Source organism: Diachasma alloeum, unplaced genomic scaffold, assembly GCF_001412515.2.
Source record: "Diachasma alloeum isolate Michigan unplaced genomic scaffold, Dall2.0 Dall_scaffold_00874, whole genome shotgun sequence".
NCBI classification, from domain to species: Eukaryota; Metazoa; Arthropoda; class Insecta; order Hymenoptera; family Braconidae; genus Diachasma; species Diachasma alloeum.
In genome coordinates, this window is record NW_021680995.1 from 151,587 (window position 1) to 217,664 (window position 66,078).

At 40.5% G+C, this 66,078-nt stretch overlaps 2 protein-coding genes and 1 long non-coding RNA gene across 3 annotated transcripts; all 3 read right to left on the bottom strand.

Annotated features, from left to right (window-relative positions):
- Positions 1-25,879: 25,879 nt before the first annotated feature.
- LOC107045097 lies at positions 25,880-26,941 on the bottom strand. The gene has a single exon (XM_015267231.1). It carries the CDS (start codon positions 26,939-26,941, stop codon positions 25,880-25,882), a length of 1,062 nt encoding a protein of 353 aa, XP_015122717.1.
- Positions 26,942-40,949: 14,008 nt separating this feature from the next.
- On the bottom strand, positions 40,950-45,860 carry LOC107045099. The gene is made up of 8 exons (XM_015267233.2): positions 45,754-45,860; positions 45,167-45,393; positions 43,444-43,664; positions 43,009-43,143; positions 42,731-42,785; positions 42,528-42,652; positions 42,215-42,455; positions 40,950-42,118 (listed from the first exon to the last, which is right to left on the bottom strand). Exons 2-8 carry the CDS (start codon positions 45,390-45,392, stop codon positions 41,937-41,939), a joined length of 1,185 nt encoding a protein of 394 aa, XP_015122719.1. The 5' UTR covers position 45,393; positions 45,754-45,860; the 3' UTR covers positions 40,950-41,936.
- A 13,047-nt stretch (positions 45,861-58,907) lies between these two features.
- Positions 58,908-59,719, bottom strand: LOC107045098. Its single transcript, XR_001461412.1, has 2 exons — positions 59,612-59,719; positions 58,908-59,511 (listed from the first exon to the last, which is right to left on the bottom strand). It is a non-coding gene; the product is annotated as an uncharacterized LOC107045098 (long non-coding RNA).
- Between the last annotated feature and the right edge of the window lie 6,359 nt (positions 59,720-66,078).

Below are 66,078 nucleotides of genomic sequence, written 5' to 3' on the forward strand. Positions count from 1 at the left end.
TTAAGTACCTACTTTTACTTTCTACTCGCCTGATATCTTCAGTATCAGACCGAGTTCTTATTTATTTAGAAAATGGTAAATTAATCGTTTGAAATGAATACTCAATGACGATAATTATTTCTATTATTTGTCCGCGTGTGACAAATTCCTTTCATCGAATCCAATCACTCGGGTCCATTATATTTTTGGTGGCAGCGTATCTTTTGGGAAGACGGAGGCCTGAGCAACCACTGTCTAATCACACAGTGATAGAGAACGAGATAATATCTGGGAATTGAACTACCTGAGTGTAGACTGGCCAGGACGTCCAACAACCATTTCATCGACAGAGCGAGAAGATTACCTTTTTAGGTAAACCAACCGAAGATTTTTCTTGGGCTTTCATCGACGGAGCGAGAAGATTACCATTGTGGTAAACCAATGGAAATCTACCCTAGTACTTTAGCGTATCAAAAGGGCTAGTACAGCAGTAAACTACCCTGACAGGAAGGGCTCGTATTGAGATAAGTATCTACTCAAGTAAGATTATTTCATTTTTTGGCCAAGAGATGAATAATCAACGATGTCAACTACTGGAGCAAATGGAAGTCGACGAGAGGAATCTGATTTCGAGTCTTACTCCATTTCGTCACCGGGGGTAAGAAGAAATCTATTCAATTCTAATGGGAATATGAACAAGAATGTTAACGTGGAACGGAGATATATCCAATCACTGCATCAAAGTATGTTAGCCGGTGTTAATCAGCAGCAGGTAGGGGTTGACGTTCACCCAACGTATGAGGACGACTTACCGGACGACTCACCTGGGGGCTGGGCTAGCAAATAGCACGCAGAGAAAACTGGGGGGAGAGTATTGAACTCTCTTTCGAATAATTTGCGTAAAAACCACCGTTCTCGCACTGTGGATTCTGTACAAAATGTACCTGGAAATCCCTTCGATGACATCGAAGTGATTCAAGAATGGGGTGAGGAAAACGATGGTACACCTGAACAGCAATTTTCTACGCCAAGCAACGTCTTCTTTCGCGTAGGAGCACTCGGAGCAGGGGGTTTGGTTCCAAATCATACTCCTGGGAGCGATCGTCACGCGACAGTGCAACCTGAAGTGCAACAATCGGGGGAGGAACGACCACCTCGACGTCTCGATCATCTCAGAGGTAAAATTGTTAGTTTGGACGAACAAGTTTCAAATCTCGAGATGAGGAACAAGTTAGAGAAGAGGAATTGAAACGACTTCATGAATCTGAGCGGCTTCATCGAGAGGAGGCCGAAAAAGAAAGAAATGACGTCAGCGACCTTCTGGCGGAAGCTTGGGCAGAACAAAATATGCAGTATAACTGAGAAACCGTGAGGGCACATCTTGGTTTGAAGGGTGCACTTCAGATGGTGCATAATTTCGCTAAAGAAAATCCAGATAAATTGAATTCTTTTTTCAAATCAGTGGAAAGCGGTAAAAAATTAATATATCCAGAACTTCAAGATCTACTTCTAGAGGAGATTCTAGGGAGTAAACTTGAAGGCGCCACCATGAAGCAATTGAAGTATAGAACAGTGACGTCCCTTAAACAGCTGAAGACTGAATTGGAATCACGTTGTGAGAAAACGAGAAATCACGTGGGACTCCAAACAGAAGTTAGTAAGTTACAACAACAAAAATAAAAATGTCACTAAATATGTCGCTCGCACAGAGGAAGTTACTGGGGACTTTTTGAATGGCTTACTCAGTCTGCACAGTGAATTCACCGAGAGAGAAAAATGAGCCTCTAAAACACTCATGATGACCCTAGCTAAACTTATGTTCGAGCAAGGATTACGTGGGCAGTTGCGGATTTTGGTACGACCATATAGAATAGAATAGAATAGAATAGAAAAAGTGCGGCTGGTCATTTAAAGCACCCAGAGTCACCTAAATCATACGATCTTTTGTAACTTCCGCCTTAGTTTCGGTCAGTCACACAGCCCCAGCCCTGTGTTTCTCACTAGGCTAATAAGGCTGGTGACAGCCGCTTGTTGTAAGTCCTCTGGTTTCAGGAAAGCCTGGCCCCAGATTTTATAGCGACGGAGTGCTAATAGGGGGCATTCACATAAAATGTGGATGACGCCCTCCTTATCGCCTCCGCACAGTCTGCAGTCTTCTTGTTCTGCAAGTTTCATCTTGAACAGATGAGCTCTGAGAGCTGTATGACCCGTAAGGAGCCCTACTGCTACCCTCAGATCCCCTCTGTGCAACTCCAGAAGCTTTCTGGTCCTAACTCTTAGTTGCCCTCTCATAAGCAGTTTCGCTTGTCTGCAGGTCGCAACTTTCTCCCAACGCCTGACATGATCCCGCTGGAAATGATCTTTAATAAGAGTTTTTCCCACTGCGAAGGGCATGCCAAGCAGGCCGTGTGAGGGCACACTTTCTGTACCCTCCTTGGCCAGCCTATCTGCCTCTTCATTACCCAGAATCCCATGGTGACCTGGCACCCAGGTTACGGTGACCCGGTTGTTTTTACCCAGTGTGTCCAATGCCTGCATGCATTCCCACACCACCTGTGACTCTGTAGTGGGTTTTTCCAGGGCGTGTATCGCCGCCTGGCTGTCACTGCAGATGAATATTTTCATCTTTTTTGTGTCTCTCGCGTTCAGATACTCTGCACACTTAAGTATGCCCAGCATCTCTGCTTGAAAGACGGTTGAATGGTGGCCCAGCGGAAAACTCTCTCCGAAGCCATCTTTCAGACGGTAGATGCCTGCCCCAAAACTTTCATTGAAGCCAGAGCCGTCCGTAAACCAGTAGTCCTCTCTTGGTCCTGGTTTACGTTTCGAGTCTAGCCACTCCTGTCTGGGTGGTATACTCGTTCTGAAAGTTTTCCTGATCTGATACTTCCTAGGAATCCTATCCGTCTTACCTATGAAGGGTCGATCATTGATTAGGCTAAGCCTTGTATGGCCTTGGCCCGTCATCTTCCATTCTAGTTGGCACCTTAGTCTATATGCAGTTGTGGTAGCACAACTCACAACCCTAAGGTCGAGGGGTGGGATACTGAGTGCTATTTCTAGCGCCTCAGTAGGTGTCGATTTCATGGCTCCTGTTGCAGCCCTCAGGAAGGTTCCCTGTAGGCTTTTCAACAGGTTCCTTGTTTCCGTCTTACTCACCCTCGGCCACCAGACGACCGCAGCGTATAACAGTCTCGGAAGTAGAACTATTTGGTAGAGCCAGAGCATCATTTTAGGATTGAGTCCCCATGTCCTGCCCACAGCTCTCCTGCATGCCCACATAGAGGCAAACACTTTATTTCTCTGAGTACAGATATGTTCTTTCCAGCTGAGTTTATTATCCAGGAGGACACCCAGATATTTCACTCTGCTGGTGTAGTTAATCTCCGAGCCATTTAGCTTCAGAGGTTGGATCTTTTCCAGTTTATAATTTCTGGTGAAAACCAGGATTGTTGTTTTGGCTGGATTTACCGATAGGCCAGTTACCCTGCACCAGTCCTCAATGATATTGAAGGCTGTTGCCATCAGGTCCCTTAGCACCCTCAGAAATCCGCCTTTCACAACAACTGCCACATCATCGGCGAAACCGATGACGTGGAAGCCGGCCTCACTTAGTTGATTTAGAAGTCCATCTACAACCAGGTTCCATAGCAGGGGCGAGAGAACTCCCCCCTGCGGACAGCCCCTAGTCGGACGTCCCTCCACACATGCCCTCCCATGTCCTGCCGACAGTCTTCTGCTTTTCAGCATGTTTTGTGTCCAAGCAATGATAGTCTTGGACACCTGTCGTTCTTCCATGGCTTTTTCTATAGCCGGATTCGAAGTGCTATCAAAAGCCCCCTCAATATCCAGAAAGGCGCCTATGGCAAAACCCTTGACCGCCAGTTGTCCCTCAATCAGTCCCACCAGGTGATGTAAGGCGGTATCTGTTGATCTTCCCTCTCTGTATGCATATTGACAGGGGGAGAGGGGTCTGTCAGCCAAGGGCCCGGCCTTGATGTGTCTATCCACCAGCCTCTCCAGGGTCTTCAGGATGAAGGATGTGAGGCTTATAGGACGGAAGTCTTTTGGTTTTATATAACCGGTTTTTCCCGGCTTGGGAATGAATACTATCCTAGTCTCATTCCACACACTAGGGACATGTTTCAGGGCTATACTAGCTCTGAGTATCTTGGTTAGGGGTCCCGTGATAGTCTCTATCCCTTCCTGTAATAGGGCTGGGTAGATCCCGTCTGGTCCCGGTGCCTTGAAGGGTTCAAAGGTTTTGATGGCCCACTTGACCCCCCAGGGCTGCACTACTTTATTTGCCAATGCCCAATCATGGGTTTCGTAGACATCCCTCTGATTTTGCATTGTTTCTTTATCTCTCTCCTGGGCCTGTATGAAGCCTGGAAAGTGGGTGTTCATTAGGAGTTTCAGAGTCTCTCCCATGGTTTCCGTGTGGCTGCCATCTGGTGCCTGTAGGCTCCCTAGATATGGAGTCTTGTTTGTTCCAAGGATTTTTGCCAGCCTAGAGGTCTCCGATTGACTCTCCACATTGCTTGTGAAAGCCCTCCAGCAGTCCTCTTTGGCTGCCTTTATTGCCTTGTTGTAATCTGCGAGCAAGCCTCTGTAAGTTTTCCATGCGTCTTCCTTACGGGGGCCCGCTCTCATGTTCTTAGCTTTGTTAAAAGCTTTTCTAGCTTTGCCCCTCAGCCCACCGAGCCTCTCTGACCACCAAGGAGTCTCAGTGGGCTGCCCTTTCGGGATAAGCTTGCAGTTTGTCTCGAAGGAGTCCATGATGGCCTGGTTTAGGGCAATCGAAGCCTCCTCCAGCTGCTTTTTGTTGTTAAATCTGAGGATGATATCCCTGAGATTGTCAGATAGACTCTCTCGGTAATTTCCCCAGTTTGTTCGTCTTGGGTTTCTCACCCATTCCGTTTCTTTCACTGTGTGGATGGACATTCTTATGGTTTGATGATCGGACGCTGAGAGGTCCTTTGAGACCCTCCAGTCCCCAATCATGTCTGCCACTCTATCCGTCCCCAGAGTGATATCTATGACCTCCTGTCGTCTCCGATCTATGAAGGTAGGTTCTGACCCCCTATTAAGGATGTTTAGACCGGCCCCCATTATGAATTCCTGGAGGCTTTCCCCCCTGCCGTTAATGCCGGTGCTCCCCCATGCTACATGGTGCGAGTTGGCATCACAACCTAGCAGGAGTTCAAGTCCCCTTTCCTTCACATGGTTGCATAGGTCCTTTACTTTTTTCGAAGGAGGTGGTTCAGCCGAGTCATAGGGCATGTAAACTGACCCTACAACCAGGCTCATTTCCTCGCCTTGTCCCAGGCCCAGATCCACTTGTGCCACAGCCAGGTCTCCCTCACTAGCCTGTGAACAGAAGAAAGAGTCTAGTCCTTTAATAACAATGCAAGATCTAATTTTCTCCTGAGTGTTTGCGTGATAGATTCTGCCACAACCACTGAGGCCCTTAATAGCATTGTCCACTATCCATGGTTCCTGGATCATTGCTATGACAGTCTGCATCCCAGCTAACAGCCTGACTAGAGTAGCCGAGGCTGCTTTGCTGTGGTGCAAATTTATCTGTACAATGTGCACCCGGGTTGCAGCCATAATGATGACTACTTTCCTGGTACCTCTATGTACCCTTCTTCTGACTTTCACCACGGTCTTTCGCAAGCAGCTTGACAGTAGCTTTTTGAATCCCGCAGTGCAGTCTGAAGTTGCAGGCTTTCAGAACAGAGAGTGATCGGTCGTCTATCAGCGCAACGAAGTGGGCACTTTTCGCGTCCCTACTCTCACTGCCCCGAGCGACAACCCACTCTCTGGCCTGCAGTCCTGCATTTTGTTTCTCAAGGAAGCACAGTGCTTCTTGAGCGGTTAGATCTGGGTCTTCCACGTGTAGTACAACCCTGTGCTTCTTGGGAAGCTCCGAGGCTGCGACCACACGTACAGTAAGTCCAGCTATTTTGTTTTCGGGGAAAAGGCTTTTCAGCCAATTTCCCGTTTCCTCATCAGTGCAGCACACCATTGCCACACCTTCTCTTTCCCAGACACCGTTGAAGGTGGGTGCTTTCACCCCGTCAGGTAACGCCAGAATGGCCCTCTTCAGGAGTTTCTTCACCTCCGTTACCTCTTCAGTGCCCAGTTTCTGATCCGGATATGACTCCGGCATAACTGCAAACTTGAATGAGCTCGTAGTGTTCTGAGCATATGTGCCCTGATCCTGCGTTCTCATTCTCTTTTCTTTCGGTCTGACTGAGGGGCTTGGCGTAGTACGCTCTGATGGAAGGCGTTTTATTGCCTTCCTCGTAGCCCCCTCCCCCCTTCCCTCATCGACCTTCGCTGCTGCATCCGTCAAGGTTGCAATCGCCCCCGAGGTTTGATGCAGCTTCGCTCTCTTGCGACGTCTTCTCTCGGCTCCACTCAGTCTGACCCGATTCACATCGGTACCAGACTGGTCAGCCTTGTCAGACTTCGTGTGTTCGCCATCGCTGGCCCCACCCGAAGTTGCTTTTTCAATATTAAGATTTTTTAAATTGGTTTCCATTTTGGTCCCACGAGTACCGCGGTTAAGCGTTTTCACCTGGTGCATTGCCGCGATTGCCCAGGGCTTGGCTTGTCTCGGGTGGGTTACACCCAAGACTACTCTCAGAGGTCGCCCAGGTTTCTGAGAGGCACCGTTAGCGACACAGCTCCCCCTGTGCCACGCATCCTTAGGCACGGTATGGCCGAAGCCATGGCTTCCGCCGCTCACACACATGGATTGGGTGGACTCCTCTTAGCGACCGCGGGAAGCGGTAGTCCTTAAGACCTCCACCGCCCGCGACCGAGCCCCCTCACTACGACAAAGTGGGAACCCAGTAGAGGGGAGGGGGTACGACCATATAATTTTAGAACTCTCCACGACGCTTTTGCGGGGGCCATAGAACTAGAGAACACCATATCTGGCACTCACAAGGGGAAAGATGGAGCTAATACAGTGACACATAGACACTCCACTGGGGGAAACAGAACTTCTCTGGGTAGACCATCTACTGGGAACTGTTTTACCTGTGGGCAAACGGGACATCATTCGAAAGAATATCGCAATGGAGGGCAGCGTAAGTCAACCTTGCCGGTTGCGTCAGAAAGACGCAGCGTCAACGCTTTCGGGACCACTTGTAAATACTGCAGATATGCAGGTCATGAGGCTACGGACTGCCGTAAATTAAAGAAAAGATTGGGGATACCGACTTTGCAAAAAATTCACTGATGAAACCGGTGTAATTGACTGATTGTAAGAATGGTACCGCAAATTTCAAACAAAATAATTTAACTGGCAGCAATAATGAGAACAATACAAAGAAGAAAGGTGACAAAGCAGATGCGGATAAAGCACTGCCAATGGGAGCCTATCAAGTTATGATGGTGAAACCTTGGGAGAGGGGAAAAGATTACTCCATTAAGATCAAAAGGGTAATGATCAAACCAGCAAAATGTGCCGTGATAAAAACGCAGATTCTACTCACTGCAGGAGAATTGAGGGAGCCTACAATGTTCCTGGCCGATTCTGGAGCAAAAGCGCCTCTTGTGAGGAAAAATAAGCTAGCTCAGGGAGTTAAAATCGCACCGGGGAATCGAGTACTGAGAGGAATTTTCAATCAGGATGTCGCAACCTTGGGAGAACCTGTTCTATACTTGAAGATTGGGAAACGTTACCTGGGACATTCAGGTGTTTCAGGTGGTTCCTGATACTTTCCCTTGCATCGGGGGAATTCTAGGCGAAGATTTTTTGTCTTCACCTAGTCTGAACGTGGATACAATCCATGGAAAAGCCTTGGTGATTAACGGGCATCCTTGCGACTTATTCCAGGATAGAGAGCCCGCAAAAATTGAAGCTAGAAGTGAAGTATTACTTCAGGTACCCACACGTAGCGTAAAAACTGGAATCGTCCGAAAGAAACAGCCGACAGAGGGCGTTTTTATGGGGCAATGTCTGACAAAAGCGGTGAATGGTCGAGCGGTCGTTTGCGTAATAAATTCAAATGAAAATGAGGTTTTCATCGATTTGACGACGGTAGAACTGGAGCAATTACCATCAGTGGAAATAATCATAATGCTGAAGAATATAGAGAAATGCAAGAGGAAGGATCGCATTAAATTATTGCACGAAAATCTGAGAATTGATCATCTGAACGAAGAGGAGAGATACTCTCATCTGGAGATTTTGGAAGAATTCACCTCAATCGTGCAGCTACCAGGAGATCCTCCGGGAGTTACTGATCACCTGGAGCATGAGATTCCACTGAAATCAGGTACAGCGCCAATCAACATGAGGGCTCATCGTTTACCAGTCACAGATGGGGAAAATTGACCATCAGGTCAAAGAGATGCTGCATAGTGGACTCGTGCGACCAAGCAAAAGTCATTGGAATGCACCTTTGCTCGTTGTTCCCAAAAAGACGGACGCATCCAGAAAGGTGAAATTTCACGTGGTAGTGGATTTTCGATGCTTGAACGAGGTCACGATTGGTGATTCATTCCCATTACCCAACATTACTGATATATTGGATCGTTTGGGTAATGCCAAATATTTTTCAACTCTGGATTTGGTCTCAGGTTTTCATCAAATTCCTGTGAAAGAAGAAGATAAGTGCAAAACTGCCTTTTGGAGTCAAGGGCGGGCCAGCAACGTTCCAGAGGCTAAAGAATTCCGTCTTGGCTGGAGTTCAGGAAATTCGGTGTATCGTCTATTTCGATGACATCGTGATTTTTGAACCAGACTTCCGGGACCATAACAAGAGGCAGAGGAAAGTTCTGCTGTACCTGAAGAATGCGAACTTGAGACTTCAACCTGATAAGTGCAATTTCTTGAGAAAGGAAGTTGTGTATTTCGGACACATAATCACCAAGGATGGAGTCAAGGCAGATCCGGGTAAAATAGAGGCAGTATTAAATTTGCCAGTACCCCAAGATCAGAAGGAAATAATGTCCTTCTTGGGTCTAGCGGGTTACTGTCGGACATTCATCAAGGATTTTTCAAAAATCGCTAAACTCTTGTCCGAGTTGCTAGAAAAGGATGTACCGTGGACGTGGGGAGAGAGAGAGCAGAGCGCATTCGAGACTCTGAAAGGGGCTCTGACAACAGCGCCAATACTCCATTATCCAAATTTTGAAAAACCATTCTTGCTAACTACAGATGCATCAAACAAAGCCGTAGGAGCTGTACTGTTGTAGAGGGAAATAGGCAAGGATCTACCGATTGCCTTTGCTAGCAGAACCCTCAACAAGGCAGAGCAGAACTACAGTACTGTAGAGAAAGAGCTACTGGCCATTGTTTGGGGGGTTAATCACTTTCGACGCTATTTATAAGGACGGAAGTTCACTGTAATTACCGACCACAGGACGTTAAGATGAATATTTAACGTCAAGGACCCAAGATCAAGGCTTGTGCATTGGCGAGTCAACCTAGAGGAGTATGAGTATGAGGTGGTGCAAAAGCCTGGTAAATTAAATACCAACGCTCATGCGCTGAGTCCAATCAACGTTGTAACTCGAGCACAGGCAAAAAGAAAGATGGAGAGAGTGGTGCACTCGGACTCTGACGGCGGGGTCATTACACCTGCTGACGATGAAATTCTGGGAATACTGCGGGAATACCACGACACGCCGATTGCTGGTCATCCTGGTGTAAAACGAATGCATGCCAAACTGAAGCAGAAATTTTATTGGAGGGGAATGAAATCTGGCGTGGAGAAGTACTTGGCAAGCTGTGAGGAGTGTCAACTCAACAAGCTGGGAAAAGCCACCAAGGTTCCCATGATAGTCGGAGAGAGCCCTGAAATAGCATTTGGACAATATGCCATGGACATAGTTGGTCTTTTGCCTGTCGTGAATGCTGGGAATAAGTACATCTTGACGTTTCAAGATGCTCTTACATAATTCAGCAAGTCTATACCCATTCCAGATCAAGAGGCTAATACAATCGGTCGTGCGTTCGCCGAGAAAATAATCTGCGAATCTGGTACACCACAGAGATTGCTCACGGATAAAGGACCAAATTTCGTGGGAGAAATGTTCAAAAATATCTGCAAACTTCTGAGAATTAAGAAAATTCAGACAACGGCTTACCATCCACAAACTAATGGCATCGTTGAGAGATCCCATTGCACTTTAGCAGAGTATCTGAGAGGCTCTATCTACGAGGATCAGATGGATTGGGATACGTGGCCACCATACGCAATGTTTGCGTACAACACGACTCCCCACACGGCTACAAAAATGACGCCTTTTGAGCTGATTTTTGGAAGGCGCGCTGAATTACCAACGACCTTCAAGCAGCCGCCCAGTTTGACATATTGCCACGATGATTTTGCTCAGGAACTGCGAGAGAGATTGCGTGCAGCTCACCAGGAAGCGAAGCAGACCGTTGACCAAGTAAAAGGTCAGTCAAAACTTCAATATGACAAGGATGCGAAGCCAATGGAGTTCGAAGTTGGAGATAAAGCTCTCTCAAAAAATGATGTTTTGCGACGCGGAAGATCGAAGAAGTTGACGCAGCCCTGGATAGGTCCATATGAGGTCGTCGAGAGGAACTCTGATGTCAACTACATAATTCGAAGTGGAAATAAACAGAAGACGTAGAAAGTCCATGTCAATCGACTTCGGCCCTTCATAGAAGCATGACTATATGGACCCCTGCCTCGGAAAACTCAACCCTTCATAGACCTGAAATTGTCTTATCTAAGGAAATAAGGAACTTTTCATGGAGAAAATGGGATTGACCTTACAATGCGTTCATTCAATTAAACCATTAGTTATAAGGTTCAGTTACAATACCGTAAGAGTTATTGGAGCGTCGCACGTGCCAATTCCACCCCAGGAAAAAGAAGTATGGGTAATTCCAATGATAGAATTTGTAGTGGGGACACTTCGTCTCACTGTTGTCCGGGAATTGAGGCACATGGCAGGGTTGAAGCACTGTAGCTTCATTGAAGAGGCCACGGAGATTAAAGACATTCGCTACACAGGTCTCGACGTCGGAGCGTACTGGGAGATCCCAAAGGGCGTTAAGATTCCTTCTGTTACGCATTCTCCATTACTTCACTTTCCACTTAAACTCCAGATTCACATATCCGGGATTGTAGAGGTACTTGGTTCACTAAAAGAACCAAAAAATAGGAGAAAATTAGGAGGAATAGAAACTTTTAGTGTCAAGAAAAAGCAGGGTAGCAGAAGAGTGGAAGAGGTGTTCGGGCTTACCAGGTATTCAAATATAAATGCATCCACCGAATGCTTCAAATACGGGGGTTTCTTGACGGAGCGTTTCGGACGAGAAATGAGAGGGCCGAGCCGATCCCACACATTTCGAGGTGCAGATCTTCGTCGATCAGTACGGATTCTGGTATGCAGTGGGCAGTCACGAGCCAGATGTCCAAATTGCTCGCACTTAAAGCATCCTCTAGCAGCTCCAAGAGCGGTTGATGACAGGCGAGGTCTTGCTCGACGAGATCTCTTGCAGATACCGCAGTAGGAGGACGTTGCACAGGCGGTGAAGGGACAGTTACTAGAGACATGTCTAACCATTCCACACTCGCAGCCCTTCCTTGGATTCATCTTGATGATTTGGTTTGTTATAACCTTTTCACTCAAAACTTTGGAGGGAACTGTAAGCGAGTGGGGGCGATGAGCAATTTTATATGAAAAGGTGCAACATCGACAAACATGGCTCCCCTCATGTCAACATCACTCGGAGCCAACGAACGCCTTCGGTTGAACCACCTTTGATTTTGCAAAACCACGAAAACGAATGAGTTTCGCAACTCTCTTGATGGTGCTCATGCTAGGAAGCATGGTAGTTCAAGTACGGGGGAGAGGGGCATGAGATTGAACAATTCATTCATACTCCTGGAATTTATTTTGAACCGATCGGGAGGTTGCATTTAAGTAACCAAATATGGAGCTTAGTTGCGTCTACGGATGTTTCACTCTGGTTGTCAAGGGCCGATCAGATTCATCGGTACCTTTATCCGGCTAAGGACTTCGCGCGTGGTGAAAACTGGAGATAATTTCAAGCTCATCGTGGAACAATGGATTGAGGACTTTGCGGAAACAAAGTACGTAATCCTTGGAATGTTGAGTTCTACCGAATCAACCAAGAACCCGAGAGGGCTCATAGATGGTCTAGGAACTGTAGCCAAATCATTGCTTGGTACCATGGATGCCCAGGTGCGCAGGTGATCAACGAGAGACTCCAACGCCTAGAGGATGGTGACGAAGGGCCTTTTAGAAGTTCAGCAAAGCAGCTGGAAATAATAAATTCAACCCTCTATCAGCTGGGGCATACTGAGGAGATGATTAATAAGAATGAAGGGATTTTGATGCAATCCATAAAAGGGGCTGTGAGCGCGGTAAGTCGGGAAAACGCAGAGATAATGAATAAAATAAACATAGATGAACATCTCATGATATTAGAGGCCATCTACACTGGAGTAAACAGGGATGCTGCAAAGATCAAAAGACTGCTGACTGACTCCAGGGGGTTGGTGTTGGATACAGGGGGGTTTACAGAGAAAGGCTTAGTCACCCTCCTCAAAACTGCGAAATTACCAAAGGCTTTAAGTTTCCCCTTTGAGCTAGAAATAGGCGGAATATATCAACTGCAGGAGGTTTCCACTGTCTACGTATATACCTCCGGTTTAAAAATTATTACCCTGGTAGATATATCACTGGTTAACTTTCAAGCATTCGACGTCTTGCTGACGCATGGAATTGCTATGCGGACATCGAATGGGTATCACATATAGTTGGAGGCGAAAAACGAACTGATGGTGATACACGGAGCGACGCAGCAATACGTGCCAATGACCCAGGAACAACTAAAACGCCGCAAGCGAATTCAGAGACAATACTTATGCACCGAATCTTTTTCTATGCAAAAGGTGAAAGATACAAGTCCATGTGAGGTGCAGATATGTATGAGTCCGGAGAAGATGCCTGACACTTGCGGGGTGAAATCCCTTCGGCTTCAAGGGCTCATCCTAATGAAAATGCGGAAGGATAACGCATGGTTCTATGTAACTCCAGAACCTGAGGGAGTAGTAATCACCTGTGGTGATAAGGAAGTACGGGATACATTGGAGGGCTCAGGAATCCTGCGAGACAAGGCCTTCTGTGAGATAGTTGCTTCTGACTTCACTATAAGAGGCTGGAAATCACATGAAGTAATGTTCAGTGCTCATGTTCACGCTACATTGAACTTGACATTGGATGATGACAGCGTCACTCAATTAGAGCAACGGAAATTGAACTTGAGTGATGTTCAGCTGACCAACGTTATAGGGAATGTGAAGGAGCTGGAAGGGCTATATGTACAATTGGAAGCTGAGAAGAGGAATCTAGATAGAATACAAGAGAAATTCGACTATCGAGAATTCCTCACACACCCTTCATCGATACTCACCGGAGCGATAGTGATTCTAGCAATCATCTTAGCACTGACCCTTTACTGCTGGTGTCGGAAACCATGACCAGCGCCCGGGAGGGAAGCAGTGAACTTCGGGATACCATAAAAAAAATATATTGAGTCAAATTGTAAAAATGTTAATGTAAAAAGTTAATCATATATTGTATCCATAAGTTGGGGTAGAAAGAGAAAATTTCTAAAGGTAACAATTTTCTTCCGCGGCAGGGTGGGTGTTATGCCCCACAATAACGTCATGAAATTCCTCTGTTGATCCGAATAATATGAGGATACGAAAGTGGCACATATTATTCGAAACAAAACAGGGAATGAAGAAATATAAAATAATGTCGAATATTCGTGTTTCAAAACTACGTATATTCCACGAATGTATATAACTGGGGTGCAGCGTCAGCATTTTGCGTCCCGACGACTGTCCTCCGCGCGCACCGGGAGACTTCACCCAATGCCTCGCAGATGTGCGACGAAGACAATGACCTGATGCAATCGAATACACGACGGAATATAAAAACTCGTGAATTCGTTGCCTCTGGGCCAGTAATAGGACGACACTTTAATTACCTACTTTTACTTTCTACTCCCCTGATAGCTTCAGTATCAAACCGAGTTCTTATTTATTTAAAAAATGGTAAATTAATCGTTTAAAATCAATACTCAATACTCAATAAAGATAATATTCCTATTATTTGTCCGCGTGTGACAAATCCCTTCCATCGAACCCAATCGCTCGGGTCCATTACACGTGTAAGAATTTCAAGTGACTAATAAATTGAAAATGTTATTTTAGGGGAATTACCGTCCATTTAGTGAACATAACAATTCTATGTTGAGCTACTTCTTCAGTGACTATCAAATAAATGTTTGAGAAACGAGACAACAACTGGAATGTGATCAACATCTCTTTCCTGAAGATCATCAACGGAGGTCCATATACATTGGACTAGGGCCACCCTCATTTTGATAAAATCATATTTGGACTTATCATCATTAACAGAAAGTTGAAAAATCAAATAGGCTTTGAAATGAAGCAACAATTATGTGCTTGGTTCATTCCGACTGTTAGATAAAACTTCATCATTTTTGTTCCTATACCGATTGCCCTATTTATAATAATTTTTGATCAATTTTGCGTTTATTTATACTTTTTAATGAATGAAACATGCCACAAAAAATTAAAAAACACTTCCTTCGTAGATTTCTATCATGATGAACAAATAGAGCATATTATTCAGACCATTTTATGCAGAATGATCATACATGTTTGCAGAAATTTGAGTGGTTTGGCGGAAACCCTGAAACACGTCGATTTAGTTTTTCGATTTTGTATCAAATGCTCCAATTTTCAACGAGATTTCGTCAAATCGAAACTTTTTAGCGTTAAAAAATGTATGAAAGAACCTATTTTTGTTCAATAAAACATTCAAAAAGCCAAGCCTTGTAAACGAGACCTATATCCATAAAAGCCCCTCCGAATAAGTAATTGAATGGAAAAAAAATTCAGAAAATATTGCGNTACGTATATTCCACGAATGTATATAACTGGGGTGCAGCGTCAGCATTTTGCGTCCCGACGACTGTCCTCCGCGCGCACCGGGAGACTTCACCCAATGCCTCGCAGATGTGCGACGAAGACAATGACCTGATGCAATCGAATACACGACGGAATATAAAAACTCGTGAATTCGTTGCCTCTGGGCCAGTAATAGGACGACACTTTAATTACCTACTTTTACTTTCTACTCCCCTGATAGCTTCAGTATCAAACCGAGTTCTTATTTATTTAAAAAATGGTAAATTAATCGTTTAAAATCAATACTCAATACTCAATAAAGATAATATTCCTATTATTTGTCCGCGTGTGACAAATCCCTTCCATCGAACCCAATCGCTCGGGTCCATTACACGTGTAAGAATTTCAAGTGACTAATAAATTGAAAATGTTATTTTAGGGGAATTACCGTCCATTTAGTGAACATAACAATTCTATGTTGAGCTACTTCTTCAGTGACTATCAAATAAATGTTTGAGAAACGAGACAACAACTGGAATGTGATCAACATCTCTTTCCTGAAGATCATCAACGGAGGTCCATATACATTGGACTAGGGCCACCCTCATTTTGATAAAATCATATTTGGACTTATCATCATTAACAGAAAGTTGAAAAATCAAATAGGCTTTGAAATGAAGCAACAATTATGTGCTTGGTTCATTCCGACTGTTAGATAAAACTTCATCATTTTTGTTCCTATACCGATTGCCCTATTTATAATAATTTTTGATCAATTTTGCGTTTATTTATACTTTTTAATGAATGAAACATGCCACAAAAAATTAAAAAACACTTCCTTCGTAGATTTCTATCATGATGAACAAATAGAGCATATTATTCAGACCATTTTATGCAGAATGATCATACATGTTTGCAGAAATTTGAGTGGTTTGGCGGAAACCCTGAAACACGTCGATTTAGTTTTTCGATTTTGTATCAAATGCTCCAATTTTCAACGAGATTTCGTCAAATCGAAACTTTTTAGCGTTAAAAAATGTATGAAAGAACCTATTTTTGTTCAATAAAACATTCAAAAAGCCAAGCCTTGTAAACGAGACCTATATCCATAAAAGCCCCTCCGAATAAGTAATTGAATGGAAAAAAAATTCAGAAAATATTGCGTAGTTTTCGAGAAATCGCGAAAAATAATTTTTTGGAGTGAACTTCAAACGCCGTTTTCTGCCTTGTATGGCCGAATTAGCACGTAAAAAAATACATGGTCAATCATTTTTCATGTAGAATAACATATGTCAAAATGAAGAAAATCGGTGAGGTACATCTAGGGATCTTTCTTTATAAGTATGCAGACAATTTCGCTTAATTTGAAACCCTCATAAACGAGTTGGATGACCTCGACCCACGAAGAGGGCATCACTTACTGACAGATCGGTTTACAATTGAAGCTGATTATCTGGAAGTTTTTCAGGAAGCAGAAGTAGTTGAAGGCGTTTGCCCGAGACGCCCCAGAAGGAGAAATCGCGAGGCGCCAGAGCGTCTTAGTGTCCAAAGCTCAACGACCTCTGCAGGGTCCATCAGGGAAAAACTCGAAGATCCAAATATACCTACACTTTAGGAAGATGTCACTCAAGACATGTCGTATAACATAGACTTTAACTCAATTATTGGTAATCGTCGAGATTCAAATAGAACAGACATGTTCGGTTATGGTTCGGTTAAGGGAGTAGCAGGGTGCAAAATACGAATACTCTCAATCTCAGAGGAGAATTATGACCGAGCTTAGGAAATTCTTGATAAAGCGTATTCAGATACACGAGTCATTGTATCCAGGCCCCTAAACTAGCTGTTGAAAATGCCTCAGTAAGAGAAGGAAGATGCAGAATGCCTGGCCAAACTAGTTAATAGTACACCTCAACACGTAGAGTCCTTGAAAGGACTGAATATCGTCGTAGGTAAGCAGCCGATAGTGGCACTATTGGAATAAAAAATAGCTAAAGTCACTGCTGATGCCTGGGATAACAAACAAGACCATGGGATGTTTCCTCAATTAGAGGACATGCTGGATTTTGTCACGCGACATGCTTCGAGACTTTAAACACGCAATAAAAACAAAATTGGTACAGTGACAGAGTTTTCAAGCAATTCAAATCATAAGCATAAAAGGAATCACTCCAAGGTCTATGCATTCAATTCAAGCGCTGGTAAATCGTGCCAAACATTTAATGAAGCATTTCCTACCCTTTTCAAATGCAATAAATTCAGAGATTCACCGGTAGAAGGTATTAAAATAACGAAACAAGCAGACTTATGCCTCAACTGCCTCAATAAGCGCAAGGGTGAGTGCATGTACGGAGGCTGCAGACATTGCCCAGAGAAACACAATTTCCTGTTACATTTAGAGTCTACGAGTGAACGGGAGTCTCTCACAGCTATGAAGTCTCAAGTTTCATCGAATCAAGTCGTGACCATAGCCATTGTAAACATGGTGAGTCAATAATAACAATCCATTCCCTGCGGAGTTCTATTCGACACCGGTGCAACGGCCAATTGCATCACCGAAGAGCTCACAGTTGACCTCAATCTACCGAAAAAGGTGTGTGTCATTTTTATCAATACATTGAGTGAGATGGCAAGGTACACTAAACATATAGTTACTGCTAACATAACTTCAAGAGGCAATGGATTCAAGAAAGAGTACACTTTTCTGACGGTTCCAAGGATCTCTCAGCTGACTGCAAATTTATTAATACCGAGAGAATCAGTGAGAATTCCAGCAAACATTCGCCTAGCAGATTGTGAGTTCTACAATCCAGCTCAGTGATGCCAGATGAGGGCGAAAATACCACGCGTGGGTATTGATTTGTCCCCGGCCTATAGGATATTCATGCGCATCTCTCTCGCGCACCCGGAAGTAATTCCCGACATTTGTATAAAATGAATGAAATTTCCCAAAAATAAATGAAAAATTATTTTTCTTATGCCCCATATGATTATTTCCTTCAGATATAAAGTATGCATGCTTGATTTAATATATTTCAGGACAAATTTCGATACTTTGGCATGTATTTTCGGGTGACATGACATGTACAGGGTATCCCATTTGAAAGATTACGGCTCAATATCTCTTGTAAGAAGGGAGGGATTGCAAAATTGTTCAAATACAAGTTGTAGGGTTCGGAGGGGGAAACTTAGTGCTGATAGAATCCAGGCCCCCATAAAGCATAAATTCAGTTTTTTTAAATGACAACAATATTTTTCACCCCTACGAAAGGGTTTTGTCTCGCCGAGAAATGTTCAACCATACCATATTTTTCGATGACGTTATCGTTTTCATGTAAATAATTGTACGAAAATCAAATTAACGGAAAATATCTTTATTAAGACTATCTTATAAGTTCTATTCCATATACAGTGACTGTCTTCGTGTAGTTATCACGAACAGTAATTACAGAAGATGTTCGACTCCAACGTTTGTAGGGTCTGGTTTCTGGTGTTTGGTGTCTGGTGACTGGTGTCTCATGTGTAATGGTTGGTGACTGGTGTCTGGGGGCTGGCGTTTTGTGTCCGATGTACGACATCTGGTGTCTAGTATTTGGTGTCTCGTCTCTGGTGTCTGGTGTCTCATGTATAATGGCTGGTAACTGGTGTCTGCTGTTTGGTTTCTGGTGTCCGTACACTGTCTCAACGATAGGGGGTTATGTGATGGATAGGCACTCGTGTCGGGTGACTGGTATCTGGTATCTGGTGTCTGTTGTCTGATGTCTGGTGTCTCGTGTCGGATGTACATCTGGTGTCTCGTGTTTGGTGTCTGGTCTCTGGTGTATGGTGTTCGGTGTCTCATGTGATATCTGGTGTCTAGTGTTTGGTGTCTCGTATCCAGTGCCTGGTGTTTGGTTTCTGGTGTCCGTATAATGTTTCAACGATAGGGGGTTACGTGATGGATAAGCACTCGTGTCTGGTGATCTGGTGTCTGTTATCTAGTGTCTGGTGTCTGTTATCTAGTGTCTGGTGTCTGTTATCTAGTGTCTGGTGTTTGGTGTCTCGTGTCCGATGTACAACATCTGGTGTCTAGTGTTTGGTGTCTCGTCTCTGGTGTCTAGTCTCCGGTGTCTCATGTGTAATGACTAGTGACTGGTCTCTCATGTGTAATGATTGGTGACTGGTGTCTGGGGGCTGGCGTTTTGTGTCCGATGTACGACATCTGGTGTCTAGTATTTGGTGTCTCGTCTCTGGTGTCTGGTGTCTTATGTATAATGGCTGGTGACTGGTGTCTGCTGTTTGGTTTCTGGTATCCGTACAATGTCTCAACGATAGGGGGTTACGTGATGGATAGGCACTCGTGTTGGGTGACTGGTATGTGGTGTCTGGTGTCTGATGTCTGATGTCTGGTGTCTCGTGTCCGATGTACAACATCTGGTGTCTAGTGTTTGGTGTCTCGTCTCTGGTGTCTGGTGTTCGGTGTCTCATGTGTAATGGCTGGTGATTGGTGTCTCATGTGTAATGGTTGGTGACTGGTGTCTGGGGGCTGGCGCTTCGTGTCCGATATATCATATCTGGCGTCTAGTGTTTGGTGTTTCGTATCCGGTCTCTGGTATTTGGTTTCTGGTGTCCGTGTCCAGTTTTAATGATAGGGGGATACGCGATGTATAGGCTCTCATGTTTGGTGTCTTGTGTCTGGTTTCTGGTGTCTCATATATATCTGGTACCTGGTGTTTAGTGTCGGGTATCTGGTGTCTCATATATGATATCTGGTATCTGGTGTACAGTGTCTGGTGTCTCATGTCTTATGTGTAATCTTCGTTGACTGGTGTCTGGTGTCTGGTGTTTAGCGTCTCGTGTCTCATTTCCGATGTATGATATCTGGCCTCTAGTGTTTGTTGTCTCGTATCATTCTTCTGGTGTCTGGTGTCTCGTGTCTCGTGTCCGATGGATGATATCTGGTGTCCAGTGTTTGATGCCTCGTATCTGGTGTCTGGTGTCTGGTGTCTCATATGTAATGTCCAATGACTGGTGCCTCGTGTTTGGTTACTGATGTCCATATACTGTCGTAACGATAAGGGGATACTTGATGTATGAGCACTCGTATCTGGTGCCTGGTCTCTTGAGTCTGGTGCCTGGTGACTGGTGTTTCATGTATGGTGTCTCCTGTCCGATGTATGATATCTGGTGTCTAGTGTCGCATATCTCGTATCTAGTGTCTGGTGTCTGATATGTAATGTCTGGTGACTGGTGCCTGGTGTTTGACTTCCCATGCCCGTATACTGTTTCAACAATTAGCGTGGCTAATCGCCCTACTGCGTGAACCACTTAGCAGAATTCACACAGATAAGGGTTCAGGACTAACGCAGATAGTACTTTTAGAATGGAAGGGGGGGCGGAGAGTCTTGTTCTTCATTCTGAATGATTCACGCAAAATTCGCAGCAATCACGAAGGTGATTCACGCAAGCCATGCGGGACTCACGTAGATGATTCTCGTGCTCCACGCAAGGGTTAATCAGATCGGAGTGATTCACGCAGAATATTTTTTTTATTCTGATGAATTCATGGAAGAACCGCAGCGTGAATGCGATGAATGCCATGGAACATAGTAGTTCATGACTCACTGAGATAGTCATCCCCAGATGACTAGCTGATTAATTCATACGAAAACTGTTCCATTTATGCAAATGAATTTTATGTAGGGTCTCGGGCTCATGCAGATTACGCTTTGAAACTTCAAGAGGGAGGGCAGGCAGCGAGGCGGCAATCTGTCCAGTTGCACAGATGATTCTACTCAATGATGTAAGTGTACGTACAGAATTTCTTCAGATGAGAGTGATCCACGAAGGATGTTCTCTGTTCCGAGTGATTGACGAAAAATCGTAGTATTCTCGGATTCCCGCAGATGAATGGGATGGAACATGGGGGTTCCCGCAACCTACGCATATAATCTTGGTAGTTCGCGGAACGGTGAGTAGAGTATTTCACGCATGTTTTCTATTCTGAGTGACTCACGCAGAATCTGCAGCATTCACGCAAATGAATTCAATGGAAGGGCAGGGGGCAAGGAATCACGTGGATCACTCAAGTGATCCTAGTGATTTACGTAAAAGTAAGTGGAGTTCTTCACACAGTGTTTGTATAGATAAGAGTGATGCGCACAAAATGTTTAAGATTCTCAGTGTTTCACACAATATCCGCGACAATCACGTATATGAATGGAATAGAACAGGGCTTCTTCACGCAAGCGATGCGGAACTCACGTAGGTAATATACACTAGGATTTCTCATTTTATGAAGATTTTTGAATTTCGCTTTTCCTAAATCTGCATCTGATAGTTCATCAAAAAAGAACGAGATGAGAATTTTTTCCGAGTTTTAAAAACGTTCTGTGAGGTCCCGCAAGCAATTGCAAGTATTACAAAATTATCTGACCTACTGACAGTTTAGAGTCGTAATGTTTGGTGAAAAGTCAAATGGCTTTATAACGGTCGTTTGTCAGGTAACAAAGTCGTCGGGCCCGGGCAGTGGCCATTTTCCAGGTAATACACTACAGGTCTGCCTTCGCCCATTCAGTTTACTGAATTTCCTCCTCTCTCTCTTTCTCGAACGTTAGGCATTTTCTTCTAGCATTCGAATATTTCACGTAAATTTAATATTTTTCTCTATTTTTCTTTCGACTCTAATATGACACTTTTTAGGGGCAATATTATTTAACATGGGAAAAAATAGTTCATCTGTTGGAAATAATTTGTTTTTGTCACAAATTTTGGCAATCATGTTGTTTTGAACCTACTATAATTTTTTAGACACTTCAATTGACATAGTCATTTTTTGTTCAATTTTTCCGGTCAGCCAGTCAATGGCAATTAAAGAAAAACGACGCGCGGCGGCGTTTCCCTCATGAGGTGACCAATCGAGGGTTAAGGATCTGTCGTGGAAGTGAAGCACTTATGCACGCCGGGAATGCTCGTCGGCGTGATTATTGTAAAACTGCTTGGACATAGAGAACATTTTCTTGAATAAAAATACTCGTCCATTTGAGATGGATCATATCAGTTTCTTAATATTTCCCTCTATTTCCTATAATTAACGGGGTAATTACGGTTGAATGTTGAATGAGAGTCGTCTAAACATTTCGTCTCAAGTATAGTTTTTAAGGGAACATTTCCACAAATCTGTCGAAACGATTTTACAATACGATGCCTCCAAAATATTGAGGAAATTTTTTTGGGAATGGCAAGGCAATAACTGCATGTCATTTACTTCAGCGTTACACTGACGTACATTACCTGAAGAGCCTTAATCCCTAACTTGAGAGCAATTTATCATCAGAAAAGGCAAATTTTCGGCTCGTTCCTCGTATTTTTCAAACGGGGGCGGGAGGGAGGGCTTTAAATACTATGTCTTTAATGTAATAAGACAGGCCTTGACAATGTTCTTGCCTAGACTGGAAATCAGTTGAAGAAAGAGTTCCGAACAGTCGACATCAAAAAAATTGCTACGTTAATATTCTCTCTGCAGTGATCAGTGACAGAAAATACTTACCGATATGCCGGAAACACGACAGATCACCGATATCCCATTAGTGGGTAATGCATGTCCGGAGATTTGTGGGAACCAATTGCCGTCCAACAAACAAGTTCTTCAGTGTTATTTTTATTATAAGAAACATGCTGTACCAAATCTGATGAAACGCAAAGCTGCCATGTGTGTTATTCGAAAGTGTGCTGTGTTTTAGGAATTCGCAGGGATCCCAATCGTTAAAGAGTGCAATGCAATTGATAAATTAGAAAAACTAATCAACGAATACCAAAATGTCTTCAGATATAGCAGCTCTCGAAAGGATGCATATCCAGGAGCCACAAAATGGGAAATTGAAATGGAGTGTAAGCTTGAAGAGTTATTCGATATTGCTCATCAAAAACAAGTAGACGCTATGAGAAGTGAGAAGGGTCAAGCAGCCAAGATTTTGTCATGTCTACATCGAGAGATGGGGCAAAAGGTCGCTTGGATACAATCATCGACACAGGAACATGGGTCGTTCGTAACAATAAAGAAGAGGAAATCAAGGAAGTAAAACAAGGTATGATAAGCAAATTAAATTAATAAATTTTCCTAAAATAATTTTAAAAAGGAAGAGCGTTTTTTCTCCTCTATATGCAGAACACATACAGTTATAGGCAATTTAACAATGGGATTTCAAAATTTATCGATCCAAAGGATTCGAACCTCGCGCTAATTTGATGCTAACCTCGTACCATTATTTATTATAAACAAATTTCGCGTTTTTTTCCCGTGAAACTAATTTTTTCTCACTCAATGACAAAATTTTTTACAGAATGCTTTTCTCTCGTTTTTCTGGTCAATTAAAAATCTGAATTTTGATAAACTATTGGGTCTAGGACATAGTCTTAAGCGGCCAATGTCTTAAAGTTTTTGATTTTTCATTTATTTCAGTTTTCGTTAAACTTCAATTGGAAAAAATATATTTTTTTTTATTTTCTCTCTCCCCCTCTTTTTTAAACAACAATGAAGGAATAAGGAAAATAGAAAAATAGGAGGGGGAAAAAACACCGAAAGAACTCCTTCTGTATTCTTTTTTCATTTAATTTCTATCTTTTTTTTTGTATTTCAAGAGAGATCAAAAATACAAAAATGGGATAGAAGAGAGACTCTTTTTGTATCCTTTTTACATTCCATATTTGTCGTTTTTATTTGGAACGAAGGAGAGAAAAAAATGATAAAAATAGGATATACAGGGGATATATATGTGAAGACATAGAAAGGGGAGGAAAAAAATACATAAAGAACTTTTTTCGTTACGAAAATGAGGAATAAGAAAAATACAAAAATGGGATGGGGAAAAGACAGAGAGAACTCCTTGTGTATCCCTTGTGTATCCCTACACATTCTCCCTGAGGGGGGAAAAATATCTCGGGAACCCGTAGGTTTAACGAAAAATTTCAATAGACATTTCTTTTGGAGAATTTCAAGGGCTACATAAAAGATCTTTTGACATTTTTCTCTAAATTCATTAGTTTTCGAGATAACTCATCAATAAACAATGAATGAGTGCCACGTAATTAAAGTTCTTCCTTGGAATGAATTTGGAACAGATTTTCGATTATTTCATGAATATCTCGAGAAATAATAACTTTAGAAAAACTTGTCAATAGACGTTGTTTGAAATTCAGCTATTCAAACTAGTCAAACGGTCACCGGGCTCAACGAAAATCTCGAGAAACTTCGGGACCCTTCGGGGTCACATTCAGCTACGAAGAAAATCCCCGAAAAAGTCAGTAGTATCGCTCTAGCCACCGAGAGAGTCACTCTAATCACAGTACTATATCGCCGTAACCGCTCAATCGAGTACATCACCGGAGTACATCAACGCGATACATTTGAGTCTAGCGCTTTGTATAGCGTCTCTATTTAATTCAATTCAATTATCAATTAATTCCGAGTTAACTATCAATTATTTTGAGTCAATCATCAAGTTCAATATCGAGAGAATCTCAAGTGCAGTGCATTTTTCAAACCATCATTTTTATTGACTTTGTCGAGCAACTCAATAGTGTAACATTATTAATTTATCAAGACGCGTGGGTTATTCCACAATAAAGTACATCAACAGTGTGGTTTTATAATTCCGCGTGTTTTAATTTTCCACCTCCTTTCACAATCCCACTTTTCCCCAACCGGCATCTCAATTTAGCTTCAATCTCAAACAGACGTTTTTGATAGAGAATTTAATTTCCTGGAAAAAAGTACTTTTGATATTTTTTACTAAACCCACTAGTTTCAGAGATATTCTCAAAAAATCCCAAAGAAATTTATTGGAATCAGAGCAAGTGTTACGTGGCACTCATTCATTGTTTATTGATGAGTTATCTCGAAAACTAATGGATTTAGGGAAAAATGTGAAAAGATATTGCGTGAGATTGAAGCTAAATTGAGATGCCGGTTGGGAAAAAAGTGGAATTGTGGAAGGAGGTAGAAAATTAAAACACGCGGAATTATAAAACCACACTGTTGATGTACTTTATTGTGGAATAACCCACGCGTCTTAATAAATTAATATTATTACACTGTTGAGTTGCTCGACAAGTCAATAACAATAATTGTTTGAAAAATGCACTGCACTTGAGATTCTCTCGATATTGAACTTGATGATTGACTCAAAATAATTGATAGTTAACTCGGAATTAATTGATAATTGAATTGAATTAAATAGAGACGCTATACAAAGCGCNCTCATTCATTGTTTATTGATGAGTTATCTCGAAAACTAATGGATTTAGGGAAAAATGTGAAAAGATATTGCGTGAGATTGAAGCTAAATTGAGATGCCGGTTGGGAAAAAAGTGGAATTGTGGAAGGAGGTAGAAAATTAAAACACGCGGAATTATAAAACCACACTGTTGATGTACTTTATTGTGGAATAACCCACGCGTCTTAATAAATTAATATTATTACACTGTTGAGTTGCTCGACAAGTCAATAACAATAATTGTTTGAAAAATGCACTGCACTTGAGATTCTCTCGATATTGAACTTGATGATTGACTCAAATAATTGATAATTAACTCGGAGTGAATTGATAATTGAATTGAGTTAAATAGAGACGCTGTACGAAGGGCTAGACTTAAATATATCGCGTCGATGTACTCCGGTGATGTACTCGATAGAGCGGTTATGGGAATAAAATATTCCGATTAGAGTGACTCTCTTGGTGGCTAGAACGATACTACTTCTTTTTCGGCGATTTTCTTCGTAGCTGACCGTGATCCCGACGGGTCCCGAAGTTTCTCGAGAATTTCGTTGAGCCCGGTGACCGTTTGACTAGTTTGAATCGCTGAATTTCAAACATCCCGGGGGCCATTCATCATCAGGGATGATGAATTGTGCGTTGAATTTCTCTGCTGCTGCTTCTCTGCGATAATTACTCGTTGACTGGCTCGGGATCGTCTTCTGGGGGATGTTCTGCTGGTGGAGGATCTGTCGGTAAAAGACAGAGCTTGGTGATGGGTCTGATAAATGTCATGCTGGTACTGGTGATTCTGTCGAGGTTGGGGGTACCGTCTGGTCGAGTTGGTACTACCGCTCGTGATGTTTTGATGGTTGCAACTCTTGCGAGGCCATCTTCTCCTGGGTGAACTGCCACTGCTCTACCGAGTGGCCATTTTGCTGGTAGATAATCCTCGTCGACCATCAGGACCATCTCTCCAACTTTGATGTTCTCTCGTCGTTGATTCCACTTGTAGATAGCTTGGTATCTTTGAAGACACTCTCTGGACCACCTGGACCAGAACTGCTGTATTTTTTGGGTGATCAGATTCCATCTCTGCAGCTTGCTGGGGTTCTCATTGATGATTGATGGCTCTGGAATCACCTGTAGAGGCTCACCGATTAGGAAGTGACCTGGGGTGAGTGCTTGGAGGTCTTCTGGGTCATCTGACATGGGTGTGATTGGCCTGGCGTTCAGGCAGGCCTTTATCTGGATCAGAATGCTATTGAGTTCCTCGTAGGTGAATGTCGTCGACCCAAGTACTCTTTTAAGATGATATTTCGTTGATTTGACCGCTGCCTCCCATTTGCCACCGAAATAGGGAGCTGTCGGTGGTGAAAAGCTCCATTGAGTCCCGTTGGTGGCGAGAGCAGCCTGGATCTGTTGATTCTCTCTGGTTGGCTGGTTGTACAGCTTGTTGAGGACTGTTGAGGCGCCAACGAACGTGGTTGCGTTGTCACTGTACATAACCTCGGGGATGCCTCTCCGTCCGGTGAATCTCTTGTAGGCTCCGATGAATGCGTCTGTTGTCTGCCTGGAAACGAGCTCTAAATGGACTGCTGATGTACTGAAACACACAAATACTGCAATATGAACGCTAGTTGGTTGGGCATTTGTGGGTCGCCATTTGAGAATGGGGAATGGGCCGGCATAGTCCACCCCCGTATGGAGAAATGCTCGTGAAGGTGATATTCTCACTGCAGGCAGTTGGCCCATTAGTTGCTGGGCCTGTCGTCCACGATGTCGGATGCAGGCAGGGCAGCGTGAGATATATGCTCTCACAGTGCATCTGCCGCCGATGATCCAATACTTCTGGCGTGTGTGGGCTAGAGTGAGTTGAGTTCCTCCATGGAGTGTCCTTTACGTGAGCTTCTTCGATGACCAACATTGTTAAGCGAGACTGACGAGGCAGGATAATTGGGTGAATCTCCTCAGGGTCTAGTTGAGAATCCTTAAGGCGGCCACCTAGCCTGATGATGCTCTCATTGTCTAGAATTGGAGTCAGCTTTGCTAGTGGATGACTCCGTGGTATTTGATGGTCTCTCTCAAGTAGCCTGTGAACAGATGCAAAATATTGATATTGCGTAATTTTTACCCAAAACAGTCTGGCTTCGTTGAGTTCTCTAGAGGTTAAGACCGGTGTTTGAGGGACTGGCTGTCTTCTGAACCTGTCGATGGCTCGGTTCACGGTGGCTGTTACTTGGAGGACCTTGGCTAGTGTTGAGTATCTGTTGAGGAGCTCTGCTACGGCGTTGATCTTGATAGATGTCTGATGTGATGAAGTTGGCCTTGCTTCTGTTGATGCTTCGGCTGGAGAGTCAAGTGGTGATACTGGCCAGTTTTCAGGTTCCTAATTTATCCACTCAGGGCCTGACCACCATAGCTGATGTTCTGCTAGCTCCTGTGGTGATAGTCCTCTGGATGCACAGTCGGCTGGATTTTCCTTACCGCTGATGTGCCTCCAGGTAGCGTCTGGAAGGGATTCCTGGATCTTGGTGACTCGGTTTTGGACAAAATCCTTCCATCCAGTGGTGCCTGTATTCTGCTTGAAAAATTACTCGGGAGAGAACTGTTATACCTAGCATGCCGTCATCATATTTTTGAACTTCTTCTGAAAATTGCATTCGAAACATCAATGGGGAGTACGTCTGGGCCTGAAGTTTCGATATTCAAACGCTTTCAAGGGGACTGGAAAAACATTGAGAAGGCAAAATTTTCACCGGGAGTGCACGATGCCAAAGTCAAAGAGGTACTGCATTGTCATACGCTGAATGCCCTTGGATTTGCTGAAGAACACTTAACGGTCAGTGGCAACACATTACCCACACGGGAATAATTCACACTCACTTTTTCTCCTTCTATCACACTAACATTCAGTAACATCAAGTTTAATTATATCTATTTTTCCAATTCACAGAATAAAAATATCCGTAACGACTACAGGGAGTTGTTGGAATTGATCGTTATGTTTCTCGAAGGGAATCTGATGAAAGGGAACCGTTTTCGAGCTCTTGGGCCCATGCATCATGCTAGATGGATGTCCAAAGCGATTTATTCGCTCAAGATCTTCTTGTTCCGGGATCAATTTCATCTGACAGCCCAAGAAACATCTGGTCTACGAGATGTTTGTATTTTCATAGTTTTGTTATATCAGAGAGCGTGGTTCACGTGTTCAAATCCAGTCACAGCCCCAAACAATGATTGGATTCTGCTGAAGGATTTATCAACAAATGCTGGGATTGGTGGCTGCATTTCCCCAAAAATTCAGAAAGCAGTATTCGAGAAATTTAGTAATCACCTTTGATACTTGTCGGAGAAATTGATTGCTTTGGCTTTTTTCGACGATCATGTGAGTAACGACGTTAAGAGAAAAATGTATTAGGCCATCAAATCTCGTTCTCCTCTCAATGATGGTAGGGAGCCCAGGAAAATAGGAATCAAGGATCAGAAAAAGATTCACGAGTTGAGTTTAGATTCATTTGTAACTCAAAATACGATGAAATTTTTCGAGATTCTGAAAATCGATTCTAGTTTCCTGGATAGTGATCCATCCACATGGGACGAGAGAGATGATTTCACCACACCGTTGAAAGTTGTCCGTTCTCTGCATGTTACAAATGACATAGCTGAGAGAAGTGTTGCTCTCATGAGTGAGTATAATGATTTACTCACGAAAGATGAGAGCAGCAAACAACATGCAATGTCAGTTGTCAAAAAACTGCGAGAATTATCGTCGAAATGTACGAAAGAAAGCATGGCACTATCATTGGAAAGTTTTTTAAATAATGAACCAACGGAATATAGATAAGAAAATTTGCACCAAATTACTAAACAAATATACCTACATTTCAATATACCCTATTCATGAATTATTGTACCTGATAATTCAAAAGAGAAAATTTCCTCTTCAGAACAGAAAAAAAATATCTTGGATATCTTCACCTAATATTTAATTAAAAAGCTCAACTTGGAGGCATTTTTCTTGCGTTGAATATGCAAAATTTTGTTTAGATACTTGATGAGATGGTTCAATTATTTTCTTATTAATCGGGAAATTTGTCACTACTCGATCTAATATGTTACAACTTCAAAAGGGTTATGTTGTCAGTTACTTGAATTTTGTACGCAAAGCGGCTCATTCAATGTTTTTAATTAAATCATGAATTGATTCTTTCTTCATAAAAATGATGATCTGTAGAATTCATCACACATTGAACACCGGCCATAACAAATGAATTATCAATTATTATATTATTCAAACTAATCCACAATTCATCGCGAAAGGACGCCCACGAATAATACTAATTCTCCAATACCTGTAGTCGTGATAATATGGAAATTGTCAACGCGAAGTTGACAACACAGGTTTTCAAATCAAGCAATCGTATTGTGAGAGTCAATACCAGGATAATCATCTCTACAATAATTAGTGTTGACCTAGCAATATGCATCGTTCGATCAACAAAGAGACCTCAACGATACGCAATATTAATGCGATTATTATCCTATTTTCTCTCAGTGTGCTGAATTCATCAAAAAACTACTCATCTTCCGGGTAGAATAAATTATTAACGATGATATGAATGATCAAAATTGTTGCCATATATCATTGGTCGTGTTTTGGAGTTCATTGTCGATTCTTTTTAAATGTTTCCCGTTGATTTATACTAATAATTCCTTTGTGGGGAATCCCTCACAGGGAATTGCTCTGAAAAATTAGGAGCTTAGAATTTTTGTCTTAGGATAAGGTCAATAAGCTGTAATTTAGCACTATGCAATATATGGGACTCATATGACTACCTCTTTTATTATTATTTGAACAATTCCAAAATTCTGTGCAAACTTTAATAAATTAAAAATTTACATCGTTTCAATTGAATTTTTACTTCTAGTTGATATTTCCTGAAAATCCCAGTGAATCAACTTCGGTCCAAATTAAGCTATTTCAATGAATGAAGCTTGCTTAGAATCGCTATGCAATGAGGAATCTAAATATATAGATTTAATGTGAAAATTCATAAAAATGAAAAAAAAAATCCTACGAAGAACAAAAGGGTCTGCTGTGATTTATTGAGGACAATAACAGACTGGGTCCGTTCGAGAAAAGGTCTGGCCGGTCGGTCAGCCTTCTCCGTTCCAGTATATGGGCCTCATAAGCACACCACATAATCTGAGCACCTGACGATACCTCGAAATTGGAAAATTTTGTTTTGCATTTTTCATTGCTTCAAAATGGAGCAAAATATTCTATTTTTTGCAATAAGATACGCAGATAGTTGGAAAATCATTCAACGAAATCCCACAGGAATCAGTCAACTTTGAACAGCCGTACGGGGTCTCCGAAAACCCCTATATTCAGCGTAATTCATGCTATTTTATTCAATTATAAATGAGTTGGAAAATTCAAAAGAATATTATTTTCATTCTTCGATGCACTGCGAAGAGTTTTGTGGTAATTGAAAATAACTATGGGAACAATTTTCCGACATAATGATGTTTTTAAACTCTATCACCTCTTTCACATGCATATCATCATAAGAAACTTCTAAAGATCTGCGGGACTTCACAAAACGTTTTTAAAAATCGGAAAAAATTCTCATCTGTCTCTTTTTTGATGAACTATCAGATGCAGATTTAGGAAAAGCGAAATTCAAAAATCTTGATAAAATGAGAAATCCTAGTGCATATGAAGTTCCATAAAATTATTCATGCTCATTAGAAATAGAGCTTTCATTCCAAGGAGAATTCTTAAAAATTCTAAAAACAAAAAACGAAAAACGAAGCCCATGAAATCAGTGATTCTACTCACGAACAGGCAACGCTTACATGGTAAAGAGAGTGCTAATTGATTAGATGTAGTCTGAGAAACACTTGGATTAAAAACAAAGAAATTCAAAAAGAAACTCTAGTTGGTGTTTTTTTTTTTGGAAATGATGAAATTATCCATTGGCTATTTGAAAAGTCCTATGGGATTTTAGTTGCGAAGAAAAAACTATAAATGGATGAAAGAAATTTCTGGAAAAATCCAGTTCAGTTCAACTGGGTAGACGAAAAATACGTCGATTTTTAGTTCTTCAATTATAATGACTTATTTCATAAAGTGATAGGCATACAATAAGCCAACGAGTCAGGGCATTAACAGCAGCCCCTTATAAGGCAATAGTAGAGAATAGTACTGAATATCTTATAGATCCACAGGAGAACAACCATTGAACAAAATAGGGGGTCCAGATAATTGGATAGATACCCAGCTTACATTTCAACATTGAGTATCACTTGCAGAGATGGTCTGTATGATACGACCATGAGTCCAGATGTTTTGACATCTTTTATCATTTTTCAAAATTATCAATAATATTATTATGACGATTTTTATGTTTCGTGAATTATGGAGGATTTTCAATCGGAAATAAAAGCATCTACTTGTTAAGGATGTTCGACACCCTTTTAGCCAAAATTGACGTTGTTTTCATTTTTCTGGCAAATTATCGATGGGAGTGACGTGAAAAAATATAACGATTTTGTGGTTTGTCATTCTTCAATGGCTCACGAAGTTGCGTAGTGGTGCGATAATTTTCATGCGTTTTTTCTACAGTTTTGTGATTCTTTTTAAAAGTTTATAGAAAACGCAGGAAAATGTTCGCACCACCTTAAAATTTCGTCAGTCATTAAATAATGACAAAACGCAAAAACGTTATATTTTTTCACGTCGATTCCATCATAAGTTTGCCAGAAAAATTAAAAAAACGCGAATTTTGGCAGAAAGGGTGTAGAACATCCTTAACTGTGTGAAATCACTTGTCTGGAGGAGAAATTCTTCAAATTTAGCACTAATTTAGAAGGCAAGGGAAACCTACCTCTGAAAAATCCCAACGTTTAACAAAAATATGACAGAAAAGTCTGACAGCTTCATTTTTAGATTCATTGAGCTGTCCGTGACCTCTTTTCTGGATCAAAATTTTCATCAGAGAAGAAGAAATCTGAATCTAATCAAAATACTTTTTTGATCTCATCGTACAAAAATCCGTTATAAGGATTTAACTCTGAGGCTTGAACAAGGTCCTTATGTTAGATTTACGTTAGTGTATCTTATTCGTAACTTTCATTCAAATTTTTTAATAATTTTGATAAATTTGAACCAAAAAAAAGCAATTTTTACGAGAAATATATATAGATAAGTTGATGTATGACATCGAAGGGGGGACATCTAAGAATATTTTTCTTACTTATTGTGATCTTTCGATTTTTTAACAAATAGGAAGAAAACATTCTTCCTATCAATTCCAATCTGCAGGTGCACTGTTTGAGAAAGTTATTTCCTATTGATAAATCGTGCTTCTCCAAGAGCAACCCTGGCAACTTAGTACCCTGGCTGTTACGAGGATGTTACGAGGATGTAGCGAGGATGTTATTTTAATGTGAAAGAGGCCGAAAATGACATAAATACGGATCCGAAAATAGTTAAAAAGTTGAAAGATGATCGATTTGTTTCAATTAATACGGTTTATTGTTTTATTTTCTAATAATTAGCAAAAATGGGTGAACGTGGAATTATGCCAATACAATCCCCGGTTAACGAATGCCGCGAGATGGCGTTAGGGTTAAATGACCGCCCTGGTTGGCCGGGTTAACAGTGTTGTGTGTGGATTTTCAAGTCTAGTAAATTCCAGAGGGCTCGTGGGTAAGTTGCCCGTGGAGTGCTAAACCACTCTGCTCTGTAAGTGCGGGATATTTGAAATAAAGTTTAAACACATTAAACCCAGATTTAAGTAACACAAATAATTCTTTGTATTTAATTACTTCTACAGTAGTCCAAAACTCGAGTTTACATTATTTTCACGGTCAAATTATTCCTCAAAAAGTCTTCACAATATTGTCTCTTCTCAACTTTCAATATCACAATTATTTAGATCTTTACTTCTCAACACCTGGGATAGGAGTGATTACAATTTCAGTTTCTTCTCCCACACTCTACTCGTTCAAGTATCCCTGAGGTGTCACCAATTTTAGGGGTAGAGGGGGTTCAACGAATCATTTTGCAAGAAACCCGAAAATTCATCCTGAGGACGGAGGTAATGAGGGTACCGAGAGAGAGTCGCGCGTCCATCGAAGGGGCATTTTCAAGTCCAGGTAAAGAGATCCCGCGCCTCGCTTCAACCCTCGGTGAACGGAAGGGATTAAGTCGTAAACCAAAAGGAATGCAAAAAATTTCCGAAAGTATTTCGACAGAAATAAATCAAGCGGGGACTGGCCCAAAATCATATTAAACTGTAAAAGAGAGCGAGAGAATATTTCTAAAGGTCTCAACTGATTTATAATACTCGAAAATCTCGGAGAGGCGACAATTTACTCGGGAAAGGAACACGTAGCTAGAAAAATGCAGCTGCGGGGAATTTCCCCCGTGGAACACCTCAAGAATACTTTAAACATCTCGACAATTTAAACGACGTACAAATACATGATTATCTCTTAATTCAATGTCTCAAAATATCGATAAATCTCCCCAAATAATTATTCTATATTCAAATTTCCATTAAAATCTAGGGAACTTGGCAGCCTGTCTAGGGACCCTAATTGTAANTTCCATTAAAATCTAGAGAACTTGGCAGCCTGTCTAGGAACTCTAATTGTAACTAGGTCTCCACAACAGCACTGCGATTGCTGCCGCAGCAGTCACAGGCCAGCCGTCTGCCGAACGAGTCGACAGAAGGGTGTTGCGGCGCATGTATGGGGCGAGGGGGAGGGGTCTGAGATTACATTCTCATAAAATTTACACCTCCGAACACATGCACTGATTTTTTATAATTTTTTAACGAATGAATTTCGGGGAAAATTTTATAAGAATGTAATATCAGAACCCTCCCCCTCACTCCCCTAAATTTTCATCTCTTCGGATATATGCGGGTGTCTTCAACCCCCCCAGAAATACTCAGTCTCATGCATTTTCTTCGAAATTCATTGTTCGAAAAATTAACAAAAATCAGCGCATGTTTCCGGAGGGGTAAATTTTATAAAAATGTAATGTCAGATCCCTCCCCCTCAATCCCGTAAATTTTCACCGCTTCGGATACATGGGACTGTCTTCAACCCCCCGGAGAAACCGCATGATCATGTTTTTTCCCCGAAATTAATTTTTTTTAGTTTACAAACAATCTTATTATAAATTATTATAAAAATTTTTTATTATTATTATAAAAAAAAATTATTATAAAAAATCAACGCATGTTTCCGGAGGGGTGAATTTTATAACAATGTAATCTCACACCCCTCTCCCTCACCCCTCTAAATTTTCATCCCTCCGGATATATGCGGGTGTCTTCAACCCCCCAGAAAAACCCCAGTCTCATGCATTTTCTCAGAAATTTATTTTTCGAAAAATTAAAAAAATCAGCGCATGTTTCCGAAGGGTTATATTTTGTAACAATGTCGTCTCAGGCCCCTCCCACTCTCCCCCGTAAATTTTCACCGCTCCAGATACATAGGGCTATCTTCAACCCCCCGGAAAAACCGCATGATCATGTTTTTTCCCCGAAATTAATTTTTTTTTAGATTATAAAAAATCAGCGCATGTTTCCGGAAGGATGAATTTTATAAAAATTTAATTTTAGATCCCTCCTCCTCACCGCCCTAAATTTTCACTCATCCAGATACATGCGGCTGTCTTCAACCCCCCGGAGAAACCGCATGATCATGTGTTTTTCCCGAAATTCTTTTTTTTCAATTATTAAAAATCGCGCATGTTTCCGGAGGGGTAAATATTATAAAAAAGTAATGTCAGACTCCTCCCCCTCACCCCTCTAAATTTTCACCCCTGCGGATACATGCGACTATTCTCAACCCCCCGAGAAACCGCATGATCATGTATTTTCCCCGAAATTAATTTTTTTAGATTATAAAAAATCAGCGCATATTTCCGGAGAGGTGAATTTTATAAAAATGTAATCTCAGATCCCTTCCCCTCCCCCCTAAATTTTCACCCCACCGGATTCATGAGGCTGTCTTCAACCCCCCGGAGAAACCGCATGATCATGTATTTTCCCCGAAATTCTTTTTTTTAGATTATAAAAAATCAGCGCATATTTCCGGAGAGGTGAATTTTATAAAAATGTAATCTCAGATCCCTTCCCCTCCCCCCTAAATTTTCACCCCTCCGGATACATGCGGCTGTCTTCAATCCCCCGGAGAAACCGCATACGCATGTATTTTCCCCGAAATTATTGTTTTTTATATTATAAAAAATCAGCGCATGTTTCCGGAGAGGTGAATTTTATAAAAATGTAATCTCAGATCCCTTCCCCTCCCCCCCTAAATTTTCACCCCACCGGATTCATGAGGCTGTCTTCAACCCCCCGGAGAAACCGCATGATCATGTATTTTCCCCGAAATTCTTTTTTTTTAATTATAAAAAATCAGCGCATGTTTCCGGAGGTTTATAAAAATGTCATGTCTGACCCCTTCCCCTCACCCCCCTAAATTTTCACCCCTCCGGATACATGCGGCTGTCTTCAATCCCCCGGAGAAACCGCATACGCATGCATTTTCCCCGAAATTATTGTTTTTTATATTATAAAAAATCAGCGCATGTTTCCGGAGGGGTGAATTTAAAAAAAATGAAATCTCAGGTCCCTCCCCCTCGCCCCCCTAAATTTTTACCCCTCCGGATACATGACGCTGTCTTCAACCCCCCAGAGGAACCGCGTGATCCTGTATTTTTCCCGAAATTCTTTTTTTTTTAATTATGAGAAATCAGCGCATGTTTCTGGAGGGGTAAATTTTATAAAAATGTAATCTCAGACCCCTCCGGAGGGAAACATGCGCTGATTTTTTTTTATTTTTCGAAAAATAAATCTCGGAGAAAATGAATGAGACTAGCGCATGTATCCGGAGGAATGAAAATTTGGGGGGGTTAGGGGGAGGGATCTGAGATTACATTTTTATAAAATTTACCCCTTCGGAAACATGCGCTGATTTTTGATAATCTAAAAAAAAGCATTTCGGAGAAAATCCATGATCATGCGGTTTCTCTGGGGTATTGAAGATAGCCGCATGTATCCGGAGGGGGGTGAGGGAGTGTAGGGAATGAGGAGTAGTCGGGAAGGTAACAATCCACTAACAAATGCAATTAAACTAATAATTACAGATTTATTATCCGCGTCAAATTAATACAAAGGTGAAGAGAAAATAATATGATCTGATCAAGTGTGCGATACGAGCTGTACTGTGAGACTGAATAATATTCGCACGGAAAGGTGTCAGCGAGACTGCCGGATATCCTTCCGATTTGACGAATCAGAAAAGAATACGCGTGACACTGAAGGTGCGAGTGGGATGGCAAATGCCTGTGCTCGTCGTTAGCCAGTGTTCGCGTTTTAGGATGTAGCGAGGCTCTACATGACTCCCCTGCTTGAAGTAAAAAAACGTAGTTTTTGTGAATCTGCAACAGAAAATGATTATTGTAGGAACAGGAAAATTTTTCAGGTTTGGCAAGCAGGTAAAAAACAAAAAAATTTTTGAATGAGGAGACTTAGACGTGGTAGACGTGAATTGTCGGTCTGTTGGCGAATGTTACGCCTCTTCTCCGTCTTCCAGCAGCGGTTGCCGGGCTCGGCTGCGGCTGGTCCTGTTGTTGAGGCTCGTCGGGTAGGCCTTGGTGCGGAGTCTGTCCTGGAAGTTGATCCATGTCCTCCGGCAGCATGTACGCTGGTTTCAGTCGGTCGATGGAGATCGGTGTGTTCTTGTAGTTTCCCAAACCTCCGGACTTGAACCAAATGACGAAATATTTGTCGTGGCGACTGATGACACGAAATGGGCCGATGTATGGTGGTCGGTATGCCATTCGCACGTGGTCGTCGTGAACGAAACCATGCGTACACCTTGATAAGTCCTTGGAGATGAACGTTGAACGTATACCATGGTGTGCAGCTGGAACAGGCGTGATTGTACGAAAATGTTCGCGTAGATTTCTCACCAATTCCGGTGCTGCCGTTTGTTGGTTTGCTGGCACGAGGAACTCTCCGGGTAACTGGATAGGTTCCCCATACGTTAGCTCAGCAGGGGTCGTTTGAAGGTCGTCCTTCCGCGCGGATCTCAACCCTAAAAGTACTAGGGGAAGTGCGTCGAACCAAGCTCCGCCGTGACATCGCAGGGCTGCATTTAGTTGGCGATGTAGCCTCTCAACCAAACCATTTGATTAAGGATGAAAAAGCGTTGTCATGATCCTCTTGGTGCCTAGGATTCGCGTGAGCCCCTTGAACGTGTCTGAGAAGAATTGACTATCTTGATCAGACGAAATTCTCAGAGGTATTCCGAAGCGTGCGATCCAGTGGTAGAGAATCGCGTCAACTACTGTAGGCAATTTTGCATCAATCAATGGAACTGCCTCTAGATACCGCGTGAATCGATCGGCGATGGTCAAATACCAGCTGTGTCCTTTTGAAGCAGGAAGAGAGATAAGATCGACGTGTATGTGTTCGAAAAGTCGCGATGGTGTTTCGATTTCAGCTATTGGTGTAACCGCGTGTCGCGTGACTTAGTTTTTCTGGCATTCCAGGCAGTGTTTGGTACATTCAGAGCAGTCTTTATTCATGCTGGGCCAGACGTAGCGTTGCGTGATGAGTTTCCGTGAACCTCTGCATCCAGGATGAGCCATTGAGTGCAGCGAGTTGAATACTTGGTGTCTCAGCTGGGCAGGCACAGATGGGCGCACTGTACTTGATGACACATCACAGTACAGTGGTTCTTCCATTCCTGGAAGTTGTAGGCGGTCCAGTCGTAGATTCACGTCCGGTCGCTGGAGTAGCCGTTGAAGCTCTTGGTCGTCGCGTTGGGCATCTATGAGCTGTTGCGTTGTGACAGCGGTTGAGACGGCTTCGACTCGTGACAGAGCGTCTGCCACGACGTTGTGTGGGCCCGCGACGTACCGGATGTCCGCAGAAAATTGAGCGATGTAGTCCAATCTTCGGTATTGCCAGGGTGAAGCTCGTTCTGGTTTTTGCTTTAACGCGTTAGTCAGCGGTCTATGGTCAGTGAAACTTATCTTATGACGCTCTTCAAAGATGTGTCTAAAGTGCACTACCGCTTCGTAGATCGCCTGCACTTCCCTGTCGTAAGTCGCGTGTTTTTGCGAGGAATCCGTGAGTTTCCTGCTAAAGAATGCAAGCGGTTGCCAGGAATTGCGGTGTTTCTGCTGTAAAACGGCCCCAATCGTATGATCTGACGCGTCCGTGGAAATGGCCCACTCTGCTTCAATATTTGGATGAGACAACAGAATGGCCTCTGCCAGAGCCTGTTTGCTGCGCGTGAAGGCTTCTTCAAGGGCTGGAGTCCAGGTTACTGGATGCTTTCCTTTGACGTTTAGATCCTGGGTGGCCGCGTTCAGTGGAGCGAAAATTTCTGCTGCTTCCTTGATGAACTTCCGGTAGAAATTTAAACTACCGAGGTACCTGCGCAGTGCTTTTACAGTAGTAGGCCTCGTGAATTCGAGAATCCCGTTGAATCGATCTCTGGGAGGCTTAATTCCCTGGGCGTTGATCGTGTGTCCAAGGAAAATGACCTCTAGATGCCCCAGGACTGATTTGGCGACATTTACTATCAATCCGTAGTCCTGTAGGCGTTGAAAAAGCATTCTCAGGTGTTCGCGATGTTGTTCTTCGTTGTCCGATGCTACCAAAATGTCATCTATGTATGGAAATAGAAATGGTAGATCGCGTGTCACTTCATCTATTAGGCGTTGAAAGGTTTGAGCCGCGTTCCTGAGGCCGAACGTCATGTACGGAAATTCAAAAAGTCCAAAAGACGTGATTATCGTGGTTTTTCAGATGTCCTCATGTGCAACTGGAATTTGATTAAACGCTTTGACCAGATCTATGGTAGAGAAAATTGTTTTGCGGTACAAGTTGGCAGCAAAATCCTCTAAATAACGAACAGAGTACTTATCTGGTATAGTTCTGTCGTTGAATGCGCGGTAATCTCCGCATGGTCTCCATTCGCCGTTCTTTTTCGGGGCCGAATGGAGCAGAGATGACCAAGGACTTTCACATCTCCTTGCAGTTCCCAGTTTTAACATGCTCAAAAATTCAGCATGCACGCTTTTGAGTTTCTCTGGCGCCAAACGGTGCGCTCTGCAGGAGATAGGTGGTCCCGGTGTCATTCTAATGTGGTGGAGAGGAGAGTGCTCCGTTTTTCTGAGCAGTCCCTCTGATTTCGTTATTGCCGGGAATTCTTTCAGGATGGACGCGTACGGCGAATCCCCGTTGATCTCGAGGTGCTTAACAGGCAGTGCGCGGTAACGCGTAAACTGGCTATTCGATTTTAGGCCTGTTGAGCTGTCGATTAGGCACTCGTTCCTCAAATCCGGCAGCAGATTGAAGTGGTGCAGGAAATCAGCACCAACGATGGGTCTGCTGACGTCTGCCTCGACAAAACGCCACGTTAAGTCTCTGCGGAGACCGAGATCGGGCGAGATGGACGTGTAGCTGCACTTATCGATGATGGTACCGTTGGCTGCGAAAAGTTGATAGCCGCTGGTGTCCCTTTGGTTTGCTGGCCGCCTGCAAGGCGTGACAGAGATGTCTGAGCCTGTGTCCAGTAGGTATCGGGTCCCAGTCGTTCTGTCGGTGATGAATAGGCGGCGGGATTTCAAGTGAGAGACGACTTCCGTTACTATTGTCTCTCCCTGGAGTTTTCCTGAAACTTACAACCGGACGAACAATTACGCGCTCGATTACCAAATTTAAAATGGTACCAGCAGGTCTGCGTTTGTCCGAAGACCTTGGTGTTCGACCTGCTATGCGGGTGGTTGTTGTTGTCTTGCCCGCGGGATCGTGAGCGTGGATGTGAGCACAAGTTTTGTGCTTGCAGGGCTGCGACAGACGCGGTGAGTGCTGCGACCTGAGCGGCCAGCTGTGCGTTTTCCCTTGTACTCGACTTTGTTATCGCCGCAACAGTATCCGGATGATAGACCTCGTGGATCTTGTCTGCGAGCGTTGCTAGGTCATCGATGTTTGCCTGGGGCTGGATCACCAGACATGCTCGGGTGCTCTCCGGAAGATGAGTTAGCCAGCGTGCCCTCAAGACTTCATCATCGATATCTGGAACTAAACTTTTCAAATGCCTTAGATATTGAGAGGGTAATCGATTTCCAATCGACTCCCGATCAAGTAATTGGATAAGATTTGCTTCCTTTGACTTTGTAAATCGAGCAACCCCCATGGAAAAAAATATATGTGGAAAATATATTTGTCCTATATAATTTATATATGTCAAAATGTAGAACATATATGGAAAAATATAGGTAATATATTATGAGATATATTAAATATATTTAAAAATATAGAAAATTGGTCCATTTTTGTATATGGATTATATATAATAATCATATATGATCCATATATGATCCGTATATGGATTATATATAATAATCATATATGATCCATATATGAGATTTATACAGAGCCATACATAATCGTGTATATGATACATATACATTTTATATATGATTGTATATATATTTTATATATGATTATATAAGACATATATAAAATATATATACAATCATATATGCAGCCGGTAAATGCAAACCCCCGTGGAATTAAATATATATAGAATATATTCGTACTTTTTCTATATCGAGCGATATGCAGACAATAAATTATATATTCAACGGTACTTCTGATTAATGTGAAAAATATATTTTTGATTTCAGACACTATTATGCGGTGAAAGAATATATGTTTAATACATGAATACTTTTTTTTATTCTCTTAGTATATCGTGTGTATGAAAAATAATATGAAATGAAGACGGGTTCCAATTAAACCATATAATGATCATAAATCCTAATAATATCTGGTACAACTATTACCAACAGCATCACTTGTCTAAAGAATCACGCACTTAATGCTATTACCATAATAGACGATGCTTTTTTTAACAACAATATATGCGACAGAATCATTTTCTTATCGTCTCAACATATGATGAATTATTCAAATTAACTGACAAAACGATTTTAAGATCTCCTTATCAACATTTAGTAATTACGACTAGTAATAACAATGAGATGATGTCTGATGTGCATCAGAAACCCTGAAAAACATTCAATCTCCGTAATGATGCTTCATTTTTTCCGCAAGAACCATATAAAATTTCAATGTGTTTAAAATGAGGCGCAAAACCTTAATAACATTTGGTAAATATTGTCAGCACCAGTGATGACATAGAGTTAGGTATTATGGAATTTGATAGACTCTTTTGATGTCAATAATCTTAGGAATAATAAACGATTTTATCTTAAAGTAGGACCTAAAGTGATAACTTAAGTTGACCGCACGGCCAAGTCATTGTGGACCAGGGTCCCCAAAAGTCATAGCCAATAAACTTTAAATAATAAATTGAACGAAGTAATAAACTTGAAATATTCTGGATAATGACTACATCACATCACGTGTTATATCACGGTCGAAAAAACGCTAAAAACTACTTTTGATGATAACTCATTGGAATTAGTAGTAACAGCCATGAGATAGAGTTATGTATTATTCTATCGACTTCACAAACGTTGAAAATTGAGTAGTAATAATTTGTTGAACAAATCAAGTTGAACTGTATCGATTATCATGTATCGATTATTGTAGAACAAATAATTTGCGTAATTATTTTATTTTCAAGCATAAGTTCTTCTAGGAATTTATAAAGTTATCATCACGTCTTACTACTTCTTTGTCGGATTAGTGGGCGTGTGGTTCGTTGATACTTGACTTGTCCCTTCTATCAGTCGTTGCTCAAGGAGATCATTTTTTCTCTTTTGTGCTCGGAGATAATTTAAATGGTCATTACTAGCTTTACCGACGAGTGTTGAATTGAAGGTCTTTGTCTGATGTCTCTCAACGGTATCTAGACAGTACAAGTAGACCTTGAAAAATCTTAATTTTTATGCAATCGGAGAGATCAAGCACTAAAACGAATAATTAAAGTTACACAAAATCTCACCGAAAACCTCTTTAATAATCTTTTTGTCACGAGCTTCATGCCTTTCTGGTTGGGCAATCCCTGCCACTGGTTTCATTTTTCGAGCTCCACCACGTAAATTGCTTGTCAATAAAACTTCGTAGGGGAATAGTACATCATTCAAGGGAGTAGCCATACACGATGCTGTACTTTGGGCAATTGCGTAATCCCACTGGCCTTTATTAATAATAACGCCACTTCCTCTCTTTCCGATCTCAACGTCCTAAAAAACCAGCAATCAGAATACAAAAAAAAATTCATAATCATTAATTCAATTGAAGTAAAATTAATTAACCTTGTCTTTCTCATCTCGTTCTTCATCGTCTCTGTTTCTCGAAGGAGAGGATGACATATTTACATTCACTAGAACATTTTCTTTGTTTGTAAGCTTGTCGATCTGATTTTGCATAGATGTAACAACTGAAAAATAAATTTATTTGTGAACAATCTCACTAATCAGGACTTTCAAGATACGTAATTTCGCAAGTAAACTTTTACCATTTAGGATTGCATCGATCGATGATTGCTGATTTTCACCGTGGCCTTTGACTTTCTAGAATGAATAGAAATCAGACGCTTACATGCAGAATTAAATTGAAAAATCAACAAGATTTTATAAATCATAACATTGAACAAGTAATTTCATTTCTTAATTTAACACAATTATTGTAAAAAAAAATTGAGTGTAGAGTGAACATTGAGCATCTTGCCAATGTATTGTACTTTTTTTCCAGTTTACGACTAAGTTAGATTAAGATTTACACTGGGATATTTACTTTGTTGACGTGGGCGGAGAGATTAGGTTCTTCCCGGCTTCTTTTACTCTTGCTTCGGTCCAGAATTCTGCCATTCTGCGAGACAGTATCATCACTTTCTTGTAAATTCATATCTAGCTGTTTCTGGGTGACACTCTAAGAATAATATTTCCTTATTACTTGTCATATTTATAAGAACGAACCATCATTGTCATTGATGTTACGGAATTATTCTTTCTCATAGAGTGAACAATAGTTTTATCTTTGTTCTCTTGCCTTCATTATTGACAGATTAACGGATTGGAGTAAAGCTCTCATATAGACTCACCTCCTTAATCGCAGGCGTTTCGCCCATTTCTTTTTCAGTAGATAATACTTCAATGTGATCGATTTATTACCCATCACCACTTTCTTACTGAAATTAAAAAATAATAACAAGCCAAAATTGATTCATACCATTGGTAGAATACTATCGAGCTCTGTTGAAGGGGTGCTGTTGACATCTTCAGAGTCACTCGTAGATGATCGTTCTGAATCTTCATCATTCAATACTGGGTCATCATTCAATACTTGAAAGCTCGCGTTGTTAGTGTGTTTTTCATCATGGTTAATCTTCAAATTTGGAGACGCAACGCCTTTCAGTGTTTTGAAGAGTCTCTCACACACTGTTTTTCGATCTGGAATGAATAACAAAATAATGAATATTTTTTTAACCAAAAACGTTGAACTGTCAGTTCATGAATAGAGATATACAGAGTTCAACGATCAATCCAAAAATTTCCTTGTTTTTGAAACAGAATAATAATAATTTTAAATAATTATTTAAGCAAGTTAATACAATAGCAATATCTTGTGACTGGAAGTTTCGTTCTCGCCATTTTTTGATATCATTTATTCAACAAAACTAAAAATATCATCCAACTCATCCATAATTAATGCCCCAGCCTCACCAGCACCTGATATTGTGCTGATAAACTTGAATTAGGTGAATCGACTTTTGCTGATTATGCTGAAGATAATGATGATTATGATCAACAATTGTTGAATTGACTCGTCTCCCTGGGCTTTTTTGACATCGAGGGCACGGGTGACGGGTCCGAGGGCTCTGAAGTATGCGAGGAGCGTGATGAATTTGATGAGGGCTCACAGAGGGACTTGGGAAGAGGTTTAGAGAGTCGAATTGGGAGGATCTGAGGAGATCCATCAAATCTAGAATTCATGCTTAGATTTTCTTGGCTGATGTTTCAGTTTGACAGCTCTGAGCTGATGGGACTGATTTTTAGGTGTCTCAGGATTAGAAAGTGAATTTTAAAAAAAGTTAAATTCAATCCTATTTTAGCATCTGGTACCGCTAAAATGACGTTTACTCGCGCTTCTTTCGATTGATTCAATTTTCTCCATTGTAATTTGGCATTAACTGTCACTTTCGAACGATATTTTTTCGGGGTTATGAATCCTTGTTTCAGTGGAATTGGAGAAGTTTTTTTTTTTTTAATAGGATTAATTAATCTCTTTCATTGGAGAAAGAGTGATGTTTCTGGGTGGAGCAGTGTTTGAAAGAGATGATGAAGGTATAGCAGCAGAGGTTGATGATGCTGATGATGCTGCAGTCACCCGTGCCCATTCTCATCAGCTCCTGAGCGAAATCCATGACTCTTCGCACCGCTCTAAAGGCGTCGTCTTCGTTTGCAGCGAGAGACGGGTTTTGTGGGCATTGGAATGTGATTTATACTTGGATTTAAACTACTGGCCAAATTAGGTGGAGGCACTATCGGTGATGGATAATCCAATCTAGAAATCACTGGTGGATAACTCATTGGGATAATGGAGGAGTGAATGGCGTCTCTGGTGGATTATTGATGTTTACTGCGATTTTTGACGAGCAATTCAAATTTGTGGGGCTCTTCTGAAGGTTCGTGGACTCTCTAGAGTCTATTGGAGAGTTGGAGGCACTGATGGAGTCTCGAGTGAGCTCCACAGGCGATCCTCGAAGGTTCTTCTTTTACTTTTCTCGTTTTGAACAGATCCACAAAGATTATTGTACTTAAGTTGACTTTACTATTTGATTATGAAATGATAACTAACCAAATTCCAGAGAAAATCCTTGAAAATATTCACCTAAATTTTACACATTCTTATCAAATAATTGAATTCAATGAATTAGGACTGGATAAATTACCTGATAATTGAATAATTTCACCATCGTAGCAGGGCCAGCCTCCCAATGGTTCACTCCCTTCATGCCACTTGACAATGTATGACTCTTGATCATCAGGGTCAGTGGCTAAATACGCACCATAATTAAAGTCCTTGATCCACTCTGTGGGTATATCGGGTGTGTACTTTCCTTTATCTGTACCACCAAGCCACTTGATAAGAGCATACTTAGGTGGGGCGTCCATCATTCTGTGGCATAGAATATCGTCGATTGTATTGGTTATGAACATTTTTTTTTTCTTATTTTTCTATTTTCAATATCATTTTCATTACAAATTTTTGGTTTCAAGACATTTTTTTAACCCATTAGTTGTGCTCTCGGTATCAACATTTGAATTGACAACAATGGGAAAATAATTGCAAATATACCTTCGCTCGTAGGTACTGACCAATGCGATTGTCATGGGACCACTATTCATATTATTGTAACACTTGAAAGGGGCAATGAGAGAGTAACTAATAAAGAATTTTGAGGTTATTTTATCCAAATAATAATAATTTTAAAAAATGTATCCAAATAATATGAATAATACTAAGCGAAACACTTACTTGACTGATAGTTATTTTATTTTGTCGAATTCTTACTTTTTAATACACAACAAACAATGTAAAGAAATAGCAATTATCTCACGGCGATCCAGTACGTGAAGCCTGAATAATCGGCACTCAAACACTTCTGCAAGTTTCACCGGACGGCAAGCCCATGGATGCCGGTGTAAACGTGTCGAATACCACGCTGGTCAATTGACTAGTGGGAACCGTTGATAATTTCCCAAATTTCAATAGCAAGGTCATATACCGCAAGGCGTTATGAACATTAAAAAGGAAATGTTTTTAAAAACCACAGTTTCAACAAAACCAATTATTTATAGGTAAATTTTTTGATTATTCAGTGACAGAGTCACTTGCTTGAGCTATGAATTGAGTTTGAGTTAGTATGCGTCAATTTGTGTGTCAACAGTGTGTCAATGTGTGTTGAGTGTCATGTTTTCACATTGTCGCAATAAATAATTATTTTCGTTTTGACCATCATTGAACGAAATTTTTTTCATCATATTTGACGTGTTTCTAACCTGTAAGACGTTAACTTTCATTTACTTCACTTCTACTACTAGACTGTGACTGTTATTCACAAATGGCTTCAAATGGAGACAAGCGCGGGCGTTATAAAAAATATGTGAGTGATCCAACTGGAGAGAGTGTTCCAAGGAGGACTAAATACCGTAGACTTGGCAATTCGATGAAGGGAAACAGGTAAGGCTGATTCAAAATTCCTTTCTTCCAAGAAAATTAATGTCTGCCTTCAAGTAATCGATAACTAATTTCTATTTTTATAGGGTGAAAAGGCCAGGAGCGTTACTTCGGCAATTTTATCGAGAATTGGAAATGCAAATTCAGGTAAATGACGCAATATCAGTAGTGAATAATTCAAATTATTGGTAGACATTACTCAGACATTCCTCAGCGACTGGGACACGGTCAAGTGCCGGCACCTTCCCCTTACTTTAGACGGAAATGTCAGAGGGTAGGGGAGCCCCGGGCAAAATGGGTCGACCGGGCACAACGGGACGCGAGGGCAAAATGGGACGCAGGGCAAAATGGGACACTAGCGGAGATGCATTTTCCGCTAGTGTCGCAAATCGGATTGATTCAAGACGACAGATATAAACTCACTGCCAGAGTAAAAAAAAAACAAAAATCGAATACAATCCTAAAAATTAAAAAGAAAAAAATGAAAAGAAAATATTTTTGAACTATTTTTGTAGGGGGAAAAAAGTGACTCCAATTGAGCTGAAAATTCGTTTCCGCTAGTGTCCCATTTTGACCTGCGTCCCATTTTGCCCTCGCGTTCCGTTGTGCCCAGATGTCCCATTTTGCCCGGGTCTCCCCTAGGTTTTGTCGCAAATCTATCTAGCTATGAGCAGCCCCCTGGCACTCGCTTCAACAGCCGCCCTGTTAATGTGCCGCCACTACGCGGCGCTCATGGCTACCTGCTCTCTTCCCCTACTCGCCCCGCTACCCCCGCTCTTCATTCGACCGCGCATTTTAAAAGGAAGGAAAATAAAACTTATTTACGAATTGCGAATCTATCTCATAAACGACTGGTCTTACGGAAAAATGCCAAAAGACCTTTTTTCTAGCTGATGAAATTTCCTACAAAAAATATTTTTTAACATTTCCTCGTAGAACAATCCGTTCTTCAAACGGAGAATGGTTAAAAGAATTAAAGATGAAAAATTAAGAGTTGAATGTCAATGGTCACATGGGTAATGATCAATCAAATCAGAATCAAAAGTCAAAAATTAAACGGGGAATAGTCAAGCGGATAAGAGTAAACTGTAAAAACTATTTTGACACTTATTAAATTCATTTGACCATTTCTGATTTTTGACAGTGAATATTTGACTTTTATTTGTTTAACCATTCCCTGTTTGACCCTTGACATTTGACTCTTGATTTTTTATTTTTCTTTCTTTGACCATTGTCGAATTGACTCTTGACGTTTGATTCTTGGGCAGTTTCGCACTCTAATCTCGGAGTGGTGGGGACAGGGAGGTGAGTGGGGAAAATAGAGCAGGTAGCCATCAGCGCCGTCTAGTGACGACACGTTAACGGGCCGCGGACGCTATAGGGTTATTTGGTGGAGTAGCAGGGGGCTGGCTATGAGCAACGCTTTTGACATTATCTTCATAAATTTTACATTTCTGAAGCATGTGTACAATTTAAAAAATATCACAAACGTCAATCTTTAATAAGAAATAAATTTCCCGAAAGTTGACATCTGAAAATTCTCAACTTTTGGCTCTGAAATAAAGTTACAAGTGATGGAAAATTAGTAAAATGGTCAAATAATCATTACATCTCCCATTTTGATGTTCTAGGAGCAGCAAAATGGATCAGGTAATCAAGAAATAGATGTGGATCCCCAGTTGACTCAACATCATCTAGAACTAATCATGAATAAAAATTCGAGTCCCGTCGAAATCCGACAAGTACAATTTGATGAAGGCCGAAGCGTAAGTATAATTTATAATTGCAGGACTGAAATATATCAAGTCAAATTTGCACATGCGATTAATTAAAAATGATCTGGACAATGAGTAATTTTGAATCGTATTTCCTGTTGTCAGGAGCAGATAATTGAAATCAGCAATGAGATTAGAGAAAGTTCATGTTCGTCCAGTTCATCCAGAGCAATTTTAGATGTTTCAAATGAGGAGACATCCTGTGATTCGAACGCCATGAATGGAAATGGTGAGGTGGACCATAATTCGTCTGAAATGAGCCGTCCTGAGCAGCCTGAGATGGACAACTTCTAGCCCACAAACGCTGATGATGTTCTTGTGCAATTTGTATTGTGGCACTGGCCATGTCCCTGATGTCAATGGATACCTGGCACCTTTGGTTGCAGAATGCAATGAACTGAGAGAGACTGGATTTTGCTATACTCATGAAGGAAAATTGTATCGACAAAAATGCCAACTACTCCTAGGCATTTGTGACTCCATTGCCAGACCAGAGGTACAAAATAGTACTCAGTTCAATGGCAAGTTTGGTTGGAGTCTCTGCAAACATCCGGGCGAACGAGTTCCAAAGGGCAAAGGGGCAGTTAATGTGTACCCAATTGATGATAATAGTAATGCTTTCGGAGAAGGCCTTCGGACACACAACGAGACGCTTATCCATGCACAAACATTAGAGAAAGGATTGCAAGGGCGCTCAGTTTTATGCGATGCTGTCAGCTTTGACATCATCAAAAATTTACCAGCAGAATGGATGCATAATACTGGATTAGGAGTAGTTAAATAATTCGCTAATCTTTGGTTTAAGTCAAGCAATCATGACGAGCCCTTTTACTGTGGTCGCTCATTACCTCTCGTAGACGAGTTGTTACTGTCATTCAAACCCTCTTTAGACGTATCCAGAACGCCTCGAAAAATGTCTGATCATTCGTACTGGAAAGCACATGAATGGATGATTTTTTTACTATTTTATAGTATTCCAGTCATGAAACGCGTATTATCAAGCAAATATATTAACCATTGGGCACTCTTGGTAGATGCAATATCGATTTTAACGAGCTCCTCGATAATGCTCGCAGATATTTTCTATGCAAAGCAATGCCTCTTCGAGTTCCTCAAAGGTGTAGAGAAGCTGTATGGAAAAGTACATCTTTCCTTCAATGTACATTTACTTACCCATCTAGCGCAGAGTGTGCTAGATTGGAGTCCTCTGTGGACTCATAGTGCATTTGGATATGAGAATTACTATCAAAAGTTGCTTCAATTCGTCCATCGTTCCAATAAGCCATCACTGCAAGTATTCACATCATTCCGACTGCAAATGGTTGTTCATAACCTATATGATATTTGTGCAGATTCCCTCACACGACACCAACGAATCTATATTGATAAATTACTGCTCAGAAAGACATACCCTAAAGTTGCATGTGTTTTCAATCAAATTTCTCTACTAGGAAAGGGACAAATCGCTACGCTCAAGAGGAGAGACTACTTGGCTCTGAGGCGTATCAATGTTCGATTGGATTCTCAAAGAATTGTCAGCTATTTCAATAGAATGATTCTAAATCGCGAAATTTTTCACAGTATTGAACATAGTCGACCTTGGAAACGCCAAAGTTATTATGTCCTCCTACAGAATTCAGAGATTTTTTAGATAAACAGGTTTGTACTCTTCAAGGAGGAAGATCAATTTCGATGCTACGCGATTGGTTATTATTTTGAGAAGCATCATCGTTCATTGATTCACGGAAGAAGTTTAACGCACATAACAGTACTGAAGAATAAAATCGATCATTTAGCAGCGGTCGGCGTTGATGTAATTAAAGAGAAAGTCGTATTCATCCAAATGGCGCAATGTCAGTTGATAATCGCTTGTAAACATCCCAATCACTGTGAACTCATGACGTAAATTGATGATTGTATCCTTAATATATATTTTAACTATTGAATTAGTGACTACATCGCGAGAAAATGTGTCTGGATTTCAAGGAAATTTCCTCATTTTCAGGAACTGTTGATCATGGCAGTTGACAGGCAGGAAATCCTGCATACACAGGCCTTTTTCACTTATTCTAAGAGTATTTTTGTCTAATTTTCAGGAAAATACGCTTGGGGCATGTCAAAAAGTCACTCATTTCATGAATTTCCTCCATCTTAATTTATGGAAAAAATAAATGCCCTGGGGCTAAGAGTTCCTGGAAACAAGTGAATTTCTCTGGAAGTCAGATACGTTTTCTTCTATGTAGGACACCTGTTACATAAATTTGATCATATGTATAAGAAAGATGAAATCTAGGAAAAGATGTAAAAACCCTTTTTTTTCAATTTTTGGGAGCTACAAAAAAGAGTTGACGACATTTTTCTCCGAGAACTCTCATTTCTGCGATAAACTCATGTTTGAAGAGATAGAGAATGTTAACTGAAAGTTGTCCTCACCATTTAACCAATGACTCGATTATAATTATGCATAATTACTTGAGATTGTAAAATATGAATAATTGACGAGATCTAAAAATTGATAATGTAATACAAAGTGTCTGTAAACCTCTGACTTTAACAAGCTTCTAATACTTTAGTTTGTGTTGAGTATACTAAAAAATCTAATAATTATACATGGTGGATTATGATTATCTACTGTTTGTGAATTAATTAAGAAATGATGATTTATTTTGTAGTGCAATTGATATTTTAATAAATGACTGGAATGAATTAATGTATGTTGGAGTACTTTATCAGTAGTAATACCTCGAGAGCTTCAAAATGATGGGATATTTTCTGATACTTTCATTGCATCCAAATTGATGAAGAGACGACAATTTCTTCCTTCGCAAATTCGATTGATCCAATTGATTGTTTAAGAGAAAAAAATACATAGAACAATAAATTGCACGACATAATTTACATTATAGTTTGAATTTTATTTACAGTTAATTATTTTCTCTTTTAATTTAATCCAATTAGAGTGCGGCAGTTATTAACTTTCCGACAAAATCATTGTCATTACTTTTTCAAATTTTAGCCAATAGGATTATACCATACGACATCATGTGGTACAACTAACACGGTATTCAACTGCTAATGTTTTGGATAATTTTCCATACTCGTTATTATATATGAAAGAGAAGAATAGTTTGGTATCATGGTGCAATTTTATTGACGGTGATTGAGCGACTCGACCGTCAAGATGAACTTTCAAAATAAAGGGAATTTTCGCGGCGTGAAATCCATCAACACATGCATGAGATATAAATTAGACATATAGTTTAATATATATCTCATGTATTAAAACTCATATTACAGATATCGATGTCATATACATGATCAATATATGTCACATATAAATGGTATATATGTCTGATATAGATATCATATAAATGTCATATATTGATCATATATGTAAGGAATACATTGTTCATATATGATTACTAGGGCATTATGCGCGCCGACCTTCTGGTGGCGCTGTAGCGCACAATAATTAGATCCGATAATTAGATTCGTGAATGAGATGTTGGTTGAATGCGAACGTTCAAGCTGCTTGCGTACGCGTGACTGCTTGTGTTGAGTACACAATGAACGTAATGCAAGACGTTAGTAACGCGTGGAAAAATCGTTCAGCGGTTGTTCAATCTTTTTTGACAGTTGATAGCGTTGCGCATGTCTTGCGATGCATCCATTGTGCATCACCTATACGTTCGAATCGCTCGCGTGCCCGCGGCTGTTTGAGTCAAATTCGTTCGAGTTGTCCGCGTACGCGTGGCTGTTTGAGTTGAAGAAAAATTCAAAAAATTTATATTTGAATTCAGAAAAAAATATGGATTCTGAATTTACGTACGATTAATAATAAAGATTCCGTACAGTGCATTAAAGCTTCTGAATTTTGATTCAATTTTTTTTGTACTTTTCTATTTTCATTAATTAATAAGAATACTCAGTGAACTCATTGATACGGATCTTGACCATTTATTCGCGATATTGCGAATTGAGTACAACACTTTATCGATTGGCAATAATTTTCCACTTGTTCTTTCTCTTTCGCAATATTCTCAATTTAAAAAATTGAGAAGTTTCTGGTATTCTGATCCATAGTCCTCGATTGAATTGAATATCATTGATAAAGTTCGGTGTATACATAATTCTTAACCGTCTTTTTAATACTCCTTGGTTCAAGGTAAATCTTTAAACTATCCCAACTCCGAACCCGAGAGAGAGCAACATACAATTGTCCATGATTGAAAACATCCTTACGGAGATCAATACCAATTTTTTCGAACGTTTGACCTTGTGATTTATTGATTGTCATAGCAAATGCTATTTTAATAGGGAACTGGCGTCGCTTGAAAGTGAAAGGATAATCGTTTTCCGAATATAAAGTTATGCGATGGATTATTACTATGTCTCCTTTCTGATCTCCCGTTAAAATTTCACAACGTAAAATATTTCGACCAAGTTCAAGAACAAGTAATCTCGTGCCGTTGTATAATCCTTCATTGATGCTTAAATTTCTAATGAGCATAACAATAGAATATTGGCGAAGTCGTAATTGATAGGGAGGTAAACTCGAGGGAGATAAAGTATTTAGATATTCAGTCAATATGGTTCCGGCATATTCACCATTTTCTTTTTCTTCAATGGTATCGACACTTGTATAATTGCATTCAGAATTCTCTTCTAACAGACTTACTACTCTCAAATTGATTTAATCGACATTGACATTTCTTGCTGATAGTATTGCACATTTTGCTGCACCTTTGTATTTCTTGTCCTTCAACAATTCCCCATAGATATCATTGACAATATCATCATTCTGATTGCTTAAACAACACAAAAGAACTTGCAAGTTGTCCGTTGGATCATTCAATGTACCGTTGCCTAAATCTAATGAGAATTGGGCAAATTCCTGCTCACCTGGCAGGACCCTCATATTTTCAGTTAGAGAGTAGGCGATGAACTTTTACCACAATCTACTGTATTTAATTGAAAGGTTGACTGTTTCACTTCGAGTTCCATTTATATGAACTGGTAGGAGTTGATGAAAATCACCACCAAGAATAAATATTTTGCCGCCGAATGGTTGATTATTACCCATAATATCTCGTAGTAATCGATCTGCAACATCTAGTGCGTAACGCGGAGCCATTGGCGCTTCATCCCATATAAAAACATCAGTATTTTTTAAATGTTTTGCATGGTTTGATTGTACTTTAATTGATGAAGTAGAGTCTCCATATAAAGGGACTGGTAACCCAAAAGTCTTATGTACAGTTCGCCCTTCAGGAAGAAGGATTGCAGCGATACCAGTGAAGGCCATCGTACCCACCTTCTTCCCTCGACTTTTTACCAAATGGAACAATGTATTGTAGATGAAAGTTTTACCTGATCCACCAGGACCGTCAATGTAGACGCAATTTATATGCCCTCCGTGATCAAGCGTGGTTAATACATTATCAACGATTGATTTCTAAATCGTGTTGAGCTGATCATATAGTTCAGTTCCTTGATTGATGTGACGTACTGGGAGCATATCAGAATCATTTTCATTAATGTCTTCTGCAGCTTCCATATCCTGGAAATCTGCTATATCATAGCCTTCAACTGCCAGTAGATAAGCTATCACACGATATGCTCTTCTATTGGCAGCTTCTTCGACCATAGTTCTAGAAAAATCTTCTGAAAACTTACCTTTAAACTCCTCCCATAGTTGGTTTGGAAAGAGAGGATGACAATGTACAAGAATTCGCACAAAGAGTTTCCGAAGCTGTGCTGGCATCATCCAATGTGCTGCTTTGTCAATGGCATTGCGTCATTCATTATCATCTTCAATTAAGCCTCGTGCTAAACATGCGTCCGTGAAAGTTCTACATACTTCTTCATTGACTGTTCGCAAATCTTTAAAACTCTTCGCGCCTTTCACATGTAATAACAGAAGCCGAAGATGAAATAATTCAGTCTTGCGCGGGTTCACCGAGTACATACGTCCGATCGAATTGAAATAATTGCCGCGTTTTACCCATTTCTTCACCTTCTGGCCATTCATAACCATATTCTTATATGTGTAATGAGATGGAATGTCTGAATACGTATACTGGTGAGCATCAGGATCTCTGGCGTTCAATCGGAAATATGCAATGAGCGTTGATGTACCAGTCATTGCTTCTCGAATTGATTCTTCATCCATGCTCGTAGGAAGCGTGACACTATGTTCATTGGGGAGACGGACAGTTAATCTAATTACAGGATGGCTTTTTTCCTGCATTTTTTTATCACAAATATGCCAGTATGCTTCATTTGGCCCGACGTATCTTGCTTCAACATGATCTTGTATTTCGTCTCGATTCACAACTTGAGGGCCTCCTGGTCCATCCACGTTGTCATTTGGTCTCGTTGACACTCTAATTGATGCAGCACCATGGCCTTTATAGATATACTTGTAAATATATTTTGGTGCATCAACACTTGCTACAACTTCTACATTAATGTGGCAGTCGAAGATCACAGATAGAAGAGGACAATAGGGCACGACCCATCGATTATCAACCATTCGTCCTCCAGGGAGTTCATATTGGTGTCCAGTGTCTCTCCTACAGTATGTTGGATGACTACGAGCATCAAGCCTCATATCCGATTGGAATGGCTTTGGAAAACATTTCGAGCACTTTCCATCTCTAAAACACCAATCACCGCAGGGGTCATGAATCATATGCTTTAATACAATCCTATGCAATTCTGGATACAAATTTGGATCTGGAATTTCTGCCGAGATAATCTTGTCAATCTCTTCAGCACTCAATAACTTGTTCTTTAATGTTACCAACAAATGGACATGGGGCAATCCCCGCTTTTGAGATTCAATTGTATATACATGAGCAGTTACTTCCCCAAAAATGTTTTTCTTCACAATCAACTCCATTAAATGTTTGAGTTTCATATTGAATACTCGACTACAGATGTCTGGCCTATCAGCTGTTTGATAACCGTCATCAAGATTTTCTTTGATTTCAATCCAATTTGGGTTACATGTCATCGTAATGAAGAGATCAGGTTTGCCGAATTTACGTACCAACGTCATAGCATCCTGATAATGTTGCACCATGTTCCTAGGTGATCCTGCAAAAGTAGATGGTAAGATTATCATTTTACCAACCTGAGCGTCCCTATCATCTGCGACACCCTGCAAATAATCGGCCAACCCCGAATATGATTCAGCCCGTATGTCTTTCTGATGGAATCTGAGAAAATCTACGCGATCTTTCTCTACTTTCACGTAACTATCCACGAGCCATTGTTGGAATAATCGTCGACCTGATATTATAGAATTGAAAGATTCATTATTTCGTTCTGCCATTCTGTATCTAGTGTAGGCTTCCCTGGTAACACGAGTTCTAGATTTTTTCAATCCCTGCACGTGGTTTTCATCATTATTTATAATCAGCTTGAGTTCTTTATCCCAACCAGGCGTGCCATGAGGATAAAACAAAGAATATACCCATGGTTCAACGTTCTTATCCATAGTGCTCACAAATTTCAGTTCCTTGTCCTTCTTGTTTCGAACTGTCACATAAGTGTCAGGGATATCTCCATCCGCAGTCGTGGAAAAAATCGCAGCCACCTCATTCGAACGTTGAACATTATATCGGTTGCGATCGAGTTTTTCCCCTGACTCAAATATTAAATGCAGTTCGTTGTTTGGTGCATTATCATGATTCATATTTTGTTGTGCACGTAATTCCTCAGCCATCATATGATAAGATTTTGCAAACTCATTGTGATCACGCATAGTTTGATCAATTATTTTCAATATATCACGATCCAAATCAGCAAATTGAGTGTGTACACTATTGACTGCTTCTTCAGAGTCAACTAAGAATAATTGTCCAAAAGAAGGTAATTCATTGTGTCGGGGGTAAACCGAAGTATTCATCTGATAATAAATTTGACCTTGGATTTTGAAACAAAAGGGACCTGGTCTGCTGTTATTGAAATTCACCAAGTTGGCATTGAAGGAGGCGAACGAAAAAGAACTATTATAAGCTCGAATTCGTTCGAAAAATAAAGAAGATTTTACATGCGAGCCATCGAAGAGAGGTAACAATTGGTTGGGGAACGGTGGCAATGGATCCAACTTCACTTTCCCGTGTGAACAGCAATCGAAAAATGAATCTCTTTTTTGTGAGACGATCTCACAGCGATAATGTTTTGCATTACAATGCTTACAAATCTCAGACATCTTACCACCATAATGTCGTTTGATATTATTAACATTGACTGCTGCTGATAGAATTCGATCATCATTAGCTTCAAGAAGACATGCCTGTGAAGAATTCTCTGCTAAAAGTGGTTGAGTGGACATACCGTGTGGAATAGCTGATTGATTCGAATTACATGGATTTGTGAGCACAACCTGTATTGATGATGAGCTTTCTGCTTGTGTTCTTTTTTTATTCTCGCGCAATGCACGTTGATACTCCTTATTATATTCACGTTTTCTCCGTTTACATTGTTCTTCTTCTTCAGGTGTACGAACGATTTTTCTTCGTCCCATTTTCGATAATTGATTCAAATATCTAATCTAATCCACGACAAACACATTAAATGAATATCAAATGCAAATGTGCACTTTATTAGTTTAGTTTTTTGGAAATCAGCATAAACTGTGAGAAAAAGTCAATTATGCTTCTGAATTTCATTTTAATGTTTTGCTAACCCAAAGCATCAAATTAAATATCACATTCATTAAAAAATCAATAGTCATCACAAACATGAATTTCAAGTCCAGCCAAATTTCAAGTTCATCAGATAAGCATCAATAATCAACACAAAAATCAATCGTTTCTCGAACCAAATATCAAATTCAACAGAAAATCAATAATCAACACAAAAATCAATTGTGGTTCAACCTAAATATCAAATTTACCAGAAAATCATTAGTCAATACCAAAATTGATTGCATATATTAAATCAATATCGGGGTTCAAATGGGTATGAACACGAAATTAAAAACCAAAAATTGATAACTCAACAAAATAATGTCCACTTTATTCAGAGAATCTCCCCCAAGAGCCCTCAAGTGGACTGCGTTTGGAATCTGAAAAAAGAGAAAAAATCATATGATGAGTGCCTTATATATATACGTAATATTTTCTATGTATAGTATTGCATGGATCTAAACAACGTACTTCAATGGTTCTGCTGAATATTTCTTCGAGCCCTGTGAATATGTATATCGAGTGACAAACAATACAATCGGATCCACAATTGGATTACTTGAGTTGTTCTTCAGGATTCTGCCGATAACACAACTGAGTTCAGTCAAATCTGGAATATATTTTTGTGAGAAAAAAATTTCTACCTCATATAAATGCAATACAATGTAAGCTTCACGCTTATAATATAAATCTACTTGATAGGATATTTAGGCAAGAAGATACACTTATTGTTTGTGATGAGAGGATCATCGAAATAATGATAGCCCAACCCGTATCAGGACAAATGTGATTGATGAAACACCAGTTTTAACGAATTGGCCATTTTCATGAGAACAAAAAATATGTGAATTTCGATCACTGGTCATGTTCAAGACGATTCCTCCCAGAAATAGCTTATTCAAGAACTTAGAGTAGAATATACATACCTCTATTATTCAGTCAATATCACATTTTTCAGAGCTCTGTCAATGCACTTTGTCAACTGGGAAGAAATCCAATTGGATTACCTGAGCTGTCCTCCAGAAACTGTAGAAACACAATAACCGAGTTCAACGCAAACTTGGAACAGACTCATTACATACATTTCAATCATGAACATATATCATGAAATGTCATGAATCATAATACTGACAATTGATTGAAATTAACAATTATATTGAATAATCTTTATTCCGTATTCCACCAATGAAAAGTCTGAGAAATTTGATTTTTCCAGGTTTCGAAATTATGACAGGAATGTACTATTTGAAAACAGTCGAAGAAACAATAAACTATCAATCTACAAACTTCAATGTATTTAGTCATAAACCAGGAAACATTCGAAACATTTTCAAGAGAAGAAGAATATTTTTGAGGGGTGAATATGAAGAGGATAGAAAGGAAGATTTTCCATAGACAATTATTCCAGGAATTTCCCTGAGAATGGAATAATGAATCGAAAAATTCTAAGTCATTGGAATCATCAGCTATAAGAAGGTACCATCTGTTGCGCAACCTCGTGCAGGAACTCTTTTGGCCAGTCTATATACTGAGCCGCAGAGTATTATCGTTCAATTGTTAGAGTAAAATTTTTTTATTGAGCTTGAGAATGATTCAGAGTGGGTTAGATGAATCAAACAGTGTTCAGTTCCAATTATGATAATCATAATTATTTCTTGCAATGCAAATATCCGAGAATCATTCCTTTCGATACTTTAGGAACTCCAGTGGCTGAGTCTCTCTCTCTCTCTCGAACGCACCAGTGAGTGTATCCAAATACCAAACATAAAATTTTGTGGATTTGCCGTTTCCTTGAACACACAATAATCGCAAAGAAATAATAATTTCATTTAAATTAAGAAAAAAGCAATAGTTCTTGTTGATCTTTACTCGTCACAATTTTCTTCTTTCTGACCTCGTTGATTTGTTCCTTTCCCAGTGTATCTGTAAATATTCTTTGCAACACTAAAGATTCTGCACTCCTCTACTGAACACAAAATTTGAACGAAATTTTCCATTTATTTTTGAATACTAAATATTTTGCAAATAATACATTAAAATCAATAAATACACCAAAGGCAAATGGAATTTTGCGAAGAAGACACTCTGAAGTGTATTGAGGGTAAAATCCACGACAGTAACTCCATTAATTAAATCAATAATTAAATAAATCACTAACTGGTATTGGTAAGTATCTGGTAATCATTAAAGTCTCGACTTCAACTACCAAAAAAAGGAAAAAATCCCATCAATTTACCGGGAAATTGATTGATTAACCAAAATAAAGAGAACGATGGATCTAGTTATCAATTGAACAATTAATGAACAGTCATTAATGTCAAAATTAATATGAGAACGAATTTCTATCATTTTGAAACACTTTTCAATGACTTCAGACCGTGGAGAGCGACGAAATTAAATTTTTGTCAATGAAAAAACGAAGTGCTGCTACTCCTTCGATTAATTAGTTAGATATCATCGTCTTCTGGTTCAGCCTCTGGATCAACGAATGGCTTGACAATTGGCTGGACAATTGGCTGGACAACTGGCACGACAACTGGCACGACAACTGGCTCAACAACTGGTACAGCAGGACGAATTTCCTGAAAATCAAAACAAAGAAAGGAAAATCATCTATTTCCTTCAAATGAAGAACCGAGCAAAAATTTTTTTTAATTCAAAAGTTTGTTGATCACTGCTTACACGATGAACATTGGCATTGATTAGAATCAGTTGCTCAAAGGGGATGGGCTGTCCTTCCCTGCGATCAACGCGTGCTCCAGATGGGATTCTGAGAAACAGACGATTTGGCACATATGNACCATCGATTTGAGCATTACGAAAGACATTTTTAATCCATGCTTCAACAGCTAAAAAATGAAAATTGTGTCAGAAATAGGTACCTAAGATAAGCTTATAGAAATATTCGAATCTAAAGAGAAGTTTTGAATGGGAAAAAATTGGATTAGAGGAAAAATTCGGAAATAAAAAAAGTTCCAATGTCAATGAAAACGAAAAATACATATTCATTGAAATGATTGAAAAAAAAATAATATAATAAAATTTCAAGGATGTAATTTTTGATAACCTTGTTATGTCGAAAGAAATTTTAAACATAGAAAGAGTTGAATACATTTGATAAACATGGAATTGGCAAACAAAATTGAGGAAAAAAGACATCCTGAAGAGCAACAAATCCAGATAAAAAACTCAAATCTTACCAATAAACGGGTCAGCTGAAAATGAGAGATCCTCCCAGCGAGTTGGGGTATACACCTGCATATCCTCTCTGACATCATCTGACCAAACTCCTACATTTTCCAGGACTGTTGTGATGTTGATATTGAGCTCGAAATTAACGTTACCACCATTGAACTGTCTTTGATTTGCTTCAATGAGTTTGGAACGTGCCCCTTCAATATGGAGGATCTGTCGAGATAGAGGTAAAAAAGAATTAAAACATTGAAAAATGAAAATTTATGAAATAAATTAAATAACATAAATATGAAAACATTTCTTTTTTTTTCTTTCTCTTACTGCGTTCAATGTGGCCATTTGAGAGCACATAGATGCACTCTCTCCCCAAGCACAACCCTGAACCTGTCTCCCTCTCATGTTGTCCAGTTGAAATTTAAAGAGGGTAAATTTCTTCACTCTCCCAACGCTTGTGATTGCATCGACTCTCCTAACAACAGCGATAATTTCTCTGGAACAGAAAAAAAAAAGGATATTTGGATTATACAATCAGATGATTAAATTTATTAACTCAGTGGTTAAACAAATAATATCAATTTCTCTCTGATCAAGATGTCAAGATGGCGACGATGCTTGAATTAAACGGAAAATCCTATTCATTCACACATTGAATTTTCTCGAGGGGAATTCAAAGAAAAATGAATACTTACACGTCATCGTTCATCTCATACCCGTCGATCACTTCAGAAGGTGTCAATGTAGCCATTTTTAATGGATTAAATAAATATCTTTAATCACTGAAATAATTCGTCACTTGAGTGCCCCTTGCTGTCCCGACGTCAAATGACGAATTTGTTTATAATTCGACAAATGAAGATTGGAAAAACAATACACTCTAGCAGAGCTTAGGCTTTCACCTTTAGCTTACTTCAAGTGATCAGAGAGAAATTGAAATAATAATAATTGAAAAATGATAATAACCAAAAATATTGATGATGAATTAAAAAAATGAACTAAAATGAAATTTATAAAAGAATAAATAAATTAAATGGAATGAAAATTCGAAATCATAATAATAATTGCATTGAATTCCACGATTGCAGGGGCATATGAAATTCAAACCCGTTTTTTCTTCATTTCAAGAAAATTAGAAACGTGTCGAAAAATTTGAGGAAATTTAAGATTGATGTGAGCTTGGAACGATAGAGAAATTTCTTCCTGAATAATAATAATAAAAGGTACGATTAGAAACTTTTAGTACCTCACGTTTTCTACATTCTTAGTAACTGTCAATACTTGATCGAGAGATAATCGAGCACCTTCTGAACGCGAGAGTGCAAATCCGTTAGTAACTTCAATGCTCAATCTTTTTGCCACCTCATCATCCTCACATATTCTGCCACGAAGTTCAATCAATTCCCCTTTCTCCCAATTTCCTGATAAACCTTCGATTGATGCAATTTTTACTGTCAGTTTCAAAAATCCATCAGTCACAGCACCCACGGCGCATGTGTTCCCGTTCTGTTGAGTTAGTCTGAAAGGAAATTTTACGAATCCTCGTAACGCTGAAAAGAAATATGAAGTCATCAATACCATCACTGAAAGTATAGTGAACAATTTTAACTCGCTGAAAGCTCGGAAGAAGTCACCAACGAATGCACCTTCACTCAGAGGAAGGTCACTCCACTCAACGACTCTAAACACTGGAGTTGAATTTCCACTGGGACCGAAATATTTCCCAAGTGGTTTAATGATGCTGTTTTGATCCAACAGGAACCTCAAATGGGTGTTTATTCCAAGTACAGTCGCTCCTTCAACATAAATTATCTGCAAATCATGTATTTTTTTAGTTACATTGAATTAACCACGCTATCTTCTTCTTTCCTCATCAAAAATGATAATGATAATGAATGACAATGGATCAAAATGGGCAGAGTGAGTGATCTTGACTCCATTCTCGAGCTCTCTTCAGGTGCTCCAAAATGAAACAAAGTTTATCTCATTTATGTCATGGCTTTCCACGATTATCGGATATAATGAGAAGTGGGTCCTCACTGTATTTGGAATAATATGTTTAACATGATATTGAGCTGTTTCGCCTTCCAGGCAGCAGTCAATCGTCCTTCCGAGACTATTATTTACGGTAAATCTCAATAATTTACGTTTTATCGGCCCACCAGATAAAATGAGAGAATTTGTTTGCTCCACAAATCCAATAAAATCTCTAGAAAACGTGATTCCATGAATTTTAATAATTAATAATGATTGGAAATTCAGACATGTGAGGTTAGGATATCGATCAGCTTGATATTTTTCTCCTTTTATAACAGAATTAAATCGATGATTGGATCAATTCACTAAAAAATCATCAATTGACCTTCTTCAACACTTAAATGATTGCAGAATTACTACTTACACTTTTTGTTGATATTGGAGAGCATCAAACACACAATTTGCAGTGAAAGAATAATTCATGTCATCCAAAAATGAATTACTCATCACTCAGCCACTGTTCTCTCAAAAATTTTCACACAACTCTCGTTTATCCGACGCTTTACGTCACGTTATCCAGTAGTAATTCTGTTGCTCAGGATCTTTCTCTTCTGCCTAATCAAGGAAATAAATCCTCGAGAACGACAGCAGTGCAGATGCTCAAAATTCTTCTGTCAACACAAGGTTAACTTCACGAGTCAAACATGATACTGCGCACAGTTCAATGTAAATGTAAAAATAAACAACCGCGCAGTCATAGAAACCATTGATTGATCCATCGACCAATCAGGATACGAATAAAAAGTTAACAATCAAAACAATCATTCATTGTCAATCAACTTTATAAAAAAGGACTTATACTTTTGTATATGTTACATATATGTAGACCTCTATAATACATGTATGAAGACGTACATTTTGCTGTATATGAACAGGTATATGATAAAATATATCACACATCTATGATTAGTATATATTGACATACAAAAATCATATATTTCTCCCATATATTAGAGGATATACAAAGTTTTTGTGGAACTCATATATGTCAAATATAGTAAATATACGAAATATATGTCTCATATACTTCAACCTATTTATAGACATATATTTTTTTCCATGGGGGAATCAGAGCGTTTCTGAGAGCTTGGAAAGGTGCGTCTTGATCAGAGGTAATAACTACATCCTCTACTTCAGCAGCTGATTCTGTATCAATCAATGGTAATGTTCAGTAAAACTTAGCTGTTTCTGTTACAATTCCGGAATTGCGGAATTGGGCCTCCAGCTGTATGAACCAAGTGCTGGGTTTGTCACGCGAGAACTCCGGTGCGTTGATCTGCGGCAGTGCGGAGGTTGTCGTTGTCGTGACAGTCGGGACCATCAGCGTGCCGCCTGTTGTGGTAGACATCGTATCTCACGTTGTTGGTTTTGAATGAGAAGCTAGGATTATCGATTTTCAAAATTAAATTTCGACGAGAAATAAAATTGAAAGTATAAATGTGACGACAAATAAAGGCGTTATGAGTCTCTATTTATCACCAACACAACACAACGTCTCTGGATACTCAGCAATGTGTCGGTGCAAGGTCACTGTTCACTTGAATACGGTACTTTGTTTTGATTTTACCGAAACACTGAGAAATCAACGGTTGGCACTCGGACGCTTCGAATGTTCTAGAAACTTCGCGATGCTGTATTTAATATGTTTGTTGAGAAAAACCATAAGGTGAAAATAATGTTTTATCAAGCACGTGAAATAAAAATTACACTTGCACTCGGAGTTGTGCGGCACTGGAAAGCTAGCTGCGCAGGTGTTCACCAAGGATAGGATAAAACCATTGGGAAGCGCGGATAAAACTTTTGAGCAAAAATGCACGCCACGCCGCGAGTTAATTTTCCCTTTCGATTAGCGCGAATTTCCCTTATTTTAATCACGTCGGGGTCACCAATGTAGGGATTGAGGAGTAGTCGGGAAGGTAACGATCCACTAACAAATGCAATTAAACTAATAATTACAGATTTATTATCCGCGTCAAATTAATACAAAGGTGAACAGAAAATAATATGATCTGATCAAGTGTGCGATACGAGCTGTACTTTTAGACTGAATTATATTCGCACGGAAAAGTGTCAGCGAGGCTGCCGAATATCCTTCCGATTTGATGAATCAGAAAAGAATACGCGTGGCACTGAAGGTGCGAGTGAAACGGCAAATGCCTGTGCTCGTCGTTAACCAGTGTTCGCGTTTTAGGATGTAGCGAGGCACTACAGGGGAGGGGTCTGACATTACATTTTTAAAAAATTTATCCCTCCGGAAACATGCGCTGATTTTTTATAATCTAAAAAAAAATTAATTTCGGGGAAAAAACATGATCATGCTGTTTCTCCGGGGGGTTGAAGACAGCCGCATGTATCCGGAGAGGTGAAAATTTGGGGGGGTAAGGGGAAGGCGTCGGACATTACATTTTTGTAAAATTTACCCCTTCGGAACCATGCACTGATTTCTCTCTATATAATAAAAAAATAAGCCCAAAAATTCAGGCGACGCTCAAAATTCAGGCAACGCTTGATCCGGCCCATATATGGGGGGTGCCCATATATGGGGGGGTGCCCATATGTAGGGGGTGCTCATATAGGGGGGGTGCCCACATAGGGAGGTGCCTACATATGGTGGTGCCCATTTGTGAGGGGGTGCCCATATATGGGGGGGAATTATACGTATGTAGCCTCTTATGGTAAAGTATTTATAGAGCTATCGGAAAAACGCTCCCGGTCACACCCATTCGGTCGCACCCATTCGGTCACACCGGGAGCCGGGAACGAGCGAAGCCAGCGGGGGCTTCAGGGCTTCAGGGGACGTCCCCATCCCTGGAGGGTCTCAAGGGTCAAAGGGCCCTAAGGGTCATAGGGGTCATAGAGGGGCTAAGAGTTATGAGGGCCACGAGGGTCACAAATGTACTAAGGCTCTTAAGGGTCACGAAGGTCATAGTGGTGCTAANCTCACGAAGGTCATAGTAGTGCTAAGGGTCATAAGGGTAATAACAGTCACGAGGGTCTCAAAGGTCACAGGGGTCATAGGGGTTCTAAATGTCATAGAGGTTCTAAGGATCACGAGGGTCATAGGAGTACTAAGGATCACGATGGTCATAGGAGTGCTAAGGGTCACGACGGTCATAGGAGTGCTAAGGGTCACGAAGGGCCTAGGGTTAATAAGGTTCATAAGGGTCATGGGGGTTCTAAGGGGACTGGCCAGATATGGGTGGATGCCTATATATAGAGGGGCACCCAGATATGGGGGGTGCTCATATATAGGGGGAGTGTCCCTATATGGAGGGTGCCCATATATGGGGGGGNACTAAGGATCACGATGGTCATAGGAGTGCTAAGGGTCACGACGGTCATAGGAGTGCTAAGGGTCACGAAGGGCCTAGGGTTAATAAGGTTCATAAGGGTCATGGGGGTTCTAAGGGGACTGGCCAGATATGGGTGGATGCCTATATATAGAGGGGCACCCAGATATGGGGGGTGCTCATATATAGGGGGAGTGTCCCTATATGGAGGGTGCCCATATATGGGGGGGTGCCCATATATGGGGGGCATATATGGGATATGCCCATATATGGGGGTATTCATATATGGGATATGCCCATATATGGGGGTGTTCATATATGGAGGGTGCCTATATATATAGGCGGTGCCTATACAGGGTGTTTCAGAAGTACATGTACATCTGAACACCCTAGGATCAGGGGGTGATTCTGAGCAGAAAAGTCCTCTTGCACTTTTTGATCAGACTCACTCTTAAAAAGTTATTGGCAATTAAGGGTGGCCCAATGGGGAGTGATTTTTAAGCGGGCGCACATCCATGTGATATGCAGCATATGTGTGTGTGCCCACCCCACCATTCTACGAGACAAAAGAGCGCAACGATATTGATCTCTCTCCCTCTCTCTCTCTCTCTCTCTCTCTCTCTCTCTCTCTCT

Bases quoted from the DNA above. Each gene is read 5' to 3' on its own strand.
- LOC107045099 (XM_015267233.2), bottom strand. From the start codon at position 45,392: ATGATGGACGCCCCACCTAAGTATGCTCTTATCAAGTGGCTTGGTGGT. The intron at 42,786-43,008 runs GTAAATATCCCA...TATTCATTCTAG, and splicing joins TCTCCGCCCACGTCAACAAA to AAAGTCAAAGGCCACGGTGA. The intron at 42,456-42,527 runs GTTAATTAATTT...CTGGTTTTTTAG, and splicing joins AACGAGATGAGAAAGACAAG to GACGTTGAGATCGGAAAGAG.
- LOC107045097 (XM_015267231.1), bottom strand. From the start codon at position 26,941: ATGGGCCAACTGCCTGCAGTGAGAATATCACCTTCACGAGCATTTCTC.